The sequence below is a fragment of the Pipistrellus hanaki genome (genome assembly GCF_964339955.1).
Source record: "Pipistrellus hanaki genome assembly, chromosome: 10".
NCBI classification, from domain to species: Eukaryota; Metazoa; Chordata; class Mammalia; order Chiroptera; family Vespertilionidae; genus Pipistrellus; species Pipistrellus hanaki.
Window position 1 is genome coordinate 41,932,023 of NC_140512.1, and position 70,526 is coordinate 42,002,548.

Genomic DNA, 70,526 nt, shown 5'->3' on the forward strand with positions numbered 1-70,526 from the left:
TATTGTTAAATTATATATATGTAATTTTTAAAAAGAAAACCTTTAGGGTTGGAATAGCAATTCCATAAACCCAAGCGTTGTAAAAGGCAGAGTAAATTTGAGATCCATTTCATATTTACATTATAAGACTATTACTTGGACTGTAGACAATCACTCCTTTCTAATTTAAGTCCATGGGATCCAGGATGCCATGTCTGCATGACTTCTGAGAATAACCACTGAGCTTCCTTGCCCTCACCCTTACAACTCTGCTGAGTGGTCTACATACTCAAGAGTCCCCCTCGGGTGAAGCAAGGCAAAAAGGGAGAAAATAAGAGACATCTGTAATACTATCGACAATAATATCTATTTTTAAAGGGTCTCCCTTAGGGTGGACTCCCAGTTATCCACCCGGGGATCTGCTTGTTAATACCCCTTAATTGTCTGACGTTCCTAGCAGTCTGATACCTGGGGTCACCCCGCAGATGGCTGGGGTCGGTTTTAGGGGAGGAACCAGACGTGACCCCATCCCTGTCTCCTCTCCATCCATTTCCACTTGACTGCATTTCCACCTCCGTCTTCGTCCCTCTCCAGCTCTTTCAGTTCGCCTTGGTCTCTGTCTGTCGCCCTTGAGCCCCCAAGAGAGTGCCAGGATCCGTCCAGACAGGCGTCGGCTACCCTGGGCAGCCAGGCTATGCCCCTCCGCAAGTACCCACACCTCGGGCGGCTCCTGCAGCTGGCGTTCGCTCCTCCCGGCAGCAGGGGGAGCTGTGAGGGCGAGCGGCGGCCGGCCGCAAGTCCCAGCGTGCACCGCGCCGGGGCTGGCCCGCTGGGCGGGGCGGAGTGCGAGGCGTCAGGCCGCGGGGCCGGGCGGAGCAGCGGAAGGCCATGGCCGAGCGGGCTCCGGTAAGAGCGGTCTCGGACAGGTGGGGCGCAGTGTGGCCCCGCTAGGTTTGGGGGCTCTTCCGTGGGCCGACAGACGCCTGAACGCAGCCGAGCGAGGACTGGCAGAGCCGGGAGCGGGCCGCGCGAGGCTGGGGCGCCCGGGCACCGGGGCGGACAAGGCAGAGCACGGAGGGGGCTCTGGGGCTGTGTAACGGTTCAACCAGCTTTAATTGCTAAATTCAGAACCGGCACTGTCATCAAAGATTATGGTTCCGCCTGGCTGCAGTGGTGTTTGGCAGGGGCTCACATGTCAGAATTCAGCCGCTGACGTTGAAGTTGGTGTTGAATGTAAGAAGGTAGGATGGTGAACATTGGGAAAAATAGAAGAGGATACAAAAACCTTAGAATACATATTATTTCATATTGTTTACGTCTCCAAGAGGAGGAGAATGAGACTGAATGAAAAGAACAAGATTGAAGAGTAGACCAAGAAGACTTGAGCTTCATCCGTCATATTCTGTTTTTATTAAAAGGAAATTTAAAGAAAAATGTTAAATTTGTTAGGTCAGTGGCAAATACAGGGATGCTTGTTACAGTCTGATTTTTTTTTTTTTTTTGATCTTGTAAACTGAAAGTTAAAGTAATGAACAATTAAGGCTTTTTGAGCCTTTTTGAAAAACATCTATTTAAAAGTGAGAAGTATGCCCAGCTGATGTAGCTCAGTTGTTGAGCATCTACATATGAACCAGGTCACAGTCTGGTTCATATGTAGATGCATATGAGCACATACCCAGTTGTGGCTCAGTCCCCAGTGTGAGGCATGTGGGAGGCAGACAATTAATGATTCTCTCTCATCACTGATGTTTCCCTTCCTCTCCCATCCTCTCTGAAATCAATAAGAATATATTTAAAAGTAAGGAAATTACTATAGAGAAGAGAATAAGTATATTTAACACAAATTAAAATATTCAGTGCTCCTATACTATATCATACACATTTCAAAAAATTATAGTGCCAGGTAAAATCATGCAATAAAAACCACAGCTTGCCAAAATCGGTTTGGCTCAGTGGATAGAGCGTCAACCTGCGGACTAAAGGGTCCCAGGTTCGATTCTGGTCAAGGGCATGTACATTGGTTGCGGCACATCTCCGGTGGGGGGTGTGCGGGAGGCACCTGGTCGATGTTTCTCATCGATGTTTCTGACTCTCTATCCCTCTTCCTTCCTCTCTGTGGAAAATCAATAAAATATATTAAAAAAACACACACACACACACAGCTTAATGGAGAAACGATGTTAAGCACACAACACTCAGAAAGTTTATCAGTGGTGACTCTGGCCAGGTGGCTTAGTTGACTGGAGTGTTAACCAATATTTCAGGGTTTTGGGTACTGTCCCCTGTCAGGGCACATGCGACAATCAACCAGTGGATGCCTGAATGGGTGGAGCAATGAATTGATGTTTCTCCCTTTCTCTCAAATCAATAACTTTTAAAAAATGGATTTCAGGAAATGAGAGGGAGAGAGAAATAATAACAATAAGAGAGACTCATTGATTGGCTGCCTCCTGCACATCCCACACTGGGAATCCAGCCTGCAACCCTGGGAATGTGCCCTGACCAGGAATCAATCCGAGACCTGGTTCATAGGTTGATGCTCAACCACTGCACCACACCAGCTGGCTCAAATCAGTAACATTAAAAAAAAAGTTTGTCAGTGAGATGTTAAAAAAGATAGAAACACTGGCCAGTAGCTCAGTTGGTTAGAACATCCTCCCTATGTGCCAAGGTTGTTGGTTGGATCTCTGGTCAGGCACATACACGAAGCAACCAATGAATGCATAAATAAATGAAAGAGCAAATCAATTTAGGGTTTTTCCCCCTTCTATTTTCTCTCTCTAAAACTTAAAGATTTTTTTTTTAAGGTGGACCTATGTAATACTTTAAACAATAAAGATTTTTTAAAAATGTTTAACCCTGGCTGGTGTGGCTCAGTTGATGGGCTTCAGCTTGTGTGCCAACTCCCAAGCAGTGGAAAAGATACATAAATTGTACACAAAAGATACAACCCTAACCCAGGGATGATTCAAGGGTCAACTATATATGCAAGGGCTGAAGGTTGGTATTTCAATCTAAGGAGAAAGATTATTGTATTTCATAGTGTTGTATGATTGGTTCTCCATATGTATGTAAATACATATACCAATCGCCTCTATAGGATTAAACTGTAAGTCTAAAATATTAGTAGAACCTCTGTATAAACTTACGATGTGGGAAACACTTCAAATGAAACAATATGGAAAAGACTCAGATTTTTAACTAAATGAAAGGCTTGAAATGTTTCACGCATATAATAAGTCAAGATACAATTGATATATTGGGAGAAAACATTTGTTAGTCAATGAAAGAATTAACCCTAATATAAGAAAGTTCATTCAAATTATAAGAGCCCACTAGAACGCTGAACAAAGGATATGAACAGTCATGCACAAAGATATGTGGATTGTCCCCCCAAAAATATGAAAAGGATGTTAAGTCTCATAGATTAATGCATATTAGAACAAAGAAATACAATTTTTTTTTTATTTATTTTTTTTTTTTTATCCATCACATTGGCAAAAACATATGTCTTAAGGACATCCTGTGCTGGCACAGGTGTAAAGAAATGTTTTATTAGCAAGGGTCAAAGTGCTGGATTCTTTTTGGAATGTGGAAGAGTTGTGGTTAACAACAGAACACTGGTTCTGTTCCCAAGAAAGAAGCTGCCAAACATTAAAAACCTGTGTTCGCTCCAAAAGTCTTTTGAATGGATGAGAAGGAGCTAGAGTCATTACGAAGCAATCATGATTGTACGTGTATTATGTATGTACTTTCAGGTGCCTCTGACTTTTGAGGATATTGCCATTTACTTCTCTGAGCAAGAATGGCAGGATCTAGAGGCCTGGCAGAAGGAGCTTTACAAGTGTGTGATGAGAACCAATTATGAGATTCTGGTTTCTCTAGGTAAGAAGTATTCAACTTTTTTTGTGGGTAAATCACGGAACTGGGTACTGTATGATGTTCCTATTGGCCCGGTAGCCAGATTTCTCAGAAAGTAACTCAGAAAACCACTTTTACCCCATATTCTTCTATCAATACCTGTCAGCATTGCTGATCCTTACTCAAGGGTAGACAACGTTACATGAGAATATTTGACACAGCATGGAATGTAAGGTGGTTAGGAGAGACTAAGTATATTTCAGGGCATTTAGTCACTGCATACTTTCAGGTTCCAGGATTTTCCACATAGGCACCTGCCTAGCTCAAATTCATAAAGTACCCAGATATTTTAACCTGGGTCTTCTGATCTGTCACTTTTTCCAGGGGTGTCCATATGCCTTGGACACGCCAATATTACTTTCTCTTGCAACAAGATTTGACAAGGCTGTCCACGGGCATGTTGAACAGCAGCTCTCTAGGATAATTTGGGTGTTCTTTTTAGTCTTGCTGCTTACTTGGTCTTTATATTTCTTTTTATTATCAAATACATTTATTAAAAATTCAGGTCTTTCAGAAAAGCATCAAATGATGTCGAAACCGGTTTGGCTCAGTGGTAGAGCGTCGGTCTGCAGACTGAAAGGTCCCAGGTTCGATTCTGGTCAGGGGCATGTACGTTGGTTGCGGGCACATCCCCGGTAGGGGGTGTGCAAGAGGCAGCTGGTTGATGTTTCTCTCTCATCGACGTTTCTAGCTCTCTATCTCTCTCCCTTCCTCTCTGTAAAAAATCAATAAAATATTTTTTTTTAAAAAGCATCAAATGATAAAATCACTTCATTTTCACTCCCTCAGTTAATTCTCTAAAGGCAAGCACTTTTTAAAAATATATATATATTTTGCTGAAGCCGGTTTGGCTCAGTGGAAGAGCGTCGGCCTGGGGACTGAAGGGTCCCGAGTTCGATTCTGGTCAAGGGCATGTACATTGGTTGTGGGCATATCCCCAGTGGGGGGTGTGCAGGAGGCAGCTGGTCGATGTTTCTCACTCATCGACGTTTCTAACTCTCTATCCCTCTCAATTCCTCTCTGTGTAAAATCAATAAAATACATATAAAAAAAATTATATATATATATATATAAATATATATATTTTATTGATTTTTTACAGAGAGGAAGAGAGAGGGATAGAGAGTCAGAAACATTGATGAGAGAGAATCATCAATCAGCTGCAACCAAGGTACATGCCCTTGACCGGAATCAAACTTGAGACCCTTGAGTCCACAGGCTGACGCTCTATTCACTGAGCCAAACCGGTCTGGCTAAAGGCAACCACTTTTAATCATTTCTTTTTTAAATTGATGTGAAAAAGAGAGATTGATTTGTTGTTCCATTTATTTATGCATACATTGGTTGATTCTTATATGTGCCCTGACCAGGAATTGAACCCACAACCTTCGTGTGTCAGGACAATGTTCTAACCAACTGAGCTACCTGGATAGGGCTAACCATTTCTATTTTAGTTCCTACTGTGGTTTTCTTCTATCTGTATAACTCAGGCTTACACCTCTTTTTTGATTTATCATGTTTAAGCAGCATTAATGAACTCATTATTATGAAAAAAAAAAGAGGCATTAGCCACTTATGCTGTCAATTTTCTGTCTCCTTTCATCACAGATTTTTTTTTAAGATATTATTTTGTTACAAAGGAAGGGAGAGGGATAGAGTGTTAGAAACATCAATGAGAGAAACATCGATCAGCTGCCTCCTGCACACCTCCTAATGGGGATGTGCCTGCAACTAAGGTACATGCCCTTGACCGGAATCAAACCTGGGACCTTTCAGACCGCAGGCCGACGCTCTATCCACTGAGCCAAACCGGTTTTGGAAAGAATCTTGTAACTTTTATTTCATTCATTTTATTCATCGCAGCCCACTCTATTCTAGCAGAACTCAGCCATGGTTTAGGTTGTTGTCAGCACTGTCACTGGAAATACTTCTGAGAGAATTTTTGCTGGAGCCACCTACCTTGAAATTTCCAGGGACAACAATTTCAGTTCTCATTTTTGTATACCTCCCAGGTACCCAGGGGTCTCCAGTTGTCCCACCATTTTCAGAGCATACTACTACCGTAGTGTATTTTATGAAATCCATGACAAAACACAGCATTGCTGGATATATGGGGACAAAGACAAAAGACAGCTCATCTCATGCTATGTGTGGGAAGTTTTGTTCTTCTTTGTGTAAATTATTTTTTGTTGTTGTTGTTAATCCTCATCCAAGGATATTTTTTCCATCAATTTTAAGAGAGAATGGAAGGGAGGAGAGAGACACATTGATTGGTTGCCTCCTGCATGTGCCCTGACTGGGCTGGGGATCAACCAGAGACCCTTTGGTGCGTGGGCCGACGCTCTAACCACTTAGCATCACCAGTTGGGCTATAATCTTATTTTTTGAAATCTCTTCTCCTACATTGTCCCGAGTAAATTTTAAGAAATTTAAAAATAAATTCAGTGTGCTTTCAATTTCACACTCAAGGAAACCAAACTCCCATTTGACTTCTCTGTACAGATGGTGGACTTCCCAAACCGGAGCTGATATCCCGGATTGAACAGGGGAGAGAGCTCTTCAGGAATTTAGGAGAACCACAGAAGTCAGGACACACAGTTTTCAACCCTGCTGATTTGCATTTCGATCCAGTTATTGAGGGACAGCCATTTTGGAGTAAGTATAAAGAAATCAGGGCCCTGTCCTTACGATGGTCACATTCAGGTTTCTTACTTCTAATGATCTGATCTTTTCCTGTTTGGCTGGGCTGAGGCCTGGCATCTGGGTTCTGGAGCCTGAGTCTGGATCTTGCCTTTTCTGAGTGACCTTGGGCAGGTTATTCAACCTCTCGGTATTTCATTTCCTAACTGTAACATGAATGTAATAAAAGTACATACATTATAGGGCTAAAGTGTTAAGATGATAGTTGGCACATAGGAAGAGCTCAGTGAGTGTAATCTATTCTGAGTAGGGTGGAGGGAAATTGCTTCCTCCCATCTAGAGACTGTAGTCTCTGGCTAAACCTTAGCTCTCCTCTTATTTCCTGTCCTGATGGAGAGTCTGGGACTTGTGGACTCCTCAGAGTCAGTGTTAGGTATGGAATGAGGAAGTCAAATATGGGCATCATTCCAAGAAATCTTGTCAGTAATTTGTTCAGCTTTTAGCTGCTGCTTTCTGGAGAATAAAAGTTTTTCTGCACAAATTATTTTTGCCACTTGCTTTTCTTTCAAGAAACATTTTTAAAAAGTTAGAAGGGAAAAGAGAAGAAGAAAGAAAAGACAAGAAGGTGCCGGGTGGGGCGGGGGGGGGGGGGGAGTTTTAGAAGGAATAGAAGGAAGTTAGAAAAGGGAGGAACAGACACAAGGCCTTGCTGGCCTGACTTAGGGGCAGCTTGTGGATCACACAGAGCCACACGTCAGTCAGGGCTGTCAGTGCCGGTTTCCTTCCTGACTCCAGGAATGTGCTCGTCAGAATGGGGCAAGTCTGATGTTCCTGCAGGCTTGGCCGTGGTGAATGCTGACAGGACGTGCAGTCCGCCAGGCTCACGCTGGGCACCCGGCACACATTAGCTCCTCTCATTCTCATAGCAGGCTCATTGTTCCCTGTTTCTACAGGAGAAGGATCTGAAGCCAAAGTAGCTTGACAAAAGTTGCAATGGACACATAGGAGTCAAACCCAGACATTCTGGATTCAGAGCTTAGGCCCTACATTGTGACCTGTGTTTTCCTCTTTTCAGTAAATTCTGAGTAAGTCTGTTCTGTTTACTTTGATCAGACTCACCAAACTCCTGGTCATGAAACAGAACCAAACTGAAATGTGGCCCGTGTACAGTTCCGTGGAAACTGGATTCCAGGCCACCAGAGGTCACTGTTGTGGTTCACTTTCCTAGTGACCTAGCCTTTGATCATGAATTCTGACTGAATTTTTGTTTTCAGTTTCAGGAAGCCAGCAAGCTGTGAATTCAAGAGAATCTGAATACCATTTTCAGGCCGATCCTCTTGAGGGCCAGGATTCCTCTGGATACTTACTGAGAATAAGTGGACATGTTTCCTTCAGGCCGGACCGAGGCATCCCCTTCGTGAAGCCAGACACACACGATCCACGGGCTCTCCTCCCAGCAGCCCGCCATTCCTGGGAACCCACCCGCAGAGAAAGAACCCCAAACCCCGGAACTCTGGGTCCCCCAGGCCTCCAGGAGGTGCCCTCCCGGGAGGGCACCCCACATCCTTGCCCTGTCTGTGGGGAAAGCTTTGGGAAGAAGAATCATGAGAAGCACCAGGGGAACCACTCGAAGGACCAGGCGCCTGGGGCCTGGAAGAAATTCAGTAAACAAGCTGACCTGCAGCAGCAGTGGAGCATTCCTCGGGGACAGAGGCACTTCCGGTGTCATGAATGTGGGAGGAGCTTCTGCCTAAAGCGGAATTTACTTAAACATCCGGCCACACACACAGGGAAGAGCCCACTGCAGTGCCCTGAAGGTAATGCATGCTTCCATCATCATAAGTGGACCCTTTTCAGCCACCACCTTCTGCAACAGGGGGAGGACCCTTCCCAGTGCCCCAGATGTGACACGAGCTTTCTCCCGAAGACCGGCATACAGGCTCACCAGGGCCAGCACAGCGGGCTGAGGCCAGTCGTCCCGAGAGAAGGCGGAAGGGCCTCCTGTGAGAAGGCCGGGCTCAGCAGTGTGCACTCGGGGCCAAGGCCAGGCCCAGGCCCAGGCCCAGGCCCGCCTCCTGAGGAGCCCTGCGGCTTGATGGGGGGTACGGAGCTGGTCCTCCAGCGCTGCCCTGCCAGAGAGAGGCCGTTCTATTGCACGGCATGTGACAAGTGCTTCTCCACCAGGGCCAAGCTCACCAGCCACGGCAGGGTGCACCAGGGGGAAAAGCCCTTCCCGTGCCTGGAGTGTGGCAAGAGCTTCCGCCTGAGCGGCCTGCTGAAGGCCCACCAGCGTGTGCACAGAGGAGAGAGACCCTTCTCCTGCAGGAAGTGCGGCAAGGGGTTCAGCAAACGGTGCAAACTCGCCGAGCACGCCCGCGTGCACAGCGGGGAGAAGCCTTTCTGGTGTGCCGAGTGCGGCCGGCACTTCCGCCAGAGGGGACAGCTGCTGAGGCACCAGCGGCTGCACACGGACGAGAAGCCCTTCCAGTGCCCCGAGTGTGAGCTGAGCTTCCGTCTGAAGAGCATGTTGAGAGCCCACCGGCTCCGACACGGCGGGGAGAGGCCGTTCTCCTGCGCTGAGTGCGGCCGCGGCTTCACCCACCAGTGCAAGCTCCGGGAGCACCTGCGCGTGCACAGCGGGGAGCGGCCCTTCCGGTGCCCCGAGTGCGGCAAGAGCTTCCGCCTGAAGGGCATCCTGAAGGCCCACCAGCGCACCCACAGCACCGAGCGGCCGTTCTCCTGCGCCGAGTGCGGCAAGGGCTTCGCCAGGCAGTCCAAGCTCGCCGAGCACCTGCGCGTGCACAGCGGGGAGCGGCCCTTCCCGTGCCCCGACTGCGGCCGCAGCTTCCGCCTCAAGGGGCAGCTGCTGAGCCACCGGCGCCTGCACACCGGGGAGAGGCCCTTCCAGTGCCCGCAGTGTGACAAGAGCTACCGTGTGAAGGCCGACATGAAGGCCCACCAGCTGCTGCACAGCGGGCGGATGCCGTTCTCCTGCGAGTGCGGCAAAGGCTTTGCCAAGCAGTCAAAACTCGTGGAGCACATCAGGACGCACACGGGGGAGAAGCCTTTCCGGTGTCCGCAATGCGACAAGAGTTTCCGCTTGAAGGCACAGCTGCTCAGCCACCAAGGCCTGCACACCGGGGAGAGACCTTTCCGCTGCCCCGAGTGTGACAAAACCTTCCGGGAAAAGGGACACGTGCTGAGGCACCAGCGCATCCATAGGCCAGAAAGGCCGTTTGCCTGTGGCCACTGTGGGAAGGGCTTCATTTATAAGTCCAAACTTGCCGAGCACACCCGAGTGCACACAAAATCCTGTCGTGCTCCGAGTGGGCCTGACATTCAGAAACGGCTCAGCCAGCTGTTTGCAATGATCGAGGCCGACTGGAGCTGAGACAGTGGCAGCCAGCCAGATAAGCAGTCATCCATCGGGTTCGTGGTGCCCGGGGATCCACGGCAACCGTAGCTGAACCCCCTGCTGCTCACGCTGGTGGACCTCCAGCAGGCCGCTCGGGGGGAAGCTCTTGTCACGCTCCAGGCACAGGTTTGAGGAACAAGGGCCCTTTTTGGAGCAAGAATGTAAGAATGTAATACAAGTTAGGAATATAAGAAACCACTAAGAATTTTCTTTCTTTTTTTTTTTTTTTTATAACACTCATAGGTATTGTACCCATTGAGTTTCTTCATCTTTTTTAAAAAATATATTTTATTGATTTTTTACAGAGAGGAAGGGAGAGGGATAGAGAGCTAGAAACATCAATGAGAGAAAAACACCGACCAGCTGCCTCCTGCACACCCCCCACTGGGGATGTGTCTGCAACCAATGTACATGGCCTTGACCGGAATCGAACCTGGGACCCTTGAGTCCACAGACCAATGCTCTATCCACTGAGCCAAACCTGTTTTGGCAAGAATTTTTTTTTTTTTTTTTTTTTTTAGTTTTGAAGATGTGCTTTAATTTTTCAAATCGGAAAAACAACAACAATTAGCTATGAAGAGAAGCACAGTTTTTAAGTAACCCCTGAAAGATTATTCTAAACTCTTCTTTTAAATTTACCAAAATTTCCATAAGGCTAAAGTGCCACTCAATATTAAGATACAGCAAAGTATCACAGACCTGTATTAAGTAACAGGTCTTAATGTAGTTTGGCTCTATTTTCTTCAAACAGTTCACTAGCCTCCTCAGAAGATTTTGTCAAGAGCATGCTCCCGCTGAGACACATCACTAAGCACATCACTTAGGTTTCTGCTTCTTGTAGCCACTTTAGGAAATTCTCCGGGTCCATGCGAGAGGCCTGCCCTGCCCCTCAGTTGATCCTCCAAGGAATTCTGCCTGTTCTGTCAGCAGTGCTTTGTTTGAGATTGATCCAGGATGTTTTCAGATATTCCGTGGCTTTCTTCACGTTCCTCGTGTCATCGCTACCGTATTCCTTCAGCAGCTTCTGAAGGATGTTATCGAACGCCATCACAATCCCGTCTCCAGGACCCGGTTCTTGAAGCAGTATTTGATTATCAGAAATGTGTTTGATTAGTGGATCCCTTCGGGCTTGTTGAAGAATATAGAGTCGAGCCTCATATTTTCTCATAAGTTCTTCAGTCTCTTCCTTGTGATAATCCCACTCAAGAATTTTCTTTCTTAAATCACCAATTATATTTTCTATGCATTGATGAAAAGGGACATTTGTTTTTCCTACCATCTTATGTAGCAATTTTCCCCAAAATGCTTAGCTCGCTTTGAAATTCCAGCTTGAATTTAGACAGGAAATCCATCTAGTACTGGCTGTTACATGTCAATTCCCCTTTTCTTTTTTCATAGTATGATCCTAAACTGGGTGTTTCAATCCAATGAGTTTTGTTGCAGACATTAGACTTGGTTAGATTGACTTGTTTGGAAACTGATAGTAATAAAACAAGTTTTCTGAATAGTTTGAGAGAGTGCTTAAGTTTCACAGCAGTTCCACAGTGATTGTGCATAGTTCCCCTAAGGAAAAGCTGCTAATTTCAGCAAGATTTGGCTAATCTGAGTTGAAGAAATATAAAACTGCGGGTGCTAAAATGTATGGCACTAGAATTTAGCTAAGAGATTGGGAAAGATGTCGATTCGGGAGTTCCAGAACAAAGATGCCATTTGAAGCTGAGAGAGTAAATGGGATTCCCAGTCACCCCATTTAGCAGATGACTAAGTTCCAAGCTGAGAAAAAATAATAGGCAGCAACAGCTTAGTGTGGGGAGTTTTCAAGCAAGTAACAGTAAACACAATACAAGTAGAAGTCCAGAAAAATACCACCTTTGGTACATTAAGTGAGGGTTCTATGCGCATGAAGAATGTTTACACTTCAGGGAAAGAGTTTTATTTCACACAAAGAATTCCTGGCTTTTAGAGGGTTCACATTTCATGTAACAGAATGGCTGACTTGTAATTCTGAAGGCTGATAGAAAATGAGATTGTCCGTAAACTGTAATAGATATTACTATGAAACAATGTCACAGATTATTTTCTGTGGAACACTAGCTCCAAAGAGACTCTTATATAAAAATAAAAAAAAGTGACATGGCCAATTAGTTTGAATAAAGTTGAACGAGTCCCTCACCCTTCTTCCCACACACACAAGGGGAAGACATATTGTGATCGTATTCTGAATATACTTGGCCTTGGGATCCCTTTTTTTTTTCTTTTTTTTTTCTTTTTTTCCTAAAACACTGTGATCAATGAATCTCCCACGGGACTCATTTTTAAAAACATTACTAAAGAATAGTCCTAGTTCCAACAAAATAACCCTTAGTCTGTTCAGAAGAGGGAGAATCCCAGGAAATAAGATCTGGGGTTTTAGAGAACAAAGAAAAAAGACCTTTAAGTCAGATTAAACTTGAATAGTTTTAGAGCACCCAATGTCTCCTTAAGTGATGGGACACTAACAAGGGTGATTGATAATATTAAGAGGTTGTGTCATTTAGGCAGGTTTCTGATCCCTCAGAGATGCACTGATGTCTGCTGTGTTCACAGCATTGCGAACCTCACAAAGCATAGAGATAGGCTCAGCATAGCTAAGAGGGGGAAAGGCCTGCTCGGGAGGAGCACTGCAGTGTGGGGACCTGGAGGAAGAGACTGTGACTGTGAACCACGTAGTGGTTTTGAAGGAAACTGCATGCCAGGGACTCTAGGCTGGTGTTCTCGCAGACTGTCATAAGTGAAGGATCTCAGAGATGGTAAGAGATCCACAGTGTTTGGATTTTGTTAGAAATGGCATGTTTTGGGGGAAGTTGAGAAAAATGCTAAGTCCCAACTAAACCCAAGTGCCCCAGGTTGCCCACACTGACAATGAAAAAGAAGCCAGAGCAATGTTTAAAGAATAGAGGGACTTCTGGGAAACAGGCGGCATAAGCACAGGTTCGTAAAACTCCCCTTCCTGTTCTGCCCCATTTCCTCAAAGGAAAATCAATGCTGAGATATGCTGGTGCAATCCCAGTCCTTCAAGAATAAGTAAGGATGTCTACAAGAACCCCATCACCTCTAGCCCAAAGAAGCCTATCTCCTACAAGCATGTCAAACTCAAAAGGCTAGCACAGGCCAAATAAATGAGGCAAGCGGGCCTGTGGGCCATGAGTTTGACATGCTTGTCCTTCAAAGTAATAAATCTGAAGAGCCCAAAAGTGAAGATCACATTAAAGGGATATAATGGGGGGGGGGGGGGGAAATCCCAATAAAATTATGGAGCCCGACCAGCATGGCTCAGTGGTTGAGTGTCAACCTATGAATTAGGTCATAGTTCAATTTTCAATCAGGGCACATGCCCAGGTTGTGGGCTTGATCATGTGCGATGTGCAGGAGGCAGCTGATCAATGATTCTCTCCCATCATTGATGTTTCTATTTCTCCTTCCTTTCTTCTCTGAAATCAATAAAAAGATATTTAAAAATTATGGAATGTGCTATATTATTATCTATTGATATTATAGAACACCCAACAGAATCAGCAAAAAATTATGGAATGTATTATATTATTGATTATTGATTTTATAGAACACCCAACAGAATCAGAAATAAGAAAAAAGACCCTGTTCACAAAGGCTGGTCATTGTCTCCATTCAAAATAGGAACTGCCCTGGCTGGTGTAGCTTAGTTGGTTTAATAGAATTGTAAGGTCACAGTTCTATTCCTGGTCAGGGCACATACTTAGGATGTAGGTTTGATCCCCAGGTGGAGTACAGAGAAGAGGCAATTGTTTCTCACATTGATGTTTTCTCTCTCAAAAACAAACAAACAAAACAAAACAAAAACACATATCCTTGGGTGAGGATTTAAAAAAAGAAGAAGAATCCCTAACTGGTTTGGCTCAGTGGACAGAGCGTCGGCCTGGAGTTTGATTCCGGTCCCAGGTTTGATTCCAGTCAAGGGCATGCACCTTGGTTGCGGACACATCCCCAGTAGGAGGTGTGCAGGAGGCAGCTGATCAATGTTTCTCTCCCATTGATGTTTCTGACTCTATCCCTTCCTCTCTGTAAAAAAAAAAAAAAAAAAATTAATAAAATATATTTTTAAAATTAAAAAAGAAGAAAATAGATCAGACCTAGTCAGGTGGGTCAATTGGTTGGAGCTCAGTTAGTTGGTGCGGCTTCCCATATTCCAAAAAGGTTTGGGTTCTATCCCGTCAGGGCACATGCAAGAATCAACCAAAGAATGTATAAATAAGTGGAACAACAAATCGATGTTTTTTTCTCTAAAGAATAAATGAGTTTTTAAAAATGTTTAAAGAAACAAAAAGATACACAGTGCTACCAGTCACAGGAGGCTGTTGGCTGTAGAAACACAAAAGAACTGAACGTTCCCAGGATGCCCTGCGTGTCCCCCAGTTGGCCGGTAGGGGCTGACAGGTGCAGGCTCAGCCCGGAGCACCACCGGGCACCAGGGCCTCCCACCCCAGAGCCCAGAGCCCAGAGCCGGGCAGGTATTGGAAAGCTCCGGCTGCAGGACTCTGCAGAACCATCAGGTGGGAGTGGTGACATGTGGGCCTGGAAGACAGGGGTAGCCCGCGCAGGAGCCCTGGCCCAGCCTTCAAACTGGAGCTCCCGCGCTGGGGCCCCGAGGGCAGTGCAGGGAAATCCATGCTCCCACCCAGACAGTTCCCATAAGCTTCTGGGAACTGTCTGGGGTGGGATCATGGATTTTTTACCTTTATCCATCCAGCGTGTGGCCTCCAGAAGGCGCTCTGTGAACACTCGTTGAATCAATCCATGGATTAATGAGAGTCCTACACCTCACTGCCGATTTTACAGTCAGCCCAGGGCTTTCAGAGTGTTCATGTTTTCCTGGAACTCAGCTTGTTGGCGAGGTACAGAATGGAAGAAAGAACAGAGGGCATTATGGCTGAGAAAAAAGGAGTCCCAGAGAGGGACATATGTAGTACCATACTAAATTGCGGTGATCAGGACAGTCACTTTAATAACAGTTCTTTAGAGTATGGTAACAATGGGTGCTACTCTTATTTTAGTTTTAAGTCTCTTAAAGAACCTCTGGGGCACAGGAACTCAGTTTCCTGATACTTTAGCCTGAATTGAAACAATGTTTCCCAAGAAACATGACAATTTCTTATTGTCTTTTTCACAAACACAAAAATAGATAGATAGATAGATAGATAGATAGATAGGTGATAGGTAGATAGATAGATAGATAGATAAATAGTATTCAGGGTAGAATCCTTAGAGATCATAAGCTAACGTCTTCATTTGATGCAATTTCCTTTATCAGGGGAAAATGAGTTATAAACAGGTTGAAGTGACTTGCTCCAGATCACTTCAGCTAGTAATAGAAAACACAGCTTAGGTTTCTGGAGTTCCTGTTCTGTGCTCTTCCTCCTTGCCTTCAGCAAATATTTGTTGGAACTTCTTTCCTTTAATAAATATTAAATATTATTCTTCACAGTATTGCTTCCTAGGGTTGTGGCTGCCTAGCCAAGCTTCTTTCTCACATTTTTCAGCTTACCAGGAAGCTATGGGCCATTTTCCTTACTCCTCTTTGTCACCTGCTAGGGAAGTGATATATTGATTTTGGGTGCAAAAAGTTTTGAAGAAGTTAATTGATGATCCATCATTTCTTTCTGATATGTCTAGTGTGTTCTTGTGGGCAAATAGTCACTTTTCAATTTAAATTTCATTTTAATGGAGTGAAAAGAGTACCAACTGTAGAAGATTCTGAGGATGTAACTTTCTGTATTTCTTTCTTAGAAACACAGTGTTTTTAAGGTATCACACAGAAAGCATTGAAGACAGTTTTATGCCAACTTTATCACATAGTACTATAACATGTTTACATGACTATGTCCTACAAGACTCACCCACTGCTTATAAGACAGTCTTATGGTTTGTGTTCATTTAATGAATCAAAGTATTAGTTTTGGGTCCTGTTTCTTTAGTTAGAAACTAGAGGCCTGATGCACGAAATTCGTGAAAGAGTAGGCCTTCCTTCCCCCCGCTGCCAGCACTGGCTTCCCTCTGGCACCCAGGACCTGGGCTTCCTCGCAGCCCCGGCTTCATCAGGAAGGTCGTCAAGAAGGACATCCGGTCTAATTAGCATATTATGCTTTTATTATTGTAGATGAGTGTTTTCTGATTGCCTTTCTGGTGATTGCCTTCTTTATGTTTTCTCCCCACTGTTCCTGTAAAAAAAAACCTATTTATTCAGTGATCCGCTTCTTTCTGGGTATGAATCTGATTTGTTTGAAGCCAATGTTAACTTTTGCAAAGAGGACCAACAGAATGATTACAACTTCTTCCTGGTATTATGTCACCAAAACCTTGCCTGTTTTATATATCGAAAAGTCTGACTTCTCAAGATCCTTTTGGGAACTCCTTATGTTATATGAACCTTTAAAGTAAAAGACTTATGACCATTACTGGTGAGGGCAGGTATGAAGCCATCCTGAGACAAAAGAAAATGCGTTCATGGGTCCAGGTGGAGTGCCCTTTGATGATGTACCTGGCCATCTGTTTCTGAGCACAGGAGTACAAGAATCTGATGAGCATCAGAAAGTACTTTACAATACCCCTGGCTGGTTAGCTCATTGGTTAAAGCATCATCCTGATACACCAAGGTTTTGGGTTCAATTCCCAGCATGGCACATATAAATATGAACCAGTGAATGCCTAAATAAGAGATATTTCTCTCTCCAGGCATCATGTTTTTATTGAAAAATTGAGAGTAATTCCCAAAGTCACAAATCTCTGCAGGACATTTGCTCTTTCTGTTTGCTGCTTGGCTGGCCTTTCTTTCATGGACAGCAATTTCCTTTATCAGCAGGATCTCCTGCCCTACCCATCTGATGACCTTTATTTTTTGTTAATCCTCACCTGAGGATATTTTTTCTATTGATTTTTAATATATATATATTATTGATTTTTCACTGAGAGGAAGGGAGAGGGATAGAGAGCTAGAAACATCGATGAGAGAGATACTTTGATCAGTTGCCTCCTGCACACCTCCCACTGGGGATGTGCCCGCAACCAATGTACAGGCCCTTGACCAGAATTGAACCTGGGACCCTTGAGTCCGCAGACAGATGCTCTATCCACTGAGCCAAACTGGTTTCGGCTCCATTGATTTTTAGAGAGTGGAAGGTTGGGGAAGAGACAGAAACATTGACGTGAGAGAGAGACGCATTGATTGGTTGCCTCCCACACGCAGTCCAATCTGGAGCAGGGATCAAGTCTGCAACCAAGGTTGTGCTCTTGAAGGGAATCAAAACCAAGACCCTTCAGTCTGAGGGCTGACACTCTACCCATTGGGCAAAACCAGCTAGGGCATAGCCAATGAGTTATAACATCATGGATATGTATTTTCACATCTCTTTTGCAGTTGAAGATGCAGAGTTATACAGTGAGTGATTCACATAGTGGTGAGAGTATAAAATTATCCTCTTCCACCATTCTCCTCCAGTTTTCACGCAGGGAGAAGAAAAACTTACCTGTAATTTTACTATTTAAAATCATGTCATAACTTCCTTATTCTATTCAAGTTACGTGGGGAAAGACACCTTCTTTCCTGCTGGATATGAATGAGGAAGGATGTAGTCCTCTAAGAACTGCCAAACACATGGAAACGGAACTGAGGGCCAGGGAAACCTTGTTCTGTTAACATTATTTGAGCTATACGTGAACTTGCACGATCCCTGGACTGTACAGTTATGTGAGTCAGTAACATTTCCTTAATGTTGGAGTTGACTTTTCTCTGGCCTGAGAGGTTGGCAGCCTTTATTAGATAGTAACTGTCTCCTGTTGTATCTTGGGGCTCAGACCTGGATGAAGCACCGGGGACCTGGCAGGTAGTTTTAAAAGCATAGGTTCTGCAGCATGCTGGCTTCAGCCCTCAGTAAGCTTCTAGAAAAGCAGAGACTGGCCTTGGGCTGTCAGGACCTTGATACTTTTCAGGAACATGGGGCAGTTATTTTGTATCATGTCCCCCAATATGTGCCTTCATTATTTGGCTCAGGTTACTTATTTTTGTGGGGGCGGGGGAGGGGATAGCTGAAAAAGTGATGCTGTGTTTTCATTGTATCTTATTTAGGTAGTACGTGATTGTGCACAATCGGTGATGTTAACGTTGATCATTTAATGAAGGTCATGTCTACCAGACTTCCCCTCTATGACAGCTACTAGCCATGTTCCCCCCCTTTGTCTTTTGGGCCCTGGCCAGTGTAGCTCAGTTGGTTGGAGCATTGTCCAGTGCACCCAGAGCTCCTAGGTTTGATTCCTGGTCAAGTCACATACTCAGGTTTCAGGTTTGACCCCCAGATAGTATGGGAAGCAACTGATCAATATTTCTCTCTCTCTTTCTCCTCCTCTTCTAAAATCAATAAGCATGTCTTTGGGTGAAGGGTTAAAAAAAAAGACATTTAACTGTTTTACATTCTATATGCATAGCATTCTAATAAATCACTTAGTATAAACTCTGGTGTTGAGGTCTTTTTGCCCTACAAAAATTAGGGGGAACCATCAGGTCCACAGGAGCTCAAAAAGAATGTATTAAGTTTAAAAACTCTTATTGTTGCCCTGGCCAGCGCTGCTCAGTGGTTAGAACATCAGCCCTGGCACAAAAGGGTCTTGGGTTTGATTTCCATAAGTCAATGTTTCTCTCTCTTTCTCTCTCTCCCCCTCCAACTTTCTCTCTAAAAAAAAAAAAAAAAAAAAAAAATCAACAGAAAAATATTCTTGGATGAGTATTAACAAAACAAACAAACAAAAAAAAAAAAACACACAAAAAACCTCTAATTACTCAAGCGTGTGAAAGGCCGGCTTTCTTTCTTCCTCACTGAATAATCTGTATACACAGAAAAATTCTCTCGCACTCTTGTGTTTTATTTTTTCTCCTGTCTTCTATAACTCTTCAGGCATACTAAAACTCAGGCATTAAAGAAACCTGCTCATCCCCTCTCCAAGCCAAGGAAAGAAATGCAAGCTTTTATTTGCTCAAGGAGAAGAAAAAACACAAGAAGATCATGAGCATGGGACCGACTCGGGAGTCTCGTTTTCTTCTTCCCATCAGCAGACTGGTTCGGACCCCTCCGCCGAACACATCCCTAGCCTCCGGGGACCGCCGCAGGTCGCACAGTCAGCCTTCACGCTCTTCACCGCTCTGCTAAGGACACGTGTTCTTCCTGCAAAGCACAACAGCCTCTCCGGAGCTCCGCCCCGCCAGCATGCACGGCCCCGCCCACCTCACCGATGCCCAATAGCCCCGCGATGCGTAGCACGGCCACGCCCCTCAGGCTCTTGCCGGCCGCCTTTGTTCTCCCCCGCTCGCTCTCTAAGCCTGTGCGCTCCCGGCAAACCGAGTGGCAGCTGCTGATTGGCGGTCCCGGCGCAGCCAATCAGAAGGGGGCACCTCACGTTAGGGCTCCGAGCTTTAAACGCCGGAGCCCCCTCTCGGCGCGCGGAGGAGGCTGGGGCGGAGCGCGGGCGTGGAGGGCGGTGCCGGGAGCTGGGACGCGCAGCGAGGCGCCCGCGGCCCGCGCCCCTGTTCGCGCTGGGATTGGCCGGCTCGCGCCCCGAGCCAATCTCCCGCGAGGACTCCGTGGGCGGGGAGGGGGCAGTTTCTTCTGGACCCTCGCGTCTCGCCCGCCAGGCCGGAGCCCCAGGTCCGGGACCGCTCAGCTGCTGCCTGTGCTGGGAGCCCGCGCTCACGCCGCCGCGATGAGGCTCCGGAGAGCCTGCCTGCTGGTCCTCCTCCTGGCGCTGGTGCAGCTGCTGGCCGTGGCGAGCGCCGGGGGCCCGGACGCAGGTGAGCCGGGCCTGCGGGCTGAAGAGCGCGTCTCGCGCGCGATCCGGGGTGGGTGCGACCCGGAACCCGGCGGGTTCCGCGCGGTGCCCCTCCGAGACGGACGCCGGCGCCGGCAAGCCGGAGTCTAAGGGACGGTTGCGGGTGGCCAGCATCGCACGGGTCCCGGGATGGCAGGGCGGGGAAGGGGTCGGTCGGGGCTGCCGCCGAGGCTTGGACCGAAGGGGTGGGGGGGGGTGCAAAGTGCCTTCTTTGCAATTGGTTTCCTCGTCCCGATTCTGCTCAGACTTTCCCCAAGTCCATGCTGCCGTGAAGGGGAGTTTGGGAATTGCTTAAACTGTCCAGGCGAACACGCCCAGGGACAGTGTGGAGGAGAGGGGGGGCAATGTTTTGCAAACAGGATTCAGAGAAGGCCGGGGCGTGAAGGCCCAAGTGGGAGCCCCGAGGAGTCGTGGGCAGCAAGCATTTTACTTTTTTTTTTCTTCTCTCTCTTTAATGTCTTTAAATTTGGAAATAAGTAATCTGAGGGTTCTGTTCTGGTTGGTGGGAGAAATGGATAGCTTGGTTTGCATCTTTTTTTAAAAACCGGAGGTACTAGTCCCTCAGCGAACATTTATTCTGCACCTACTGTATGCCAGTCACCGCGCTGGGCCTGGGAGCCAACGGTGAGGCCTGTGGCCCATGCCCAGGAATGAAACACCTCCTCTCGCGGGAACGATAGGCAGCCACTGGTCATCGGTCCTGCAGTTTGCTTTGAAATCAGCGAGCTCAGAACACATGGCTAAGGGAACTTTGAAAATTAGAAAGTGCAATGCAAGCAAAGGGAGCTACTCCTAGAGAACAGGGCGTCCCGTTACTGGTCTCAGCTTTCTTCCTCTCGTCTTTCTGCCCACAACTAGTTTTTTTTTCTTTTCCTAGTGAGTTCGTTCCAGTATAAATAACACCATTTTCTAAGATTAGTGTGTAAGGAAGTGTGAACTTTAGACTCTTTCAAACAGATTGAGTAACTTCTCTGGGGTCACTGAATCACGAATCTCTACCCAAATAGAAAAGGAAGTAAAAGCCAGCACCCGGTGAAAAACACCTGCCGAAAGGAACTGTGTAGCAGCGTGGCCTTACAAGTGTGACTTGGGACCTTCATCCAAATCACCTGGTGCTTATTTAAATACAGAGCCCCAAAAATACACCAAAGCGGAAGTTGGGGTGAGGGCTGGGAGCTGCATTTTAAACCCGTTCTTCGTGGACTCATAGCATTAACTTGGGGAGGTGCGTTGAAGTTTGAGGACGGAGGGTACTTTTTGGAATGTATGTAGCTAAAAAGCAAATCGTTTGGACACCAAGGGCTACTGATGACCAGTACGTTTATCATTTGGGTCGCAGGTCCCTAATGCAGTGGAGGCTTGGGAAGCAGTTGCCTTTGGAGTTGTCATGGCCAAGGCAGGTTCCCAGGGCATCCTCTGGGGTGGAGTGGAGCTTCTAGCCCTCATCTGGACTCTCGCCCATCCCTATGGGGATCCCTGGCCCTTCACTTTCACAGATAACTTGTCCTGTGGATTTATTTTGGGGCCACACTTTCCTCCTCCCCAGATATTCCAGGTCTGCAGGGTTTTCAGTTTTGTGTGCTTTTCCTACATTTTAGATGCAAACAGCGCAGTGGTGTCTGGGTTCTAGATGCCCCCACCCCACCCCCGCCAAAATACAGTCACTAACGGAGCTTGATGACTTAAGCCTCAGTTTGCGGCTCATGTCTCAAATTAGACGTCACTTCTACTCTTTTACGTCCTTCCAGCTATCAGAATGAAGATATTTTGATGCCTGCTTTTATTTGGGATTTTAAGTTGAAATTTTAAGTTTAGATTTTAAGTTGAAATCACAAGCATTAAAGAACTCTTCAGCCGCCTCTCTCTTTTCATTCCTGAGAAGTAATCGTAAACCTTTAGGCTTATTGAGAAGGAAATCTAATGTGACAATATAGTACAGCAGTAGGTCAGGAGCCAGCACTGAGTAGCTCTGTGATCCTTGGGCAGGTGACCTGGGCTCTCTGTGCCTCAGTTTCTTCGTCTGCGAGTGCATGGAATGTGTTTTCCTCTAAGAGTGAGGGAATGTTTAAGAGCTCAGCACAGTCCTCTCAACCATAGCAGCTAGAATGTTACATCTGATAACAAGTTTCTCTTTTTCATGTTTCATATAAACCACTCAGTATTGACCTCATGGCAGAGTTTATCCACCTGTTACAGGGACATCTGTAGTGGGGATTGGAAGCAGCCCGCTGAGGAAGTGATGAGGACATCCTGCAAGGAGCTGCTAGCATCCCGGCCGGGCAGGGACCCATTCTTATGACCACATGTGCTGGTGGGAGTGGACAGGCGCTGCAGTGACCTGGTTAGAGGAGGGGCCCAGTGTAGGCGTGGCCTCGCCACCTGGGCTCAGCACTTATTGAGGCTGCATCGCTCCAGGCCTGAGGATGGCATGCTGCCAGAGGTGCTAGAAGGCTTTGGGCGTATTTTTATCCATTGGGCTTAAAAGTGAAGCCCAATGAAGAGTGGTCTCCCCACTAAAAAGTAGATACTTTTTTTGCGGGGAAATGTGGGTTTCTAGTTGGTGGAAATACAGAGCCAGCACCTTCTCAAAGTGCAGGGGAATCAGTCCTTTGTTTGTGAGTTGGGGAGGAATGGAAAGCATATTTTTAAAATTCAAGAAAGGAGCCAAAACCCGGTTTGGCTCAGTGGATAGAGCAACAGATCGATGATTCTCTCTCATTGATGTTTCTAACTCTCTATCCCTCTCTCTTCCTCTCTGTAAAAAATCAATAAAATATATAAATAAATAAAATAAAATCCAAGAAAGGAGTTCACCTAACTCTGGCCCACAGTAACTCATGGATACGTGCCCGTTTAATCACGAGAGCCCCGTCACTAGTGCTCACAGACCCTTCGGGGCCAGCATAGGCAGGGAGCATCTTTGCTTTTCCTTTTTGTAAAATTCACCTTATCCCTGAGAGTTGAGCAGATTACCAAGTCCCTCTTTCCTCCTTAGCTGTATTTCCTAGCTTGAAGAGCAGACTAGGTTCCCAGTGCTTTCTTTCGACCTTCCTCCAGTCTTTCCGTTTGCCTGCAAGTTAATTTGATGCTCTGCAAGTAGGTCTGACTGGGCAGAGCAGCCAGGCAGTGAGAGTCTATATGCATGGCCCACAAGCCCTACCTCACTGCCCACAGCAGGTCATCCAGCCCACGTGAGCTCCCCGATCCTGGCCAGGGTGTGTGGTGCCTCCGAGGTGGCACCCCAGCTGAAGCAGAGCACCCCGTATCAAGCCCCCTCCTGCAGGTCATTTTGGGTAGGACTTGCAAAAGATGTCTTCCCCTGTGTTCTGGTCCCCTTCACATCTAGGAAGCCTCGATCTTCTTGGTGCTGCCTGATGACAGTGCTGGGGGCCTTGGGCCCTGCAGGTCTGTCCACCCCACAGAGCTCCTGCCGTGGAGGAGGGGGGTGATAAGGTGGCTAGGGGAAGGGATGTTGCAGAGCTGTGGTCCAGAGTGCAAGGTGTGGGCTAGGAGGAAAGCTGAAGACAGGGGAGGGAACTTGTCCCAAGAAACAGGGGATTCTGCTTGGTTTGTATTTTCAAACAAAGGAAGGTTTCATGCTTTGATCTCATCCTCAGCACCAGACTTGGAAACTGTCCATCTTGGTTTATCTCCTGGGATGCATCTCCAAACACAAATAATTGGCCCCTTGAAATGTTATGGCTTCAGAGTTAATGAAGCCCTCGTGCTTGATTCAAGTGCACTTGCTGGTGTGACTGAAGCTGGAGAACCTGAATAATAAGAACTGCGATTGGTCCCACAATGCCAATTTGTATCTGTAGTTCGGCAAAAAAGTTAACTGAACCTTGAAATGAGATGTACTTGGATTCTGTGTTCTAGGCTGGAAGCACGTAGGTGAAAGTTAATGCCCTGGAGCACAAACTAGAAAAAACCCTAAAATGAGGTGTTCCTAAAAGGCAAAGCAGAGGAGCCATGGGCTAGAGAGACTGCAGGGGGTTGCTGAGGGATAGTGAGTTAGATCTCAGTACAGAACAGCAGGGGGCTGATGTTGGGGTCTCTATTCAGGTGGGAGGCGTGCAGAGCAAGGGGTGCTACCTCTGAGAATGGGGGCGGTCCAGCTGGGGTATTTAGACTTTAACTTCTAGGTCTGGTTTTCTTTTTTTTTTTTTTTTTTTTTAATAAATTTTTATTGTTCATATTATTACAAGTGTTCCTTTCCCCCCCCCTTCCCACCCCACCCTCTGCCCTTTCCCCACTCCCCATTGTCCTCTTCCATAGGTGCACAGTTTATGTTCAGTCTCTTCCCACATTCCCCTCTCCCCTTTTCCCCAAGAATCATCAGTTCACTCCCCTTCCATACCTCTGATTCTATTATATTCAACAGTTAATATTGTTCATCAGATTTTTTTTTAAATTTCCTTGGTTTTTAGATTCACTTGTTGATAGTTACGTATTTGTTGTTCATAATTTTTATCTTTACTTTCTCTTCTGAAAGAACCCCCTTCAGCAATTCATATAATTCTGGTTTGGCGGTGATGAACTCCTTTAGCTTTTTTTTATTAGTGAAGCTCTTTATCTGACCTTTGATTCTGAGTGATAGCTTTGCTGGGTAGAGTATTTTTGGCTGTAGGTTCTTGCTATTCATCACCTTGAATATTTCTTGCCATTCCCGTCTGGCCTGCATGGTTTCTGTTGAGAAATCAGCTGACAATCGTATAGGTGCTCCTTTATAGGTAACCACCTGCTTAGCTCTTGCTGCTTTTAATATTCTCTCTTTGTCCTTTGCTCTTGGAATCTTAATTATGATTTGTCTTGGTGTGGTCCTCTTTGGATTCCTCTTATTTGGAGTTCTGTGTGCTTCCTGGACTTGTAAGTCCAATTCTTTCCCCAGGTGGGGGAAGTTTTCTGTCACTATTTCTTTCAGTATGTTTTCGATATCTTGCTCTCTCTCATCTTCTGGGACCCCCATGATTCTGATGTTGGATCGTTTGAAGTTGTCCCAGAGGTTTCTTACATTATCTTCAATTTTCTGGATTCTCTTGCCTTCTAGCTTCTGCAGAGGAGTGTCTTCTGGCTCTTTATGTTCCAAATCTTTGACTTGATTCTTGCGATCTTCTATTCTGTTTTTAGGACTCTGTATAATATTTATTATTTCAGACAATGTATTCTTTATTTCTTGTTGATCCCTTATCATTTCTTGTTGATCCCTTTTCATATCCTCATAGGTCTCATTTATTTTATCGGCCTTTTCTAGGAGTCTCTTGAAAAATCTTATAAGTGTGGTTTTGAACTCTATATCCAGTCGCTTTTTGTCCTCCATTTCTTTCGTTTGTGATCTATTTGGTTTAGGCATTTTCGCAGGCAGCTTTCCTGATGGGGCGGGGTTTAAGGGTGGAGCCTACAGCCTTGGCTTCCGTCAGCCCCGCCCTATGCGACTCCTGAGACTCAGGGTCCTTCAGTACTTGTTGCAAGCACCTCTGAGAGAAAGGTGCCCTCGATTTTCGCCTGCTACCAAACAGTGTAAGCTCTCCCGCAATGGGCCCGAAACTGGGGTTCAGTTCAGTTGGAAGTGGAGTTGGAGGTGGCGTTCAGAGCAGTCTGGAGCCCCTGTCTCCTTCCCGCCAGGGTAGTCCTGTGGCACAGCCAGCCGTCCCTTCTCTGCACGCTGGGTGCGCGCCTCTGGGACCTCCTTTCGCCGCTTCCCCGGGTACCGCCTTACAGCCCAGCTCCCTCTGGATGAGCCTGGGTCCCCAGGGTCTGGCCTAAAACGGGGGTTCAGAGCAGTCGGGGGCCCAGCACAGTCGGAGTGTTTATCTCCTTCCCGCTAGGGAACGCCAGCCAGGCACTCGGCCTCCCTCCTCTCCGGCTCCGTCCTCTCTGCGCGCCGCGTGTCTCTGTACCTTGGGCTTTTACAGCTCCTCCGCGCTTCCTTCTGGTTTTCTCCTTGCTTCTCGTTGTAGAATTTCCAGTCAGTTGACTTTCCTGTAGTTCTGGGTAATGTCCATTTTATATTTTAGTTGTATTTTATTGAAATTGTTGTGTGCGGCTGCGGCTAGGTGCCTACCCGAGCAGCCATCTTGGATTCTCCTCTCTAGGTCTGGTTTTCGGGCATTTTACTTAACTACTAGAGGCCTGATGCACAAAATTCGTGCAAGAGTAGACCTTCCTTCCCCCCACTGCCAGCACTGGCTTCCTTCCAGCACCTAGGTCCCAGGCTTCCCTCCATCCTGGGCCTGGGTCTCCCTCTGCGGGGCCATCATGGGGTCATGGCCAGGCCCCAGCCAATCACATTGCATCCGCCTGGGCTGGCTTGGCGCTAGTAGGTGTCATAGCGTGGTCCCAGGTGTCATCCCAATGGTCATTCCATTGTTCGGCTGTTTGGTCGATTTGCATATTACGCTTTTATTATATAGGATGGCCTCCCTTTAAATTAAATCTTAAGCAGCCACCCCGTATGCAAACTCAGAGCAGAATTTCTGGGGTGGAAAGTCATGATGTCACCACCCCATCTGGTGGGAGTTCCCAGAGACTACTCTGGACTCTCAACACATTTTGAAGGATTTGGGTTTCTAGGAAACATTTTAAAGAGGAGAGTCACCAGTTTTCTAACCATTCTGGATATTTCCTGTTCAGATTCTAATAAAGAAGAAGCTATTGAAGAGGAAGATGAGGAAGAGGAGGAAGAGGAAGAAGATGACTTGGAAGTTAAGGAAGAAAATGGTGTCTTAGTCCTAAATGACGTAAACTTTGATAACTTTGTGGCTGACAAAGACACGGTGCTGCTGGAGTTCTACGCTCCATGGTAAGGACCCACATCCTGGTTTCTTTAGGGTGGGTGTGAGATTGCTCTGCTCCCGTGCTTGACCCTGGCAGGAGTGGCTGGGTGCAGGAATGCCAGCCCTTGGTTCAGGATCACCAGGACCTCCGAATTCTGCCAGTTTGCACCGCACATCCCATGAGCCAGCCCTTACAGAATGTAGTCCCCAGCGGTTTCAGATATGAATCTGTCCCCTGATAGTTACAGCCAGGGAAGGTGGGGAGGGGTGGGTGTTTAACAAACTCTGATGACATGGAAACCTGTGTTGGTGACAGACATCTGAGCCATGTCAAGGCCGCCTCCCTCCCTCCTGCCGGCTCCCATGTGTAGGCCTGACAGCCCCGGGAAAGGCAGAGAAGGTGCCCACTCCCTTTCCTGTCTTTCACCCTCACAGTGCAGCATGTTACCAATCTTGTATGCCTCCACCCATCTCTCTTCTGTTATCTCATAATCTCTTCTTTCCTCTGTTACCCACCCTCCTCGGTTCACTTTGGAAACATAATAGTCAAAATGTACATGTGTGTCCAGTGCTTGGTGTTCGAGTATAGTATAGGTATTTTGTATAAAAATTTCAACAGTTCTATGAACAGGTCTGTGAGGTTTTAATCCTATTTTATAGATCAGCAGTTCTCAAACTGATTTTTAAATTTTTATTTATTTATTTGAGAAAGAAAAAAAACCACATTGATTTGTTGTTTCACTTATTTATGCATTCATCTGTTGATTCTTGCATGTGCCCTGACTGGGAATCAAACCCACAGGCAACCTTGGTGTATTGGGATGATTCTCTAACCAGCTGACCTACCCAGCCAAGGCAGTGCTCAAACATTAGTCTTGGGAATGATTCCCTTAGCACTTAAAATTTGAGGACCCCCAAATAGTTTTCATGTGGGTCATGTTTATCATATTTACCATATTAGGAATTAAAACAGAAATTTAAAAGTTACTCATTTTTACCCAGCTGATGTGGTTCAGTGGTTGAGCATAGACCCAAGAGGGCACGGTTCGACTCACGGTCAGGGCACAGGCCTGGGTTGTAGGCTGGATTACAGTGGGAGGCGCGCAGGATATTTCTTTCTCATCAATGCTTTTATTTCTCTGTTCTTCTCCATCCCACTTTCTCTTAAAGTTAATAAAAACATATTTTAAAATAAACAAATAAAAAGTACTCATTTTTAAGTAACAGTAACCCATTGCATGATAACATCCAAATGCCGTTACCATTGTCAGTCAGTGGAAAATTCCACAATATACTTCTGAGAGAATGAGTGAAAACAACAAAAAATGTTTATGTAAAGAGTTTCACTCATAGGCCTCTTGCAAGGGGTCTCTGGACCAAATTTTGAGAACCTTATAAATGAAAATATAAGGTTTAGATATATTGACAGTCTGTACCTAAAGCAGAGCTGGAAGCTGAAAATTGATCTGTTTGACTTCCAGCCAGCTTGGCCTCCCCAGGATATTCCGTGTGTCTCCTCTTGACTGCAGATTTTCCCTGCCCTAATGCCCCAATTTTGTGTGCATTGCTGGAGTTAAGCTTCCAGAGGTACAATCAACTTGCTCATCTTTCCCCAAACCTTCTTAGGTGTGGACATTGCAAGCAGTTTGCTCCAGAATATGAAAAAATTGCCAGTACCTTGAAGGAGAACGACCCTCCCATTCCTGTCGCTAAGATTGATGCAACCTCAGAGTCAGCGCTGGCCAGCAGGTTTGATGTGAGCGGCTACCCCACTATAAAGATCCTGAAGAAGGGGCAGGCTGTTGACTACGAAGGTTCCAGGACCCAGGACGGTGAGTGGCACCTGAGCTGCAGGAGGAAGCCAGGGAGGAGATTTTGAGTAATAGGAAGGAAGACAAGTCCCAGTTGGTTTGACTCGCTACATAGTGTCAGCCTGTGAACTGCAGGGTCCCAGATTCAATTCCAGTCAAGGGCACATGCCTGGGTTTCGAGCTCGATCCCCAGTAGGGGGCGTGCAGGAGGCAGCCAATCAGTGATTCTCATCATTGCTGTGTCTATCTCTCCCTCTCCTTTCCTCTCTGAAATCAGTAAAAATAAAAAAGTAAGGAAGACAAGTTGGGAGGACTGGGAGTGACCCCTCAGAGCACCAGCTTCTGGGAGTGATCCTTTCTGGTATATTTGAGCTAACCAAGATCAAAATAAACTTGTACCTGGGTGGGAGTGGTATCTTCCAATTTCAGACCATGAAACAAGATCTGGGGTAGATGTGTTAATTAATGACATAAGATTAACTGTAATTGAAATTTTTTTGTTTTGTTAATCCTCACCCACGGATATTTTTCCCATTGACTTTTTTTGAGAGAGTGGAAGGGAAGGGTAGAGACAGAGAGAAACGTTGATTGAGATATACCTCGATTGGTTGTCTCTTGCGTGTGCCCTGACCAGGGCTGGAGATTGAGCCTGCAACCAAGGTACATGCCCTTGACCAAAGTTGAACTGGGACACTCTATCCACTGAGCCAAACCAGCTAGGGCAGAAATTTTTTTTTTACAAGAAATGATACAAGAGATAGATTATGACAACATGCAACACAACAATAACTGTCCTGTGTAAATGAATCAAAATATTGCCTTTTTTTTTTTTATCAGAGCAGCAAAAACTATATTTTTTGGTATGCTGCAGCATTTCAGTAATTAGTCTCTGTGTGCCATGAGATGACAGAGTTTGAAAATCACTGTCCTAGAGCAGTGGTTCTCAGTGTTCATCTTGTATCAGAATCACCAAAACGGGAGGGGCGATCATTTAAGACAGACACAGAGCCCCATCGCCATAGTTCCCTGACTCAGTAAGTTTCAGGTCAGGCTTAATAATTTGCATTTCCCAGGGGTTGCTGAGGCCTCAGGCCCAGACCGCACATTGGGAACCATGGCGGGGGGAAGCCAGGAGGGTCTCTTAAACCAGGCCTGGGGATCCCTGCCTGTTCACATTAGGCACTAAATAAATTTTATTACACGAATGAACAAATAAAATCATGGTACCCTTTAGGAAGGGCATATCTCTTTTAATCGATTTATTATTTTTTCTTTATATTTTATTGAATTTTTACAGAGAGAAAGGGAGAGAGAGAATCAGAAACATCGATGAGAGAGAAGCATCAATCAGCTGCCTCCTGCACACCCTCCACTGGGGATGTGCCCGCAACCAAGGCACATGCCCTTGACTGGAATTGAACCTGGGACCCTTGAGTCCGCAGGCCAACGCTTTATCCACTGAGCCAAACGGGCTAGGGCTCTTTTAATTGATTTAATAAACACCCATGCTCCATTGTTCATTCCTGGGGCTAATAGCACTGGATAAGGTTTAGGTCTTAGTCATGCAATAGCCCTGTGTCCTAGACAAGTGCCTTCCCCTTGTCGGACCTGGATTCTACATCAAGGAGAGGAAGTCACTGGGACTGGGTCTCAAGGTTCCCTTCATCACAGGTGATGCCAGTGCAGCCCGAGCATTTGGGAGCCGCTGCTCTCCGTTTTCCTCAATGTTTTGTGAGGCCGTAAAGTGTTCGTGCTGGGCGTGTACATGTTAAGGGGATGTCCCCAAAACTGTTGACCAGCCCTGGGAGGTGACTTCTCAGTGTTAACTTGCAGTTAGTACTGTAGTCTGATAAGGATAGAGTCTCATTTGTCAGACTGGCTTTGGGAAATCTGCCTGTGCTCAGTCTTGGGTTTCTTTTAGAAATTATTGCCAAGGTCAAAGAGATCTCCCAGCCCAATTGGACGCCTCCACCAGAAGTCACACTTGTGCTGACCAACGATAACTTCGATGAAGTGGTAAACGACGCAGACATCATTCTGGTGGAGTTTTATGCCCCCTGGTAAGATAACGTTGGTCTCATGTCATTCAGAGATTCATTAGGCCCATCCTGTATTGGGTACCCTGCCAGCACTGGGCGGGTGGCAGAGATGGCCTGAGGGCAGCATCCCCACCTTGCACCAAGGGCGACATGGAGCTGCTAAGTGTCCCGGAAAGGGGTGGCCTTTTACAGACTTCCTGGGGGTATGATGAGGCTGAACATCAGCCTAGGGTATGGGGGAAGCCCACATGACCCACATGAAAGGGCTTCCCGGGTCCCTCACGGCTGGAGGACATGGCTGAGCACCTGGCCCATGCTTATGTTCGTCACCCCACACCTACCCTGACCAGAGAGCATCTCTGAGGAAGCACATGTGAAAGCATTTTGATAGCGTGTGGCTCTCTAGGCACTGAGAGCCGTGACATATTTCACCTCTGGTAGGGGGATGGAGTGCTGTGCGTGGAAGTTCACCAGCTGGGAGAGAGGAAAGAGCAGAGGTGAAGGTGGGGGTGGCATCTGGTGGCCTTGCTCTACCTATTGCAGTTTGTCATCCCTGCCTCGCTGTCTCCCTCCTGAGAGTTGTATCTGTCTTTGTCTCTGCTCATGGCTATTGGTTCCAAAGTGAATCTTGGAAGATGACCCTCAGCCTTGCTGCACACTCAACATGTGTTCCCTTCTCATGCTAGAGCTTCAGGGTTACCACACCTTTCCTGCCTGGTGTCCCCTCCCCTCACCCACCTTTATCGGCTCCTGTCCACTTCCTATTCGTCCCTCATGTCCCAGCTCAACTGTCACATCCTGTAAGAAGCCGCCCCTGATTTGTGTCCCTACCTGACCCAAATCTCCCTTCCTGGGACATTGTCTTGGCCTTTCCCACATCTTAACTCCATGTCATAGTTGCACTCTGGTGTGTGTGTGTGTGTGTGTGTGTGTGTGTGTGTGTGTGCGTGTGCGCGTGTGCGCACGCACGCACGCATCTGTGTGTTCATGTGTGTATGCCACGGAGGAAGCCATGTCGAGCTGGCTCTGAGGGGCCTGGCTCAGCGCCCTCACCTGGAGACATTCAGAGGTCGGCTGGATCTCACTGAGTTGCTCAGGAATGAAGGCTGGGTTTTGCACATAGTGTAACTGGGAGGCTGTGTCCATACCGGAACAGGCCCCTGACCGAACTGGCTTGCTCTGGCAGGTGTGGGCACTGCAAGAAGCTGGCCCCTGAGTACGAGAAGGCCGCCAAGGAGCTGAGCAAACGCTCTCCCCCAATCCCTCTGGCAAAGGTCGACGCCATCGCAGAAACAGACCTGGCCAAGCGGTTCGGTGTCTCCGGCTATCCCACCCTGAAGATCTTCCGCAAAGGAAAGCCTTTTGAATACAATGGCCCAAGGGAGAAATACGGTAGGGACCACTTCCTTCTCCAAGCTCATCGGGGTGGGGAAGCTCCCTGGTGAATGTGGGTGGTGGGCAGAGCGCCCTGGAGCCCCAGCCCCTCCTCAGGCAGGTGCTCTGCTCCCAGGGATCGTGGACTACATGATTGAGCAGTCCGGGCCGCCCTCCAAGGAGATTTTGGCCCTGAAGCAGGTCCAAGAGTTCCTGAAGGATGGAGATGATGTCGTCATCATCGGAGTCTTCAAGGCAGAGAGTGACCCGGCCTACCAGCTGTACCAGGATGCTGGTGAGTAGTGGCCCTCTGCACTGGACAGACCGCCACCGGGGAGCGGGCTGCCTTTGCGTAACTGCCCTGGCCGTCGATCTAGGGGATGGCTTGATGGATTGCATTAGCATCTATGGGAGCAGGCTTAGCTTTCCCACAGGTCAGCTTTGGAGGTTAGTTCTCTGTTGCCTTTAATTATGCATGGAGAGTGAGTGAGGACACAGTGAAGTTCATCCAAGTTCATTGTCTACCTCCCTTCCAGGACCCTCTTACCAAAGCTAGCCTCTCTGCAAGGGGTGGCTCTTCTTTTTTTTTTTAATTTATTGATTTTGTACAGAGAGGAAGGGAGGGAGAGAGAGAGTTAAAAACATCGATGAGAGAGAGTCATTGATTAGCTTCCTCTTGCACACCCCCTACTGGGGATATGCCTGCAACCAAGGTACATACCCTTGACAAGAATCGAACCCGAGACCCTTCAGTCCCCAAGCCGACGCTCTATCCATTGAGCCAAACCGGTTTCAGCTGCAAGGGTGGCTCTTCACCAGAAAGTGAGGGAATCAGACCTGGATTTGAGTCCTGGCTCTGCCCATTGTTAGCACTTGGCTGACTGCAGGCAGTGTGATCTGATCAACCTGGTGTTCTCTTATCCACCATGGTGACCTTTCCTACTTTGAAGGTTGTTACCTTAACTGTTATAATGTAGACAGAGTGCCAGCAAGTGCCTGGTAATAAGCACCCATAGGTACTAGTCTTGCTAATGTGAGAAGTGAAATTATTATGACCAGCTGTCAGTAGTAGTGTTTTGTGGGGGTGGGCACAGTTGTCTGCCCACGTCTGGCTCCTGCCCGGGGGCAGGTGTACGTGCCATCCAGGATGGCCCTTAGGTTGTGAATGAAAGTTGGTTTATTCAGGGACACTCAGGATCTTCTCCAACCCCATCATTTCCTTCTGAATATGCTCTACCCTCTCCCTGCACTCACACCAAAAAGGGCTCGTTTTCCTACTTTAGAGTACTGATTGTCATCCTTTAAATGCACTGCTGCAATGTGCTGACTCCTGTAACAGTCAGGCACATGTCAAATGCAGATTAATGGAGTACAACTTACAGTAGAGCTAAATTCCCCTCATGCTCCTTGGTCTTCATTGATTAGGTAACCCTCTCATCCACTCCTAAATAATCAGAAAGAAACTTGCACAGGGAACCCTAGACCCAAGTCACATTTGTGTGTGTGTGTGTGTGTGTGTGTGTGTGCACGCGCACATGCTGCGGGGAGGGATGTGGTGTCTGTGATCCTTCAGGCCTGGGGCAGTAGGCTGGCTGGTGGGTGGGCTAGGTGCTGCCCACGCTGCCAGTCCAGGCCCCACACTGCAAGTCAGACAGATGTGCCTCACGGGCTCGGCCTGGTTAGGCTGCAGGCAGAGGGGAGAGTCACTGGGCTTTCTGTGCTGCCCATTCCTGTTCACTGGGCTGCGTGGAAGGAGCTAGGCAGCTCTAGGGATGCAGGGCAGTCTGGATAATGGGAGAAGGAGGTCTGAGTATGGGGGCGGCTAACCAAATTCTTGAGGCAATTTTGTCTCTTTGCTCACGGCCAACTGCCAATATCTGGGGCACCGGGGGGCTTAGAACAGGGTGGGAGACTAGCCTGCGAGTGGATGTGGGTGAGCTGCCTCCTGGTGCTCACAGTGATCTACGCGGTGGACTCCTGTTTCTACAGAGGATGAACCGAGGCTTGGGCAGGTGCACAATGAGCAGGTCTGGCGTCACACCTTTGGCAGGCTGCACAATTGTGATTTGAATCTGGCTTTGTCTGATTCTGAGAGCTATGGCATCTCCAAGCTGCCTCCCTGCCTCCCCCAAGTCATGTGATGTGCTAGGTGCCTTAGGTGGGGTGGGGGGTGTCTAGGTTCCTCAGCCAGGACAGAGCAGAGGGACTGAGGTCTGGTCACCCAGATTGAGGGCAGGGCTGACAAAGAGGCCTCGCCTGGATTTGTGGTTTTATTGGAACGCTGTTGCACTCACTAGTTCACACATTGTCCAGCTGTTTTCACACGTGAGCCCAGAATGGAGTGGTTGTGGCAATGTGGCCCCCAAAGCACAGGCATTCACTGTCTGGTCTTTTCTGGAAAAAGTTGGCCAGCCCCTAAAGTATTCAGACAGCAGGGTTTAATCTTGTGAGTTTGACAAGATTTAAATACAGTGTGTGTGTATATATATATATATATATATATATAGAGAGAGAGAGAGAGAGAGAGAGAGAGAGAGAGAGAGAGACACATTTAGGACACCAATAGGGTCCCCTACACACACATTGAGGAGAGATTACGCCCCCGGAAGGTGCTGCGTGTGCAAGCTCACCATGTGCGCACAGTAGTGCATGATGCTCACCGTCACCTCTGTGATCAATTGGAGTCAACCGGAACACCTGACAGATGAGCTCTAAGTTTTTCTGTTAACATTCAGTTTGTTAAGTTTTTAAAATAAATTCTGAGATACAAATTTTAAGGTATAAGCCTGTACCAAGTTTCAAAATCCAACCTTTAAGCTTGAGGTGCTGTCCACACAGAACTTGGGTGGTCATTACACTATTTTCTGGGCCTTTGCTTTGGTTGATGTGGGTAATGTGTTAAAACTTGATTCTTTGTGTGTGTGTGTGTGTGTGTGTGTTTTGTTTTTTTAAATATATTTTATTGATTTTTTTTTTTTTTTTTACAGAGAGGAAGGGAAAAGGAGAGAGAGAGAAACATTGATGAGAGAGAAACATCAATTGGCTGCCTCCTGCACACCCCCCACTGGGGATGTGCTGGCAACCAAGGTACATGCCTTTGACCAGAATCAAACCTGGCACCCTTGAGTCCGCAGGCCAATGCCCTATCCACTGAGCCAAACTGGTTGGGCAAAACTTGATTGTTTAAGCAATTTAATGAATTGTGTATTTATCATATTTATCATTTGGTTCATTTTTCAGCTAACAACCTGAGAGAAGATTACAAATTCCACCACACTTTCAACACTGAAATTGCAAAGTTCTTGAAAGTCTCCCCAGGGAAGTTGGTCATGATGCAGCCTGAGAAATTCCAATCCAAATATGAGCCCAAGAGCAACATGATGGACATCCAGGTGGGTGAGGGCGCTCAGGCCTCGATGGCCCCTCTGAGGTGCCAGCCCCTGGGCGTGCTATTGGCATGAGGATCCTGGTGGTGCCACCTCAGGGGTTTTGAAGGATGGAGATTTCCCTCCACCGAAGGCTCTGGGCCCTGGAGCACAGCCAGCAGGAAGGTTCCTGGTCAGGAGTTACACGAGGGACCCAGGCAGCTCTCACATGCCCGGCAGGTGCAGAGCCCTGGCTCCTAGCAGAGGGAGGTCCACCTCTCACTCCACTCAGACCTCCTGGCATCAGCTTCCCATAGGTGCCCCCCACTGAGGCTCCGGCCTGTGTGTCTGCCTTGTTCCAGGCCAGAATAGCTGCCTGGGGGCAATGGCAGGCCTCTCTGTTCACTTTGTGAAACTGTGCAGTGTAGCTTGTGGATTTGGCCTTTCTTTCCTCTATTTCCCCCACCCCCACCTTCCTGAAGGATGTGACCTTCACCTCTAGAAGGGAGGGAGGTCCCAGCTCAGCAGGCTGAGTGCTCCAGGGAGCAGATCTTCAGGCTTGGAAGAGACCTTTGATCTTGAACCTGAAGCTTTTGTTTTCCTAGAGAGACTGGATGCAGCGAAGTGAGCTGTGTCACCCTGGGTCCCACGGCCAGTTAGAAGAACTGAGGGAGAACGCAGGTGTTCTTCCTGGACCAGGCTGCACCCTGGGGCCATGGCCCTCTGCACTTGGGCTGAGGGCTCCGCTGGGCCCTGGAGGATGTGCTGTGGGACCGAGTGCCCTGGACGGGTACCGCAGGGGCAGCCGTGCCCTGCTGGTCTTTTTATGAACGGGGAGCAGGGCCGTGGAGACAGCCCGGATTCGGACTCCCATTGCTCCTCTGGAAGTCTCACGTCCAAAGGGGGCCCTGATGACCGTGGAGCAGTGACCTCTGGAGTTGGGCTCAACCTGTGTGGTGTCCGTGTTCCCAGGAAAGGAGTCTGTAACTTTCTCAGACCCCTGAAGAGGCCCTTGACCTCAGAGGTTAAGATCCTCGTAGTCCAGTCTGGTGTATATATCACTGCCACTTGACTTTTGTCTTTTGCCTGCATTTTTAAATTTTAAATGGATTGGTATTATTCATATAAGGCTCAGCTCTGGGTGTGTGCTCAACTCCGGCAAGTTCGCCTGCTGTCACTGTCTGTCTGTGTGTGCCTCTCTCTCTCTCTCTCTCTCTCTCTCTCTCTCTCTCTCTCATCAAGGTGGTGTTTTTTAAATATATTTTTATTGATTTCAGAGAGGGAGAGAGAGATAGAAGCATCAATGATAAAAGACAATCATTGATTAGCTACCTCCTGCATGCTCTCTATTGGGGATCCAGTCTGCAACCTGGGCATATGCTCTTGACCAGAATTGAACCCGGGATTGATCTTTCAGTCCACAAGCCAATGCTCTATCTATCCACTGAGTCAAACCAGCTAGGGCTTTTTAAAAAAAAAAAAATTTTTTTTAATTATTTTTTGAGAAGGGGATGGAGAGAGAAACATCAATTGGTTGCCTCCCATACATACCCCAACTGGGAACTGAACCCACAACCTAAGTATGTGCCCTGATGGGGAATCGAACCTGTGAGCTTCTTGTGCATGGGATGATGCTCCAACCAACAGAGCCCCACTGGCCAGGGCACTGCCACTTTACTTTTGAGATTGCCTTCTGGGTGACACCCCTGACGCCCTCCTGCTTTTCTGTTACTTTCCTCCCACCCTCCTGGTACCCTAAGACCAAAGACTCGTTGCCTTGTCCCCTGCTCCTTCCTGCTCTTCCTCTCACTTGGCAAGTCCTGCCCATCCTCAGGGCTGCAGGGGCCACCGCCCTGACTGTCCTGTCCAGGTGGGACTCCGGCTGTGGGGGAAGGTATGGTGTTCGTCCTCCACTTGTAGCTGTACAACCTTCGGCAAGCAGCTTAACCTCCCTGCCCCTCGGGGTCTTCATCTGTAACGTGAGGTGGCTGTGCCCACCCTCAGCGTGCCTGTGAGTCTGGTGTCCAGAGCACCTGGCTCTGATCCTCACTCAGTGTGAGCCCCTGTGTCAGGACACACTGCCCGTCCCTCAGGACAGTCATTTCACCTCTGACAGCCTGGGCTCGGTGTCCCTAAGCGATTACCGCTGTGCCCAGCCGAGCACAGGTTCTGTGTAATGCCAGGGCCTCACACTGCTCCATCTTACCTGGAAGGTACCTGGGTGCCAGTCTGCGCTGAGTCTCCACACTGCTGCATCTCGGGGCAGTCACAGCTGTGGCTCCATGCTCTTGCCTGAGAGCACGCTGTCCTTCGGAGTGGGCAGTCACGGGGGTGATTTCTCCAGGCGGAGCGCAAAGCCCATCGCGGCCACTCACCAGCTGGGTGCACTTGGCCTCTGCACCTCCATGCTGTGTCCTGTCTGAAACGTCCTGACAGGCAGTCGTGAGGATCAGATGGGGAAGACGGACCCTCCGCTCAGTTGGCCGTGTTAACAACTGTCCATCCGGAGGAGAGGGCCACGGCCTCTGCAGTGGCCCCACAAGCTCAAGGTTCACCAGAGAAAGCATTACTGGGGAGTGCTTGAGTGAGGCCAGAGCATCTCACCTTCAGTGATCCCCTCTTCCCGTGCTCCTTCCTGTCTTTACTCATTAACAGCGGCAGCAAGTGGTGGGAGTGCTAGGTCAGCCCCCCTTTGTCAGGCCGGCCCTCACCTGCCCTCCCTTTTCGCAGGGCGCCCCGGAGGGCTCTGCCGTCAAGGACTTCGTGCTGAAGCACACCTTGCCCCTAGTGGGCCACCGCAAGCCCTCCAACGACGCCAAGCGCTACACGCGCCGCCCCCTGGTGGTCGTCTACTACAGCGTGGACTTCAGCTTTGACTACAGAGCGGGTGAGGTGCCCAGGCCTTGTGCGCGGGTGGTCGGGAGTGTGTCTGCTTTGTGGCTTCAGGGCATTGTCCTGTGCTCCAGGCAGGGGCCAACGCCACCAGGCACAGGCCTCCTGGGCTGGCTGAGCTTTCGACCAAGGTCCCTTGTTCACAGAGGTGGCTTTTTCAGAAATGCTTTTCTCTCTGATGGAAGCTTAAGCCTTGTTAGAATCGAAGGGGCAGAATCTTAACCTTCATCTCTGAGGCTCACCATCCTCCGTCCTGTTTCAGCTACTCAGTTCTGGCGGAGCAAGGTGCTGGAGGTGGCCAAGGACTTCCCCGAGTACACGTTCGCCGTGGCTGACGAGGACGACTTTGCCACGGAGGTGCGGGACCTGGGGCTCAGCGAGAGCGGCGAGGACGTCAGTGCTGCCGTCCTGGACGAGGGTGGGCGCAAGTTTGCCATGGAGCCTGAGGAGTTTGACTCCGACACCCTCCGAGAGTTCGTCAAAGCTTTCAAAAACGGTGAGCGAGCTGCGTGTGGCCGGGCTTCCCCTGCGTGAGCCTCGGTGGGCTGTGGGCGCACCTGGCGACCAGGTGAGGGCGCTCTTCAATCCCATCACTTGTTCCCTGGGTACCTCAGGGAGGATGGAGACAGAAACCCCTTTCTTTCTTTTTATTATTATTATTATTATTATTATTTTGTAATAGGAAAAATGGCAGGAAATGTCAAAGAGTCTTACTTAATTAAAACAGGCTTTTGGTGTTTGTGGAAATTTCTATGAGGCATTACATGCATGTCTTTATTGGTCTGGTTGAGCCCATGGCCCCGTCCACAGTGCCAGCCTGTCATGGGCAGACCTCGTAGTTCCCTGTCTGCCGCCCTGCTCAGTGCTTTTCCTCACATGGCTTTGCAGCCGGCTCTCCCTCTGTGACCGCCTCCCTGGACAGGACCCAGTGACCCAAGAGGCCTGGGTGGGGCCACCTGCCCCCTCTCTGGCCTTTGCAGGGGCTGGGAAAGTAGATTTGAGGAGACCGGAAACCGAAGGATGGGCTGTTGGAGACAAGGCCCTCCCCAGTCCAGGCAGGGCCGGGGCCTTCTCATCACTCACACCCCTCCCCTGCTTTCTTTCCTCCGCAGGAAAACTGAAGCCGGTTATCAAATCCCAGCCTGTGCCCAAGAACAACAAGGGGCCCGTCAAGATCGTGGTGGGCAAGACCTTCGAGTCCATCGTGATGGACCCCAAGAAGGACGTCCTCATCGAGTTCTATGCGCCCTGGTGCGGGCACTGCAAGCAGCTGGAGCCCGTGTACACCTCCCTGGGCAAGAAGTACAAGAGCCACAAGAACCTGGTCATCGCCAAGATGGACGCCACCGCCAACGACATCACCCACGACCGCTACAAGGTCGAGGGCTTCCCCACCATCTACTTCGCGCCCAGCGGGGACAAAAAGAACCCAATTAAGTTTGAGGACGGAAACAGAGACCTGGAACACTTGAGCAAGTTTATAGACGAACATGCCACAAAGCCAAGCAGGACCAGGGAAGACCTTTAAGCTCTGAGGGCAGGAAGGCAGCAGGGACCCGACACACTGTGGCTTCCGGCGGCCGGAGGCGAGCGATCCGCCTGGCCCCCCCGCCCAGCACAAGGGCAGTGTCGAGTTTTTTGCTGTTTTTTTGTGTTGTTTTTTTTTAATTTTTAAAATTTTTTTATACTCAGATATTTCACCTCATGCTCTGAATACTGAATAGATATGAATGATTCAGTAGATTTGCCCAGATTTTTACAGAGGATACATCTATTTTTATCCTTATTTGGAGGTTGATTTTTTTTTAACTTTCTACTTTCTTTAATATATTTCTTCGAAGCAGACAAGTTAAATCTCTTCTGTGTGAATGTTTTTTCTTTTTAATTTAAAATTTTTAAAAACTCTTGCCAAATCATGTTGATTTTTGCCCTTAATTTTGTTGTCATCTGAGGAATTACTAGTTGGAATGCTTTCATTTTCTGTTTCTTCCTGTTACGAGAGCCCTCGCCAAGCAACCTGCCAAGGACCAAGCTTCGGCCCGACCTCTGAGCTGCGCAGTCCAGGCAAGCAGAGCCGGGCTGCAGTCAAAAGGGGACTGGGTCCGCCTTCCCCCGGGACCACAGGACAAGGCCCTCTTCCCGGGCCCCCGGGCCCCTGAGCCAGGAACTGAGGTTCCTCCCAGAGAGAGAGGCCACCCACTCTCCAGAAGGGCCGTGGCCAGAGGAGAGGTGGCCTAGGGCACAGGCGGGTACTTTAGGGGATGGTAAGGATTGGGTAGGCTGTTGTGATGGAATAAAAGAAATATTGAAAATGAACTGCATGACTATGTCAGGGGCACCAGCTCCACCCAGAGCCTCGGTGGAGCTGAAGGTGAGAGACCCGACCTGGGTGGACTGGGAGCGCTTTCCCATCTTAACACCTCAACACGGGCGAGTGGGGGGTCACGGAGACCCAGGGTGGGGCTTCGGTGGCCTCAGCTCTAGGCTGTGTGGAGGTGAGCAGTGACACATCCATCAGGATGGGGGATGAGGATGGAGGACAAGGAACCTGCCGAGCACTTGTGCGACTGGGCTTGGGGATAGGCCCGGGCCGGATGTCGGACCAGCCCTTCCAAAGATGGTGGGGGTCTGCATGTGGTGTGAGCCCCATTCCGAAGCTGTGCCCCTGGATGTTACATCTCCCTGCCCTGCCACCTGCTCCTGGTTTGACTGCAGCAGAGGTGGTGGGGTGGAAGCTCTTGGCTGTGACTGGCATGATGGTTGGGATGGGGGCAGCCAGCAGCCCTGGAAGGGGCAGCGAGGTGGGCCTTTCTAAGTGGTCTGCTCTAACGTTGAGTCTGGCTGAGAAGGACGGGCCTGTGGGAAGTGGTGTCTGGTCAGCTCTCAGGATCTCCAGTGGACAGGATGTCTGTGCCCTCCTCGGCGTCCTCTTTCCTCTTCTACCGGGAGAAGGAGCACCCCCACCCTGGGACTCGGTGCCAGAAGCTCACAGGAGGAGATGTGGGTGTGGTGCTCATGGCCTTTAACTGAGAGGCTTCTTTATCCAGCACCCGCAGGAGAACAGGAGCCCCTCTCCCCGGGAGCTCTGGGTCTGGTTGGGGAAACATCTGCGACGTGTGCAAAGCCGTGAGGAGGAGACTGACCAGGAGGGAAGCACGGCATGGCCTCAGGAAAGCCCCTCTGTCTTAGGTGACGGAGCTGAGACCCAGGGGTGAGCAAGGCTTGAGCTCAGGAAAGCAGAGGAGTGAGGCTGGCTTCTCAGGCCCAGGGACCTGTGACCTCGCACTCCCTGATGTCTGTCTGAAATGCAGAACCTCAAGGTTGGGCCGCAGACCTGCTGACCCGAATCTGCATTTTACGAAGATTCCCAAGAGAATTATTGCATGGGCACATTGGCAGAAATAAAAAATACACCCTCTTCTGAAATATAGTCTGGAGACAAGGTTCTCTGGGGAAGTCTTAACTGAGTAAGCGATCCCTGTATTGACTGCAGAATGTAGGCCTTCTGTGAAGGAATCTACCTGCCTGGTTAGGGACCAGGGAAGGGGATGGACAAGTAGATGAGTTACAGTCGGGTTTGCGCAGTGGAAAATGTATGTGCAGGGCCCAGAGGGGACTGGCACAGCCCAGAGCCTAGAGCAGCCTTTAAGCGGGGCTGATGCAGGAGCCAAAAGGAGGACGTGGACTTTTTCAAGTGGAGGCATAGCCGAGGCATCAATCTGCAAGGTGTTTAAAAAACCCCAAGTAGAGGGAAGCATGGGTGAGGGTGGGAATTGAGGCTGGAAGAGGTAGGGCCAGAGGCCGGGCGTCTTTGTTCTAAGGGGTCTGGCCTTATACTAGAACTTGGTGGGGAAGTGATATCAGTGAGGTTTCAATCATGAAAGTGACTGTCCACACTTATTGGCCATTTAGTAAAAGGCAGACCCTGTGTGAGCAGTTTGCTAGTTCATCCCATTTAAGTGATCTGTGAGTTCATGTTACAGTTGAAGGGGTGGGGGGCAGAGGGCGGGGAGCCCCAGGTCTCATGTCTGCCAGGTGGCTCTCTGCAGCTGCAGAGACCGCTCCGTTTCTGTTAGGAGGTGGGTGGGCTCTAGCAGGGTGAGCAGTGGGGTCGCTGATTGGAAGTTGAGGGTGGGTGAGTCCACCAAAGAAGACTGGGTGGCACCCAGATTTCCGGCTTGTTATTTAATTATGGAACTTTTCCATACACAAAGCCAAAGGACATAATATAACCAACACTCACCTGAGACAGTTACCAAATTTTGCTACATTTTCTTTATCTGTTCATCCTCCTTTAAATTTTTTAGAAGAAGGGAGAGGGATAGGGAGAAGCATCAGTGAAAGAATCATCGATTGGCTGCCTCCTGCACATCCCTTACTGGGGATCTAGCCCACAACCAAGGTACATGCCCCTGACCAGAATCAAACCCAGGGCCACACTATCCACTGAGTCAAACCGGTTAGGCTGCCCCTACATTTTTTAGCGCATTTTCCTTCAGAGCCACAATACCTTATCACAGCTAAGGATAAACAAGAATTTATTCAGTACCCAGTCTATAATCGGATTTCCCCCATTTCCTCAAAAACACCTTTTTACAATTGGTCCGTTTGAATAATCGGCAAACAGTGTCAGCACTTTGTCTCTCTTTTTTTAATGTAATTATGACTCCTTTATTTATTTACTTATTATATATTTTATTGATTTTTTACAGCGGAAGGGAGAGAGAGAGCTAGAAACGTTGATGAGAGAGAAACATCGACCAGCTGCCTCTTGCACACCCCCGACTGGGGATGTGCCCGCCCTTGACCGGAATCGAACCCGGGACCTTTCAGTCCGCAGACTGACTGACGCTCTACCACTGAGCCAAACCAGTTTCGGCAGCACTTCGTCTCTTAAGTCTTGTTCTAGAGCAGTGTTTCCCAAACTTTTGACATATGTGTACCCCTTCTATAATTTTTGTGACGCTGAGTACCTCTTGTACTCATGAGAACATAGAATTAGGCGCAGCTAAGCACAGTGCAGTGCATATCCCCACCAAACTCCAGTGCAACATGTGCCCCCACCAAACTCTTCCCGTACCCCTGGGGGTACACGTACCACACTTTGGGAAACACTGTTCTAGAGCATTCCTGTCCCCACATCTTGAACTCATTGCAGAAATGATGAGGGTCAATTGGGTGGGTCGGTTCAGTTGTATTCTCCCTATCCCTCTCCCTTCTGGTCAAACCTGACCCTGCAGCCCATCACAGTGCATGTCAATAGCAAGTTACAGGGTATCTTACCCCGTCTCTGATGCTGTCAGGTGGGGAGAAGAGATGAAGCCCTGAGAGGGTATGGCTACTGTAATTCCTTGATTGATATTTTAATAAACTAGAGGTCCGATGCATGAAATTTGTGCAAGTGCAGGCCTTCCTTTCCCCAGCTGCCGGCATCGGCTTCCCTTGCAGCACCCTTTGTCCGGAAGGACGTCCAGAAGGATGTTTGGTCTAATTAGCATATCACACTTTTATTATTATAGATCAGAGGTAGGTATTTAAAGTGTATCTGTGGGGCCCTAGCCACTCTGGCTCAGTGGATGGAATGTCGGCCTGTGGACTGAAGGGTCTCAGGTTCAGTTTTCGTCAAGGGCACATGCCCAGGTTATGGGCTCAATCCCCAGTAGGAGGCTTGCAGGAGGCAGCCCATCAATGATTCTCTTTATTGATGTTTCTATCCCTCTCCCTTCCGCTCTGAAACCAATAAAAATATATTGAAAAAGTAAAATACATCTGTGGGACCAGTACTAAGGCAAAGAACCCTCCTTCTTAGAGTCTGCCTTGTTACCCACATGACAGTTGGCTGTGCCAAGGGGAGGGCTGGGAAAGCAAAAGCCACGGGGAGCCGAAACCGGTTTGGCTCAGTGGATAGAGCGTTGGCCTGCGGACTGAAAGGTCCCAGGTTTGATTCCTGTCAAGGACATGTACCTTGGTTTGCGGGCACATCCCCAGTAGAGGGTGTGGAAGAGGCAGCTGATCGATGATTCTCTCTTATTGATGCTTCTAACTCTCTATCCCTCTGTCTTCCTCTCTGTAAAAAATCAACAAAATATATTTTTTTAAAAAAGAGAGAGAGAGAAAGAAAGCCACGGGGAGCCCCAGAGGGCCGTGCACATGGTAACAAAATACCGTGTGGACGACCCTGTGGAGAACTGGAGATCTTGGGTCCACCCAGTGTGAGGGCCTCCTCCGATGCAGGTCCCCCTGGACCACAACTCACCCTGCAGGGAGCACAGTTCTCTAATTCAACACCTTCCCATGTTAGACTGTGGGATACTGTGGCAGAGAGAGGACAAAGGACCGCTTGTTACAAGGACTGAGAAAGGGGCCTTTTAGAAAGAGGTGGCAATGGCTTGGAGAAGGAATCATGTGAGAAAGGAGCTCTCCTGTCTCCCTGGGTTTTCTCATGAAGGAAAGTGGGCTCGGCTCTCATTGGATTGAAAGCAGACGCCTCAGCCTTGGGTGCGATGGGAATCAAATCCTCTCTCTTCCCACCTGCTACAAAAGTGCCCTCAGAAATCATAGCTATTTGGGGGACTGGAGTCTCAAGAGACCTTCAGAGTCCAGGTTGAAAACTCCAGTGTTCAAGGAACCCAGCAGGCAGGTTAATCACACAGCTGGATGTGGGCAATAGGGAGTGATGGTGACCGGGCATACTCTGAGATTCTGCATTCCACCTGGGGAGGGTACTTCTTGTCCATGGGAATCTGGTCCTGCTGTTGCTGTTCAGATTTTTAAAGAAAAGCCAGACATTGTGTGAAATCCCCCAATTAAAAAAAAAATTATTGATTGATTTTGGAGAGGAAGGGAGAGAAAAGAGAAACACCAATTTGTTGTTCCACATATTTATGCATTCATTGGCCAATTCTTGTGTGTGACCTGACCAGGGACTGAACCCACAACCTTGGTGTATAACCACCTCTGCTACCTGGCCAGGACTGAAATCCCCCAATTTTTAAATGCCAGATCTCGTTCAAATTGTTTTACCTATTATGTAGGTCACAGAAAAGACATCTGAGGGCAGATACAGTTAGAAATGATAGACCTTGCCCTGGCCAGTTTGGCTCAGTGGATAGAGTGTCAGTCCTGGGACTGAAGGGTTGTGGGTTTTCCAGTCAAGGTATGTACCTCGTTTGCAGGCCCAATCTGCACCCTAGCAACCAAATATGTGTGTGTGTGTGTGTGTGTGTGTGTGTGTGTGTGTGTGTCTCCCCACTCCCTTCCATTCCCTTCTTCTCTCTCTCCCCCTCTCTCTATCTCTCCCCATATATATATCCTCAGGTGAGGATTAACAAAAACAAAACTGTAGACTTAAGTGAAACCCACTTTTGCATCACAGATTTTGCTACATAACCTTCATGCCCAAAGAAGTCCACTGCAGGAGGCCACTCAGACCCCCAGGGCTTTCGTCAGCTGGTGTTGAAGGCAGACCTCCCTCCCTCCCATGAGACTGTGGAAACCCCAGGGTATCTCTTATTTCATTTGTGTGTTTTTGTTAGTTTTATTTTCACAATTCAAAAGCAGGAGGCTCTAGCCCTAGCCGGTTTGGCTCAGTAGATAGAGCATTGGCCTGTAGACCAAAGGATCCAGAGTTCAATTCCAGTTAAGGGTAAGTACAGTGGTTTCAGGGTCTTCCCCGGCCCGGGCCCCTGGTTGGGGCTGGTGCACGAGGCAACCAATCGATGTGCTTCTCTCACATCGATGTTTCTCTCTGTCTTTCCCTCTGTCTTCCACTCTCTCTAAAAGATCAATGGAAAAATACCCTTGGGTGAGGCTCCAGAAGAGTGATGACTGATTTCTGGCCAGTTTCTCCAGGTGGATGCTGGTGAGTCATAAGAAAAGGACATGGCTTATCTGTGCCCTTCTTTGTGTAAAAAATTGATTTTTTACAGAGAGGAAGGGAGAGGGATAAAGAGTTGAAACATCGATGAGAGAGAAACATTGATCAGCTGCCTCCTGCACACTACCCACTGGGGATGTGCCTGCAACCAAGATATTGCCTCTATCCACCGAGCCAAACCGGTTAGGGCTGTGCCCTACTTTTTGTTATTCATACAATTTTAACTATTTCCACAGGGTTTTTTGTTGTTGTTGTTTTGTGTGTTTTTTTTGTTTGTTTATTTATTTTGATTCCCTTAAAATCCGGGACAGTACCATGAAGAGGCTGAGAACAGCTGAGATACAGGAGGATCCTTGTTCTTTAAGACCCAGGGAGTGAGCCAGTGCCCCAGCACCTCCCTCACCTAGCCCAGCCCCAGCCCCAGCCCCAGGGACACCAGCAGTTGGGACTTTGAGAAACCAGCTTCTGAGGACTTTGAAAAACCAGATTCTGGAAGAACACTGGCAAAGTGTGTGGCAGAAACGCCTGACTTTTCATATGAAGACAAATAATCTTGTCAGATTGTAGGTCCCCCATCTTGGAAAGGCGGGGGGGGGGCGGGGGGGAGATGTGGCAAAAATTGGGCCCTCCACAGGTGGGTTTTTGTTTTTGTTTTAAAGAATGACATTTTTTAAAATTTCTTATTTATTTTTATTTTTTAAGTATATTTTATTGATTTTCTACAGAGAGGAAGAGAGAGGGATAGAGAGTTAGAAACATCGATGATCGGCTGCCTCTTGCACCCCCCCTACTGGGGATGTGCCCGCAACCAAGGTACATGCCCTTGATGGGAATTAAACCTGGAACCACAGGCCGATGCTCTATCCACTGAACCAAACCAGTTTCGGCCACAGGTGGGTTTTGAATGAAGGGAGGAAAGTAAAGCTTGAAAGAATGCCACTTGGCCTGGGAGAATACATAGATGGGCAATGGGAGGAAATCCTCATAAAGCACCTGAGGGGTGTTTTGGAGAAAATAAAGGAAAACTCCATTCTTTTTGCTTTAAATTAATTGATTAGAGCCTTAAGACACACATAGTAAAAAAGGTTTTCAATAAATACCTATATTGCCTGTTAAAGGTAACTTTAGGTAACTGCCTTAGCCACAGGGACCTCCCCCTGAAGGTGTGACACACACATGCACACACTGTGTTCAGTGCACACACATGGCCTTCTGAGAAGGAAGAGCTCTCCCTGCCCACACTGCACACTCCATGTGGTTGACAAGGTCCACAAGGTCAAGGGAGCATAAACCTTGGCAGAGCCCTAGCAGATTTGGCTCAGTGGATAGAGCAGGGGCCTGTGGACTGAAGGGTCCTGGGTTCGATTCTGGTCAAGGGCACATACCAGGTTTGCAGACTCGACCCCTAGTAGGGTGTGTGCAGGAGGCAGCCGATCAATGATTCTCTCTCATCATTGATGTCTCTTTCCCTTCATCTCTGATATTAAAAAACAAAAACCTTGGCAGAAGCTCCCTTGGCTGCTCATAAGAGCTGTAGGACTCCCACCTCACCTCTAAGGGAGGATTCTGAGCCCTCAGGGCGAGGTGGCAGGAGGGCACACCACCATCCTCCTGTGACAGCAAGCAGGGTGCAATGGATGGTGGGTACTGGGCCGGCTATCACAGTCTAACTGATCAAAACCCAGTGTGTGGCCACTTCACTTACTAGCAGGGCAAACCCTGAACCAATTCTCCCAGCCTCCTATTCTCCACCATGAAATTAGACAAAATACTACAATCCTCCCCAATTCTTACAGCTCTTTTTGGTTGCTGAGAAGTCTGCTGCCCCTCCACTGGCTGCCCCCCAAAATAGTCCCCTCTCTCTCTCTCTCTCTCTCTCTCTCTCTCTCTCTCTCTCTCTCTCACACACACACACACACACACACACAGTTCTCCTTCCCTGTTCTTTCCGTCAGGGCAATCTTCAGATCTTTCTGAGCTTTGCTTCTCTGATGCTTTTACAAAAATATGTTCCACTGGCCTTCTTGTAGGCACCTTTGCTTCTGTCTCTTGTCCCTGTAAAATCTGTGGTCCTCATGCTGGTGGTTTATGGTTTTCATCAGATGCAGGTCAGGGCTCATCAGTTCAGTTTTAATGAGGAGGCCGGTGATCTCGGGCGGTAGCTCTGCCCTTCCATAGGGCACAGACTGCCCAGGTGGGGAGCGGCTGCTTCCAGGGTGGAGCGCAGCAGAGGTTTGCAGATGTGGGGAAGCAGAAGGCTCCATCTACTCCAGCTTAGAGTTTTCTCCAGGTTTCACAGAGCCGTCCTGAGCGGGTCACACGTGGTAAATAGACAAAGGCGGTCAGCGCTGATTGGGCAGCCCTCGGGTCCCTGAGCCTGCTGAGCCAGTCCAGGCAAACTGCAAGGAAAAAAAAGGAAGCCTTACTGGCGAGATGCTAATTTGTATGTCTTTTCCCAGGATGCCCAGCAGTGCTTCTGGTTCTTGTGAAAGACAAATATTTAACACTATCTATTGGTAAGTAGATGCTCTTGGGAGATCCTTAGGGGAAACATATAATTGATACTGTGAATATAATTATTTACTGAAACTGGAACTATCACTGTAACTTAAAAATTAACAAATTTTAGGGATTTAAATAACTCAAGCAGCAGCAAGTGCTGTGAGCTGGTCCGGAGGTAGTGAGTTATCACAAATGGTTGTACACAGTCAGTTACAGATTGAAGTCCTCCTTCTATATATGCCTCCCTTCTCACTGCTGCATTTGACTAGCCATTTTGCCTAAAAGGGAGACCACTGTATGAGAGAACATCTTTGGCAACAATACATCTGGTAAAGTGTTAAATATCCAAAATATATAAGGAACTCATACAATTTAACCACCAGAAGACAAACAATCCAACTTAAAAATGGGCAAAGAACCTAAATAGACACTTCTCCAAACTGGACATACAGAAAGCCAAGAGACATATGAGAACATACTCAAACTCACTGATCACCAGAGAGATGCAAATTAAAGTGACAACGAGGGAACCCTAATACACTGCTGGTGGGAATGCAGACTGGTGCAATCATTATGGAAAACAGTATGGCATTTCCTTAAAAAAATTAAATATGGAATTGCCATTTGACCCAGTGATCCCACTTATAGAAATATATCCTAAGAAACCTGAAACACCAATCAGAAAGAATGTGTTCATAGCAGCACATTTTAAAATAGCCAGTATCTGGAAACAGACCAAGTGCCCACCAGTAGATTAGTGGATTAAAAAACCGTGGTACATTTATATCATGGAATAGTATGCAGCAGTAAAAAACAAGAATCGTTTATCCTTTGAGACAGCATGGAGAGTATCAGGCTAAGTGAAATAAGTCAGAGAAAGACAGGTAACACATGATCTCACTCACATGTGGAATCTAATTAACAAAATATCCCCTCCTATCAACCTAGGAATTTGCCCTGACTGGGAATTAGACCCTCAACTTTTCTTTTCTTTTTGTTTTAATATATTTTATTGATTTTTTACAGAGAGGAAGAGAGAGGGACAGAGAGTTAGAAACATCGATGAGAGCAAATCATTGATCAACTGCCTCCAGCACACCCCCCACCGGGGATGTGCCCGCAACCAAGGTACATGCCCTTGACTGGAATCAAACCCGGGACCTTTCAGTCCGCAGGCCGACGCTCTATCCACTGAGCCAAACCGGTTTTGGTAAGAACCTTCAACTTAGAATTCTGTGTTCTCAACTCCAACTGAGCCCCTGGGCCAGGATGAAAATCTAATATTTGATGATACAACACAAACAAAATTAGGAGAAATTTCAAAGTTGGCAAATGCTATCAAAATTTGAAGATAGAGAAAACATTTTGCAGGAAGAAAAACCAAGTCCAAGACAAGAGTCTGAAACTAGAGGAGAAGGCAGAGAAAGGCAGAGCATCTCTTGGGATGCCCAGATCAGGCCTCCAAGCCACTTCCTGCTCTTGGTTCTGCACTTAGCTTTTAGTGTAACCTTAAGCTGCCTCCTCATTTGAAACTGAGGTCAGAACAACGATCCTCTTTCCTCGTTTGTGAGATGGAAGTGCAGTCCCCTAACAGCATCAGAACCTAGGAGTAGCACTGTGGGACGGATGCCACAAATAGGTACCATGTTTCCCCGAAAATAAGACATCCTCTGAAAATAAGACCTAGCGCATGGAAAGATAAGACATCCCCTGAAAATAAGACCTAGCGCAAATTTGAGAGAAAAAAATTAATATAAGACACTGCCTTATTTTCGGGGAAACAGGGTATATATCTAGTAAAGGAAACAATTTGGGTTGTCCCTGCAGGTGCAGACAACCCAAGGCACCCTGAGATCGTTGGATTTCCCTAGCAGTTCCATGGGTATCATCCTATTTAGTCTGGCAGCAACCTGACCCAGAAGCACTGCGGTATTAGGACCGCCACCCAGGGCTTAGAGAGAGACCAAGTGCTCCCTGTGGGTGTTCCCAATCTAGATCTCTCCCCCTTTCCGGTACAGCTCACGGTTTCCTCGGTAAAGGGCATATATTGAGACGGTGAACCACCTTAGTTACAGTGGATTGTTCAAGCCAATTAATGATGCTGTAATCACACACTAGCAACAGAACTCTGTGAGGACTGGCCATAAGTGGTACTGTGAGAAAATAACAGTCCAGTTGCACAGCCAGTGTTCTGTATTTGACAAAAAAAAAAAAAAAAAAAAAAAAAAAAACACCCAAAAAACAAAAACAAAAAACCTTATGTTTGTGTTGTGTTTCATAAGGTGCAAAGTATTCTTATATTATTTATTTAACTTAATATTTTTTTTACAACCCAATTAGGTTGGTATGGAAAACTCATTTTACAATGAAAAGACCGAGCTTCTGAGAGATCAAATGGGCAGCTCAAGGTCAGCCAGAGATCATTCCTTGCAGGGCCAGAATAATCTTCCTTCTTAAAGAGTTCTCTCTGCTGCTCCATAATGAAAAACCCACAATGAAAGAGTGGCAACAAATAAAACCAATTGCTGTGGTGTCCCAGGCAGTAGAAACATTGCCCCCCCCCCCCAAAAAAAAGGAAGGAAGGAAGAAGGAAGGAAGGAAGGAAGGAAGGAAGGAAGGAAGGAAAGCATAGATAATAAAAAGTGTGGGGGGTGGGATAGGTGGGGTTAGCTATTTTCTAAAACTTGTGTGAACAGATAAAATACAAGATGCTTAGTCAGATTTGAATTTCAAATAAGTCATTTTTATATGAATATATCCTAAATATTGCATGGTATGTCCTGCAATCATTGCATACACCATAACTTGAAGCCAAAAGAATCTTGGTTTGCAAAAGCCTGCATTTGAGAAGAGAATGGAAAATTTTTTTTAACCCCAAATCTTTACGTTTTACTGGAAAAGCAAAGCTTGGTGGACCCATGGTGTAAGCTAATATTTCATGACATTGGATAGAAAGGTGCATGAGACATGGCTCATTTCTTAGGTCACTTAAACCTCTTCTCAAAGAGCACTCCAGACAAGGGGACTTCCCTTTTCAGTAGACTCATAAAAGCTGAATCTGTTGCTGGTCTTTGCTGGCAGAAAATCATGCACAATGCACTACGGTCAGGCAAGACCTAGAAAAAAAATTTTTTTTCTTTATCCTTCTATGCAGCAAAAGGCTAGTCAAGTGAAGCAGTGGGGGTGGAGAAGGAACAAAGAAATCTGTAACTGGCTGTGATCAATTAATTGTAGATACCACTGCACTCGGACCAGCCAAAAGGGCACTTACAGTGTTGCTTATATAAAGGTCTAAAGATTTATACATTTTCCAGTTATGGTGATTGTTTGTAACAGATTATTTTTCAAAGCATAAACCTACATATCATAAATAAACCATACATTTTTAAATTCAAGCATTACACATAGGAATTTTCTCAAGGAAAGAGCCTTTTCCTCTCCAGTGGAGGTAAAGGAGCACCGGATAGCCCTCCTGGAGCATTGTGGGATATTTCCATGCAAAACAATCCCAGGTCACATCCACTAGCTTCAGAAAGGCGGTCCCGGCGGTTCTGGGTGCGATGCTGCCGCGCGGTCAGCGGTCAATCTCCGAGCGGCTGGGCGTTTTCTGGCGAGGTGTGTAAGCAATCACCCTGGAGGAAGACGGGGGTCCCCCATCTAAACAGAAAGGGAGGCGAGCGAATTTCATCCACGTAGGCTACAAAAAAAACTGCATATTGGCAGTGAGATTGAAAAGTGGGCCCATGGGAAAAGGCGCACGGCAGCCGCAGGCAGCGGTACCGCGACCCGGGAACCTGCCTGCTTTTTCCCCCCGGAGGAGCGGCCCCAACACCAGAGGGCGCCTTTCTTTCTCTCATTATTCTATATTTTAAAGTGTATCTTTATTGGTGAGAGTATTACAGGTGCCCGGCCCCCCACCCCTTTGTAGGTTAGCCCAGGGCGGGGCGGACGCTCTGGACCCAGACAAGTGACCAGAGACCGATGGGCACGCAGCGCGGCTTTCGGGCCTTTTTCTTTCGAGGGTCAGTCGCAGGTACCGGCCACCTGACACCCCGCCCCAGAGCGGGTCATTTTGAACTCTCTTCCGTAGGATAAAATTATTTCCAGTAATATTCATGTAATCATCAGTAATAATCACTGCTTCCTTCATTCGTCCTTTAGTTTTAAAACAATTAACAAGTTAAAAAGGAAGAATTTTCCACTTGAAAATATTTTTATATATAATATTTTATAAATATACTAGAGGCCTGGTGCGTGACATTTGTACCGGGGGAGGTGGGGATGTCCCTCCGTCCAGCCTGCACCCTCTCCAATCTGGGACCCCTTGAGGGATGGATGTCTGACCCCATTTAGTCGGACTAACCCGTGGATCGGAGAGTCGGACATCCCTCTCACAATCCAGGACTGCTGGCTCCCAACTGCTCTTAGGCCTTCCTGATTGCCCCTAACTGCTTCTGCCTGCCAGCCAGACAGAAGAGAGAGGAAGAGGCAGAGAGGGGAAGGGGGAGAGAGAGAAAAACATTGTCTCCCACACTGCCCAGACAGGAATCCAAACCGCAATTTGGGTGTGTGCCCTGCCGGGGAATCAAACCCACCACCCCTCTGTGTACGGGAGGCTGCTCCAACCAACTGAACCACAGCCCCCAGGGACTACGGTGTTTTGTGTTTTGTTTTGTTGTTTTCTTGATAGACTTTATTTTTAGGACAGTTTTAGGTTCAAGGAAAATTGTAAGAACAGAATATGGCGATTTCCAAGGTGCCTACCCCTGCTGCCACAGGCACAGCCTTGCTCACTATCAGCATTCTGAGCTGGAGAGGCACGTTAGTTATAATCCACAAAGTACACATCACTCATCTCCCCAAGCCCCTGGTTTACGCTGCGTTTGCCTTTGGTGTTCGTCCTACGGGTCTGGACAAAGGTATGATGACGGGTATCCACCATTAGAGTTTCCTATACTCGAAGAGTGGTTTCACTGCCCTACAATCTTCTTTGCTCCACCTGTTTACCCCTCCCTCCCGCCTAACTCACAGCAACCACTAATCCTTTCTGTCTCCATAATACTGCCTTTTCCAATGTGACGACTGTCATATACTGTGGTTGGAATCATACAGCATATAGACTTTCATGTTGGCCTTTCCCCCTTAGTAATATGTCTTTAAGTTTCTTCCATGTCTTTCCATTTCTTTTTTAGCACCGAGCGAGTAATATTCCACTGTCTCAGTGTACCACAGTTTATCCACTACCTACTGAGGGACTCTGCCCAAGTTTTGGTGATTATGAATAAAGCTGCTGTAAGTAGCCACATGCAGGTTTGTGTGTGGACATGGTTTTTCACTCCTTTGGGTAAATACCAAGGAGCATGATGACGTTGGATCATGTGGTAAGAATACTAGTATATTTAGTTTGGTGAAAAACTGTCAAACTGTCTTCCAAATTGGCTGTACCATTTTGCATTCCCACTGGCACTGAATGAGGGTTCTTTTTTTTTTTTTTTTTTTAATATATCTTTTTTTTTCTTTTTTTTCATTTATTTTTTTAAAATAAATCTTTATTGTTCATATTATTACAAATGTTCCTCCCCCCTCCCCATTGCTCTCCTCCACCAGGTTCCCACCCCACCCCCCATTGTCCTCATCCATAGGTGCACAGTTTATGTTCAGTCTCTTCCCACATCCCCCTCTCCCCTTTTCCCCAAGAATCGTCAGTTCACTCTCCTTCCATACCTCTGATTCTATTATATTCAACAGTTAATATTGTTCATCAGATTTTTTTTTTAAATTTCCTTGGTTTTTAGATTCACTTGTTGATAGTTACATATTTGTTGTTCATAATTTTTATCTTTATTTACTTTCTCTTCTGAAAGAACCCCCTTCAGCAATTCATATAATTCTGGTTTGGTGGTGATGAACTCCTTTAGCTTTTTTTATTAGTGAAGCTCTTTATCTGGCCTTAGATTCTGAGTGATAGCTTTGCTGGATAGATTATTTTTAGCTGTAGGTTCTTACTATTCATCACCTTGAATATTTCTTGCCATTCCCGTCTGGCCTGCATGGTTTCTGTTGAGAAATTAGCTGACAATCATATAGGTGCTCCTTTATAGGTAACTACCTGCTTTGCTCTTGCTGTTTTTAATATTCTCTCTTTGTCTTTTGCTCTTGGAATCTTAATTATGATTTGTCTTGGTGTGGTCTTCTTTGGATTCCTTTTGTTTGGAGTTCTATGCGCTTCCTGAACTTGTAAGTCTAATTCTTTCACCAGGTGGGGGAAGTTTTCTGTCACTATTTCTTTCAGTATGTTTTCGATATTTTGCTCTCTCTCATCTTCTGGGAACCCCATAATTCTGATGTTGGTTCGCTTGAAGTTGTCCCAGAGGTTTCTTACATTATCCTCAATTTTCTGGATTCTCTTGCTTTCCTGCTTCTGCAGAGGAGTGTCTTCTTGCTCTTTATGTTCCAAATCTTTGACTTGATTCTTGCGATCTTCCATTTTGTTTTTAGGACTCTGTATAATATTTTTTATTTCAGACAATGTATTCTTTGTTTTTTGTTGATCCCTTATTATGTCTAGTTGATCTCTTTTCATATCCTCATAGGTCTCATTTATTTTATCGGCCTTTTCTAGGAGATTCTTGAACAACCTTATAAGTGTGGTTTTGAACTCTATATCCAGTCGCTTTTTGTCCTCCATTTCTTTCGTTTGTGATCTATTTCATTGTCTCTGCATTTTTACAGCTTCCCTGATGGGGCAGAGTTTCCCGGTGGAGCCTACAGGCTTGGCTTCCGTCAGCCCCGCCCTATGCGGCTCCTGGGTCTCAGTAATCCCCAGGGTCCTTCAGTACTCGCTGGAAGCACCTCTGAGAGAAAGGTGCCCTCGATTTTCGCCTGCTACCAAACAGTCTAGGCTCTCTCCCAATGAGCCCAGTATTGGGATTCAGTTCAATTGGAAGTGGAGTTGGAGGTGGCATTTAGAGCAGTCTGGAGCCCCTGTCTCCTTCCCGCCAGGGCAATCCCGCGGCACAGCCAACCGTCCCTTTTCTGTGCGCAATGTGCACGCCTCTGGGACCTCCTTTCGCCGCTCCCCCAGGGTTCCGCCTTACAGCCCAGCTCCCTATGGATGAGCCTGGGTCCCGGGGTCTGGCCTAGAACTGGGGTTCAGAGCAGTCGAAACTGAGGCCCAGCACAGTCCGGAGCCTCTGTCTCCTTCCCGCCAGGGCAATCTGGCAGCAGAGTCAACAGTCCGTCCTCTGCACGCAATGTGCGGGCCTCCAGGGGCTCTGCCTTTCGCCGCTCCCCTGGGATTCCGCCTCAGAGCCCCGGCTCCCTGGCCTAGAACAGGGGTTCAGCGCTGTCGGGTCTGGGGTTCAGCACAGTCGGAGCTTTTATCTCCTTCCCGCTAGGGAACGCCAGCCAGGCACTCAGCCTCCCTCCTCTCTGGCTCCATCCTCTCTGCGCGCCGCGTGTCTCCGTACCTTAGGCTTTTACAGCTCCTCCGCTCTTCCTTCTGTTTTTTTTTTTTTTTTTTTTTTTAAATCAATCTTTATTGTTCATATTATTACAAAGGTTCCTCATTTCTTACCCCCTCCACCAGGTTCCCACCCCACCCTCTGCCCCCTCCCCATCCCCCATTGTCCTCATCCATAGGTGCACAGTTTATGTTCAGTCTCTTCCTCCCTCCCTTTCCCCGATAGTAAATCCCTTTTCAGATAGTAAATCTGTTACTTAGCATTTTCTCATATCAATAATACCTCCACATGCCCAATGATACACTTCACACAAAAGACATTTTCAAATAGGTCAACCAGCCTCATCCAGGCCCCACCCAAGGCACTCACAGATCAACACCCCAGCGCTATACTAACTCAACACATCCAGATCTAAGCCTTCATCACTTGATTCAGCAGACCCTCAAGTTCCCGCAAAAGTTTCCAGCCATGTCTGAGAGGCAGCCGTGGGCAGGTACAGGCGAGGAGCGAGCTGTTTCGGGCCTGGCTGCTCCGGGCCTGGCCTCTGTTGCTCTGGTTCGTTCCACAACCAGCTGCTCCGGGTCTGGTCACTGCCGCTCCCGACCTAGTTGCTCTGGGCTTGGCTGTTGCTGCTACAGGCCTGGCCGCACCCGACCCGGCTGCTCTGGGACCGGTTGCTCCGGTCCCGGCCGCTCCGGGCCTGGCCGCTCCCAGCCTGGCAGCCACTGCTCCGGGCCTGGCCGCACCAGACCCGGTTGCTCCGGGCCTGGCCGCTCCCAGCCTGGCAGCTGCTGCTCCGGGCCTGGCCGCTCCCAGCCTGGCAGCCGCTGCTCCTGGCCTGGCCGCACCAGACCCGGCTGCTCCGGGCCTGGCCGCTCCCAGCCTGGCAGCTGCTGCTCCGGGCCTGGCCGCACCAGACCCGGCTGCTCCGGGCCTGGCCGCTCCCAGCCTGGCAGCTGTTGCTCTGGGCCTGGCCGCTCCCAGCCTGGCAGCCGCTGCTCCGGGCCTGGCCACACCAGACCCGGCTGCTCCGGACCTGGCTGCTCCCAGCCTGGCAGCTGCTGCTCCGGGCCTGGCCGCTCCTAGCCTGGCAGCCGCTGCTCCAGGCCTGGCCACACCAGACTCAGCTGCTCCGGGCCTGGCCGCTCCCAGCCTGGCCGCCGCTGCTCCGGGCCTGGCCGCACCCGACCCGGCTGCTCCGAGCCTGGACGCTCCCAGCCTGGATGCTCCGTGCTTGGCTACTGCTGTTCTGGGCCTGGCTGCTCCCAACCCGGCTGCTCTGGGCCGGGCTTCTCCGGGCCCAGCCACTCCGTGTCTGGGTGTTCCTGGACTGGCCACCCTGGGCTTGGCCGCCTCTGCCTCAGGCCTGGCTGCCACTGCCCCAGGTCTGGCTGCTCCAGTGCTGGCCGTTGATGTTCTTGTTCTGGCTGCTGCTGCTCTGGGGCCTGGCCACTGCTGCTCCGGGCCCAGCTGCCACTGCCTTGTGCCTGGCCACTCTAGGCCTGGTCGCCGCTGTTCCAACATTCTGTCCCTTTTTTCTCTTTTTTTTTTTTCTTTTTAAAAAAAAAAACAAAACGCATTTATGTTGCAATGTTGGCTGGTGCGTTGAGTTCTGACTTAGTCTTTGATTTTTCAAGATCTTCTTTGTATTCTTTCTTAAGTAATTTTACTATCATTTGCTCTCACTTGATTTCTTCACATTGAGAACTTCTATGGTTTCTTCCTCCTTGTCCTGGGAGCTCAGCAGGTTGGCCTGTGGCACCCCTTTGTTCTCCGCGGGCTCCCGCGCTGCTCCAGCCTGTTGCCGGGGTCGGCGCCGCCCAGGAAGCAGCCCCGACTCCGTTGCCAGCGCTCAGCAGTCGAAGGCTCAGGGGCACCCCCCCCACTGGGGGCCCCGTCGCCCGGCTCCTTGCTGGCGCCCGGCTGGCCGGTGTCCGGCAGGGGCTCCTGCTCCTCGTGGCGTTCCTCCAGTCTGGACCTTTCTTTCTCCCTCCCACTAGGGGAGTCCAGGTTCAGAGTCAACAGACTGTCCTCTGCACACAGTGTGCGCGACTCCGGGGGCTTGGCCTTTCGCCGCGCTCCCAGGACTCCACCTCAGCTCCGTCTCCCCCTGCCCGAGCCTGGGTCCCCAGGGACTGGCCCAGACCTGGAGTTCGGGGCGGTCTGGACTGAGGCTCAGAGCTGCCGCCGGAGGCTTTGTTTCTTCCGGCTAGGGTAATCCAGCATCAGAGTCAACATTCAGTCCTCTGGCGCCATGTGCGCGCGACTCTGGGGGCCCCGCCTTTCGCCGGGATTCCGCCTCACAGCCCCATCTCCCCCTGCCGGAGCCTGGGTCCCCAGGGTCTGGCACATAACTTGGGGCTCAGCGCTGCCGGTTCGGGGGTTCAGCCCAGGCTGGGGGTTCTATTTCCTTCCTGCTAGGGAACGCCAGGCAGCACCCAGCCCTCTCCTCCTCTCCGGCTGCGACGTCTCCGCGTGCGCGTGCGTGCGAGCACGCAGCACGTCTCCGTACCTTAGGCTTTTTTTCAGCTCCTCTGATTTTCCTTCTGGTTTTCTCCCTCCTTCCTATTGTAGAGTTTTCAGTCAGTCGACTACCTGTAGCTCTGGGTAATGTCCACTCTACATTTTAGTTGTATTCCCTTGAAATTGTTGTGAGCTGCTGCGGCTAGGTGTATACCCGAGCAGCCATCTTGGATCCTCTCTTCCTTCTGGTTTTCTCCTTGCTTCTCGTTGTAGAATTTCCAGTCATTTGACTTTCCTGTAGTTCTGGGTAATGTCCATTTTATATTTTAGTTGTATTTTATTGAAATTGTTGTGTGTGGCGGCTGCGGCTAGGTGTTTACCTGTGCAGCCATCTTGAATCCTTTTTTTAATATATCTTATTGATTTTAGAGAGAAAAGGAGAGGGAGAGAGAGAGAGAGAAACATCAATGGTGAGTTTGAATGATGATGAGAGAGAATCATTGATTGATTCTCCTGCACTCCCCCTACTAGGGATTGAGCCCACAACAGAGGCATGTGCCCTTGACTGGAATCGAACCCAGAACTCTTCAGTCTACAGGCTGATGCTCTATCCATTGAGCCAAAACAGCTAGGGCATTTCTGTTGCTCCAGGTCCTCCTCAGCACTCGGTGTTGCCAGTGTTTTGGATTTAGGCTCATGAAGGTGCTCTGAGCTGCTGCTGATTGCAGTGGGGTCAGGAGAGGAGCCTTACAAACACCCATCTGGTCCCTCCAACCCTGGGCCCGGGGAGACCATGCTGTCTTCTGCGCTGTCACTGCATTCTGTCCTTCTCTCCTCCCACCCCTTGAATCCTGTCATTTACCGCCATCTTGTGGCTCGCAGAGGGGCCCGTGGCTTAGCCCATTCATCGGGAATAACGGGACTCTACCAAGGCCTGGAAGACTTTGTATATTAAAGTCAGTGAGTTTTTTGAAATGTTTATTCACTTGGTTGTTCATTTATTCTAAAAACACTTCTTGAGTATCTGAGAAGCCGGGGTTTGGGTGCTGGGCGCAGGGATGCATGTTTGAAAGAACTTGGGAAATGCTTGCTTTGTAGTTGCCAGGGGCGGGGAACAAGGGCAGAAAAAAGGGTGGATGATGAGAATATGAGGCATTCGGTAGCAGGATAAAGTCAGCCCAGAGACTCTGCCCGGATGGGGTAGGGTGTTTTTGCTAAAGGCAGTGACTGGGATCTCAGAGAGGGGATGGGAGGACCAGAGAGGTGGGCCCTAGAAGCATGCATCTCTACAAGGAATCAGTTTCCATTCTGGCCCCTGGAGAGCACGACATTTGATATCCAGATCAACGCAATTATTGGCCCTCAAGGGACCACACAGAGAAGCAGTGCAGGTCCCTGAGGTGTGCACACTCTTCTTGCTGTGCTGGTGTCTGGAACACTCATCCTACACATGCTCACACACACACACACACACACACACATGCACGCACACACACGCGCACATACACATATCACATGCTGGGGGAGCAGAGGTCACAGTCTAGGCAACTGAGAAAACACTATTCAGATAGAAGAGCCTTAATGACCCCGGTATTTGCTCTAATTCTTCATTTCCTGCAACCAGGTCTATCGGTTGAAATCATGATGAAATTTTGTCTAGAGGCCATCTAAAGCGGTATTTATAAGATTCGGACTCTTTCCACTGCAGGAAAATTAAAAAGAAACATAGATGTATTATTTCCTCCATAAACAGAATGATTCTGTTCTTAGTTGTTATACGTGCATTCATTGAAGAACGTTTCCCCCCAAAGTAAATATTTTGCTTTGTATTTTAACTGAATACAAAAATCAAATGGTAAAAGCCAGTCAAGTTTAGCAGTGGGGGGGGTTAGTGACACTAACTTTAGTTAAGTTCTGATAACCTACTACTGTCGGACCAGCCAAAAAAGCCCTTTTCACTTTCAATATATAAGTCTCTTAAGTAGCTTCTCTAAATAACTTACGATGAGTTGTTTTAAGAATTTAAAAAAAAATGATTTAATGTTATACGGACAACACAATATAATGCTACAGAAAGCAATACATGTCCGATGATTTTCCTTGGATTTTAAACAGGTTAACGCAAACGGATATTCAAGGTGAATGTGGTTGCATGATGGGAAACAGAAGCAAATTACCAAATGGAAGCATCTCGTCACCCACCAATGAGGTGAGACACTCAGGGAGGATCACAGGGGGGAAAAAAGAAAAAAAAGAACGTGCTTGGGTCAAATGTTTAGCAATAAAAATACAAGATCTTTTGTGTCAACACAGTGAGCGTTGGTTTTTCTTTTTTAATCGTCTTCCTATGATTTGTAAAATGCCTTCCTGATTCAAAGCAGCAGGTGGCAGTCATACACAGAAGACTCGCTCTCCGTCCACTTTGTACATAGAGCTTCGGCTAGCGAGCTTCTAGAGAACACTATCCAGTGTTCATGCATCCTTGTTATTTCCTAGACTTTTTCCTCTAATAATTCCTAGAAGTTATAATCAGTCAAATAGTTGTGTCAAATTTGATACAGCCGGTCCTTCACCTTCGAGAAAGACGGCTGCTGCTTTATGGAGGTGGTCACGAAGTTCTGAGAACAGTCTCTTCCCGATGGCTTTGTGACTGGAGGTAAAGCCCCCTCCCTGATTAGCGATAAGGACCCTCACCAAGTTCCAGGTAAGAAATCCCACATCAACCCGAAGAGGAGGGTTAGAAAATGATCAATAAATATGACCTTCGCCTGTCAAATCCTTATTTTCCCGTTTTTAAAACCTTCGCATTTCAAAATAGTAAACATTAAAGTGAATTGAAGTTTTCAAGGACAGAAGGAAGCATATATTCAATTCATTCATTTAAAGGAAATATTGTGTTGCCCTGCCCAGTTTGGCTCAGTGGATAGAGCATCAGCCTGTGGACTGAAAGGTCCCAGGTTTGATTCCGGTCAAGGGCATGTACCTTGGTTGGGGGCACATCCCCAGTGGGAGATATGCAGGAGGCAGCCGATAGATGTTTCTAACTCTCTCTCTCTCTCTCTCTCTCTCTCTCTCTCTCTCTCTCTCTCTCTCCCCCTCTCTGTAGAAAAAAATCAATAAAAAGTATTTTTAAAAAGAAAGAAAATATTGTGTAAATAACCATTACAGTGAGACTTGGATTTCACAAAACCCATGAGGTGTGTTTCAAATGGCAGAGACTGAGATGACTTCAAATCGGAGCTTCATAGGTGCAGAGACCCAGGCCCTAAAACCGGGCACCCAGGGTGAGCGCTGGGAGACGGGAAGGAGGGCTTCCGAGGAGGGGAGGGTCCGTCCTAACTGACCCGCTCTGCAGCTGGGTTTGGTCTTCCTGGACAAACAGCGCTTCTTTGGGGAGACGGCCCTCTGGGTCACCGGGGCCACAGGGGTGAGAATGCCTCACGTGCTAACCTGTGCCGTTCGTTCTTCAGAACATGCTGGAAACCATCCATCCTCTAATTCCTCTGGGTTCTGTCTCTGCAGGCCGCCCCGCTCCTGCCCATGGCCGCCCCCGCTCCTGCCCACGGCCTGTGCTTTCCTGACCCGAGAACGGCTATGACTCCCTGGCCTTTTCTCTCCCACCCACCCTGGCGATGGCACACCGCCCAGTGGCAGGCAGGGAAGGAGACAATGACATGGGAATAATGAAGTATGGTAGCAACCATACGTAGGTAAAAACTGCTGTTTGAATTTTAACCCTGCTATTCTGGCTTTGGCACTCGCTTACTTGCTTAAACAATAGGGTAGTTGCCTCAGCTTCCAGATGGAGACCTGGAGGCTAAGGCAGTTTTCCTGTGCCTTGGACCGGGACCTCGGGAGATTGATTCACACTGACTCAGTAGCTCCAGGAGTAGATAACCTTTAGAGATTAACTTTGCTCAGGTCTGTTTCTGTGCTATCTGCTCTCGCAAGATAGGGCCACATTCCAATGTCCAGCAGGAATTTAGAATTTAGAACAAAGGAACGTTTTTTGTGGTTTAGACCTTTAAAAGGATTGCCTGCAACTGGAACAGCGGAGTCGTGAGGGTGGACTCCTCCTGTGTGTGGCGCTCTCGTGGCCGTCACTGCTCAATAAATCCTTGCCTGCTTTTTTTAATCAATCACTAGCCTCTGGTGGTCTTATTTTTGACTCCAGGGTTTGACACCACAACAAATAAGAGCAAAGGAAGCTGAACATCACAGGTGTAACATATTGGGAACCGCCTGTTGTTATTAGACAGTGTTTCAGAGCTGTGTGTGTGGTAATAAGAAATCTCATTCTCTTGCTGCAGCTCCTCAGGTAGTGAGGATGAAAAAAAGCAGAGCAAACAGGTTCCCGTATGGTGCCCATAGCCCCATAGACACACCTGTATCTGATTTCAAAGGGATTCCCCCAGCCCCATAGACACACCTGTATCTGATTTCAAAGGGATTCCCCCAGCCCAAAATGAACCCGGAGAGGGACTTTCAGCGGCGAGCGTGTCATGGGCCTTCTGCAAAGCTGAGCTGTGGGTTTCTGGGCATTGCTTTCCAACTTGGAAAAGGGGAAAGTCAGATTGAACTGTATTTTCCTGGCGTTCCTTCCACGTTAGTCTTCTCTTTGAAGGGTATTTGTTATTCACAGGCAAGGATGACAGGGGTGGGCTGTGGGACAGGCAGGGACAGGCAGGTGGGACCACAGCTGACTCCCCCCACCCCACCCCTCATGGGCCAGCTCAAGCTTCCCTCTCAATAGGTTCCACCTGGCACTTCCCTCGCAGCCCTGGCGCCTGTGGGCCCGGTCAGGGCAGGGACGGGAGGAGCCCAGAGCCACAAGCCGCAGGGAACAAGCGGCCTGTGTCCCGGGAAGGCGCTGGCTCTGCAGAATCTCCGGTGGCAGGTGAGGCAGGCGCCCAGCCCCGGCCTGGCACAGGAGCTCCTCCTGCGTGCTGGTTTGGACGGGTTTTTAAAATCGTGTTTTAAAATCGTGTTTCTTTCTCCTCCGGACTGGCCGCTTTGTTTCTGCCCAGACCTGTTCCCTGAGCACCCGCTCTGGGGCAGGTCCCACCGCCAGGGGCGGGAGGGTGGGGAGGGCTGGCCGGGCTTCGGGTCCGTGTTTGCAGCCAATCTTCCGGTCCTGGCGGTGTGCAAGCACCTCGTCCCTTTGGGTCTCGCTCTCTTCCTCTGGACAGTGGGAACGAGAACGATTTCGGGCTCAACAGACTGGAAGGGGGACTGTGTGAGGCCCTCCTGCTGGGGACCCTGTGAGCACCATTGCTCTACCTGCCCTCCTGACTGCTCTGACCATTACTCTACCCGTCCTCCTGACTGCTGTGACCATTGCTCTACCCGCCCTCCTGACTGCTGTGACCATTATTCTACCAGTCCTCCTGGCTGCTGTGACCATTGCTCTACCCGTCCTCCTGACTGCTGTGACCATTATTCTACCAGTCCTCCTGGCTGCTGTGACCATTGCTCTACCCGTCCTCCTGACTGCTGTGACCATTATTCTACCAGTCCTCCTGGCTGCTGTGACCATTGCTGTACCCGTCCTCCTGACTGCTGTGACCATTATTCTACCAGTCCTCCTGGCTGCCGTGACCATTGCTCTACCCGTCCTCCTGACTGCTGTGACCATTGCTCTACCCGCCCTCCTGGCTGCTGTGGCCTCCGTTCTCACTCATCTTTCTCCTTCAGCTTCAAAGCCAGCTCCAGGGCCTTGTCCCGGGCTGTCAGTGAGTCCTGCGTGACTAGGGGTGTTAGTAGGGGCGTTTTCTTGCCTTTGTTTTCATTGCACCCACGGACTGTGCTCCCGCGACCACACGTTCCTGCACCCTCTGTGACCCTCGGGGCATTCCCCAGGCGCAGGCCTCAGGTCTGGATGGTGGAACGGTGGCATCGCCAGGCCCTGGTCCCAGGCCCAGAGTGGGTGGAGGAAAACGGAGTTGGTGGGTGAGACACCAGGATTGGCCAAGGGCAGAGGAACAGACACGAGAATAAGCTTGAGAAACGAGGAACAAGTCATGCATGGTGCCTGGGCCTGCAGAGAAGTTACACGCTCCTTTGCTGCCCCTAAAATCAGAACAGAGTCAAATAATATTGCTTCTGCCTTAGCCAGTGTGTTCAGTGGTTAGCGTCGCCCCTGCCTCTCAGGTTATGGGTTTGATATCTGGTTAAGGGCATGTACCTAGGTTGCAGGTACCATCATCACTGACCCTGGCCCCGGCACTGTGGGAGGCAACCAATCAATTTCTCATTGATGTTTCCATCTCTCTCCCTCTCCCGGCTTCTCTCTAAAATCAATAAAAACATCTTTAAAAAGAAAGACAGAAAGCCTTTAAAAAATAACAATCAATGGAAAAAATATCCTCAGGTGAGGATTAACAACAAATAATAATCTTCTACCAAAACAAAGTTCATCTATGCAATATAGCAAATATCATGTCTGAAATAAAGTGTAAATAGGAGGTGATAATCATTATCATTATAGTAGATAAATAGCATAAATTGAGTTCTTGCTCATCGGATCTGTGCTAAGTATAGTTGTTTTTTCTCCTAATCATTCTATACTATTACTATATACATTTTTTTTTCTATTTTAAAAATTGAAAGACAATTCACATATAACATATAGTTCAACATGATTTGATATTTGATCACCACTGTAAGTTTAGTTAGCATCTGTTACTTAGTTATAATTTTTTTCTTATGATGAGAACTTTCATTATCTAGTCTCAGCAACTTTCAGACACACGATACAGTATTATTAACTGTAGGTACCATGCTGTAACATCACATCCCCATGGCTAACTTATTTTATAACTGGTTGTTTCTGCCTTTTGGCCACCTTCATCCATTTTCTCCCCCACCCCCCAATCTGTTCTCTGCATCTATGACTCTGGTTTCGTTTGGTTTTGTTTTAGATTCTACGTATAAGTGATATCATGCAATATTTGTCATTCTCTGTCTGAACTTATTTCACTTAGCATTAGCATAATGCCATCAAAGATTTCCTTGTTGCTTTTTATGACTAAATGGTATTTTATTCTAATATCTATACTAATAAAAGGGTAATATGCTAATTAGACCGGATATCCTTCCAGACGTCCTTCCGGACAAAGCCACGGTGGCAGGGGCTGACGCAGAGATGGTTAGGGGTGATCAGGCAGGCAGGCAGGTGAGCAGTTGGGAGCCAGCGGTCCTGGATTGCGAGATGGATGTCCGACTGCCAGTTTAGGCCCTGCGGGATTGGTCCTAAACTGGCAGTTGGACATCCCCAAGGAGTCCCAGATTGGAGAGGATGCCATTCGGGCAGAGGGACCCCCCCAATTCACAAATTTCGTGCACCAGGCCTCTAGTCTATGTATATAAAAGCCTAAGTGACCGTTGGACTGTTTGACTGTTCACTATGACATGCACTGACCATCAAGTGGCAGATGCTCAATGCACAGGCATGAAAACATGGAACAGACTGGTGAATCTCAAAGGAAAGAGGGGAAGGGGAGGGCAGGAAGAGATTAACCAAAGATCTTAAATGCATACTAGAGGCCCAGTGCATGGATTCGTGCACCGGTGGGGTCCCTTGGCCTGGCCTGTGGGGATTGGGCCAAAACTGGAAGTCTGACATCCCTCAAGGGGTCCTGGATTTTGAGAGGGTGCAGGCCAGGCTGAGGGACCCCACTGGTGCATGAATCTGCACACCAGGCCTCTAGTATATATAGACTTTCTTTATCCATTTGTCCATCAATGGACATTTAAGTTGTTTCCATGTCTTAGCTATTATAAATAGTGTTGCAATAAACATGGGGATACAGATATCTATTTTTCAGTTGATGTTTTTATTTTCTTTGAATAAAATATCTAGAAATTGAATTGCTGGATTATATAGTAGTTCTATTTTTAAGTGTTTTCCATTGTGGCTGCACCAGTTTACATTCTCACAAAGAGTTACATTTTCTCCATATTCTCGCCAATACTTACTATTTCTTGTATTTTGGGTAATAGCCATTGTAAGAGGTTGGGTGATATCTCATTGTGGTTTTGATTTGCATTTGCCTGATGATGAGTGATGCTGAGCATTTCTTCATGTACCTGTTGGCCATCTGACCTTTTGGAAAATTTTCTGTTTAGATCCTCTGGACATTTTTTAATAAAAAAACAATTTTTTTGGTCCTAACTGGTTTGGCTCAGTGGATGGAGCCTCGGCCTGCAGACTGAGGGTCCCAGGTTTGATTCCGGTCAAGGGCATGTACCTTGGTTGCAGGCACATCCCCAGGAGGCAGCTAATTGATGTTTTTCTCTCATCCATGTTTCTAACTCTATTCTTCTCCCTTCCTCTCTGTAAAAAATCAATAAAATATATTAAAAATGTTCTGTGGCTATTGAGTTGTATGAGTCCTTTATATATTTTGGGCTGTTGACCCTTTATTGGACATATGATTTGAAAGTGTTTTCTCCTAATCATTAGGTTGCCTTTTCATTTTGTGATTGTTTCCTTTGCCTTTTAGTTTGATGTAGTCCCATGTGTTCATTATTGCCTTTGCTTTGGTGTCAAATTTAAAAAATCATTGCCAAGAGCAATTTCAAGGAGCTTACTGCCTATGTTTTATTATGCTGATTTTAATAATGAGAAAACGGAACCTTTTAATGCTAACTTGTGCATGATCACACTGCTAGCAAGTGGCAGGAATGGAATCAGATAAAGTGTGTCTCAGCTCAGGCTGCAATAACAAACTACCGTAGTCTGAGTGGCTTAGACAGCAAACATTTATTTCTCACAGTGGCTGAAAGTCCAAGATCAGGGTGTTGGCAAATTTGATTCCTGGTGAGGGCTCTCTTCATGATTTGTAGAAAGTCTTTTTTGGTTGCATCCTCACATGGCAGGGCAGGGGGCAGGAAGAGGAAGGAGAGAGAGAGAGAGAGAGAAGAGGGAACCTCTCTTGTGTCTCTTCTTATAAGGGCACTAATCCCATTCACGAGGGCTCCACTCTCATGACCTAAACACCTCCCAAAGGCCCCACCCCCAAAGCCATCATATTGGGTTTCACTATATGAATTTGGGGGTACACAAACAGTCAGTCCATAGCAAGGTGCAATAGTCTTTTGGTTTTAACATATCAGCCTTCCTAGGCACTCAGGGCTTTTCTCTGTATGTGACGTTTGGATTAAGACACCTGCAGTTACATCATTGGATGCTGACAGCATTATGGTGTAGAATGCAGTTTTCATTTAGTCAAGAATATCCATTGAGAATCTGTGCACAGGAAGCTACAGGCATGTGACCTAAGCCCTGCTGGGTCATCCTGCTTATTACCCCGCAGAGGAGGCAAATGGAAATGACACGTTATTTCAAGGAAGGCCACACAGAGATTATGCCAGATCTCCAGCTCTCTCTTCCCTGTGGAGCAGTGACCCGGTGTGCCTCAGGGACCTCTGTCCCCTGCTCTAGGGGTCCCTCGACTAACCTCCTAGTCAAGAGCACATCCTGCTGAGCCTGAGGCCAGCACTGGACAGTGGCATGGATTTCCCATCAGCGGTCGTCAGTCAAAAATTGCAGATGCTCTTTTTTTTTAGAAATATATTCTTTCACCATTAACACATATTTATTTAGTGTAAGTAACTTTATGTAAGTTTTTTTCCCCCCCTGTAGTCATTTTCACAAACTAAATGACCTTTGCTAGAAATTGGACTGTGCTTATAATTTTCTTTAAAATGCAATAGAACCCTACTGGCTCAGTGGATGGAGCATTGGTCTATGGATATTTGATTTTTTACAGAGAGGAAGGGAGAGAGATAGAGAGTGTGAAACATCAATGGGAGAGAAACATTGATCAGCTGCCTCCTGCACACCCCCTATTGGGGATGTGCCCACAACCAAGATACATGCCCTTGACCAGAATAGAACCTGGGACCTCTCAGTCCGCAGGCCGAAGCTCTATCCACTGAGCCAAACCGGTTTCGGCTTCCTTCCTCTTTGAAGTCAATAAAAATATATTTAAAAAAATAATAAAAATGAATAGAAACTCTTTATTTAAACTGTGACTAGTCTCTCCCTTTCCTTGGAAATTCCACAGACTGAACGTATATTTCTACAACTTCCCCCAAAATTTAAGCAATGTGCTTTAGAAAGTCAGAGCTGAGTCCTGATTGGGTCACTTCTCCCCACTGTGGGTGAGCTGTCCAGTCTGGTGTTCCTCATTTGTAAACTGTGCTACAGGGACCTTACGTCATCCGTTGGTGTTACTTTGTACTTTAGAGACACAGTGGCAGGTCCATCTCATTATTTACTCAGCGACAGAGGTCATTTCTCTAGTGTATTCCTTGCCACGGTGCTTGTCAATAGCAGGGCCGATAAATATTTGTTGGCAGTCTCCTTGTTCAAATGACAGTGTTTATTCCTCTATGTAAAGGATGGAAAAAGGAGAACCGAGGGCCAGCTTACAGATGTGGGGAATCCTTTCTGAATTCAGGTTCTTAGGGATTAAGAGATGTGCACTTGAATAAAAAAAAAGTCTTGCCTGCAATTATGTATGTTGCTAAATAATGCACAACTATGTATAAATCAAGTCACCTTTTTAAAATAATAGGGTCTCATAACTAGTCGTCTGGGAACTCATCAAAGTTTCCAGTGGTCAAGTTTAAGACTGGTCCTCAGTCCTGCTGAGTTTCATGGATATTTGCAGCAGTTGAAGATCAAAAATTGAGCATCTTCTGGTGCTTGTATGACTTCTGAAGCCAACCTAGAGCCTGTCTATAGCTGATACCATGGATCCTTGGATATGGAAACTGTTCATTCATAAAAAATTAAAAAACAATGCCTTGCTACTATTTGGATAGAGATGACATTTCATTACAATGAACAAGAAACTACTGATGGACCAAAGAACCTATGTACTTATATGCATAGCCTATAGACACAGGCAATAGGGTAGTGAAGACCTGGAGGGGGATTAGGTAGGGGCTGGGAGGATGGGGGAACAGGAGGAGAAAATGGGAGATATTTGAAATACTATTAACAATAAAAATATATTTTAAAAAAAGAAACTACTGATGTGTCCTGGCCCATGGTTAGAACATTCGTCCGTGCCCTGGCCCTTGACCAGGAAGTGAACCTGTGGTGTTCTAACCACTGAGAGCACTGGCCAGGACCTGATAGATAAAACCATCTGAAATGGATTATTAAAATGCCTATCATGTTTATAATGTTGAACATGATTCTGGTATTCTAACATTTCTGGAATACCAGGTGCCTAGAATTTGGGGACTTTGTATGTTAATGCTTTATAAATTCTGGATTTAGTCTAAGTATTAAGTTCATGACTGACCCAAAACACCCGTTTTCAACAAGCTCCTGTTAGGCTGTGATAGTGGCTTTCCAGCTAGGAATGGTGAGTGCTAACAAATGATGCCCTTTTCAAGTATCAAAACTTAGTAAACAAAGCCTTCCCTCCAAGTCTTGTGTTTTGTTTGTTTGTTTTGAGCACATGTACAATAGAGGGCTTCTCAGAAAAGCAGTCAAGTTTTATTTGCTAATGAAGAAGCCAGTGTGCTGGAACCTGTTGATTGAGTCTAACTGCGCAGAGCAATTGAACTAAAGAGATGACAGCTGCTGGCTGACGTCTGGAGACAGAAGAGATGGATGAATGTGGAGTTAGGAAGTGTTGCCACAGAGCAGAAAACTGATTTACACTTCCTTTACGACCTGGATTTAAATTGGATATTGATCTGGGCCTCTGAACCTATGTACTTTATATATGTGAAGCAAAGAAACAAGCTGATGAGGAAAAGTAAACATTAGCTGCTCATTTGCAAGCAACAAAAAATTATTAAATTTATAGCAACAAAGTTTTTATATCTTAAAAAAGTTTCTTCAAATGTTCTTGTTTGAAGTTTCACTCCCTAGAGTTATGTAAACACTTAGTAATTTGGTGTATATCTTTCAGATTTTTTTCTGACTATCTGCAAACACATGTGTATCCTAAATAATAAAGCGCTAATATGCAAATAGTCTTCACACACTCACACTGGAACTACTCAGACACTCAACAGTGGGGAGAGAGGAATGAGGACCAGCCAGGCTTCAGCCTGGGAGACGGACAAGCTGCCAGCCCCGTGGTCCCGGGTGC

At 47.7% G+C, this 70,526-nt stretch overlaps 2 protein-coding genes across 4 annotated transcripts; both read left to right on the forward strand.

Moving 5' to 3' along the window:
* The first annotated feature begins 812 nt into the window (after positions 1-812).
* Positions 813-13,456, forward strand: ZNF786 (zinc finger protein 786). 3 transcript variants are annotated; one of them, XM_084896503.1, is made up of 4 exons: positions 813-885; positions 3,738-3,864; positions 6,403-6,555; positions 7,815-13,456. In XM_084896503.1, the coding sequence occupies exons 1-4, from the start codon at positions 868-870 to the stop codon at positions 9,929-9,931; spliced, it is 2,415 nt and encodes an 804-aa protein (XP_084752629.1). In that variant the 5' UTR covers positions 813-867; the 3' UTR covers positions 9,932-13,456. The 3 variants fall into 3 exon arrangements, with proteins under 3 accessions (XP_084752629.1, XP_084752627.1, XP_084752628.1); XM_084896501.1 differs by lacking the exon at positions 813-885 and adding an exon at positions 907-1,220; XM_084896502.1 differs by lacking the exon at positions 813-885 and adding an exon at positions 908-1,220 and having other exon boundaries at positions 7,821-13,456.
* A 5,995-nt stretch (positions 13,457-19,451) lies between these two features.
* PDIA4 (protein disulfide isomerase family A member 4) lies at positions 19,452-40,412 on the forward strand. The gene is made up of 10 exons (XM_084896504.1): positions 19,452-19,805; positions 26,477-26,645; positions 28,246-28,451; positions 30,352-30,490; positions 31,656-31,861; positions 31,980-32,138; positions 35,084-35,235; positions 37,939-38,095; positions 38,363-38,596; positions 39,213-40,412. The coding sequence occupies exons 1-10, from the start codon at positions 19,718-19,720 to the stop codon at positions 39,626-39,628; spliced, it is 1,926 nt and encodes a 641-aa protein (XP_084752630.1). The 5' UTR covers positions 19,452-19,717; the 3' UTR covers positions 39,629-40,412.
* The last annotated feature ends 30,114 nt before the right edge of the window (positions 40,413-70,526 follow it).

Excerpts from the sequence above, each read along its gene's own strand:
- ZNF786 (XM_084896501.1), top strand. The coding sequence starts at position 1,131 with ATGGTTCCGCCTGGCTGCAGTGGTGTTTGGCAGGGGCTCACATGTCAG. Across the intron at positions 1,221-3,737 it reads TTGGTGTTGAATGTAAGAAG|GTGCCTCTGACTTTTGAGGA; the intron begins GTAGGATGGTGA and ends ATGTACTTTCAG. Across the intron at positions 6,556-7,814 it reads TGAGGGACAGCCATTTTGGA|TTTCAGGAAGCCAGCAAGCT; the intron begins GTAAGTATAAAG and ends TTTTGTTTTCAG.
- PDIA4 (XM_084896504.1), top strand. The coding sequence starts at position 19,718 with ATGAGGCTCCGGAGAGCCTGCCTGCTGGTCCTCCTCCTGGCGCTGGTG. Across the intron at positions 32,139-35,083 it reads CCAGCTGTACCAGGATGCTG|CTAACAACCTGAGAGAAGAT; the intron begins GTGAGTAGTGGC and ends TTCATTTTTCAG. Across the intron at positions 38,096-38,362 it reads CAGCTTTGACTACAGAGCGG|CTACTCAGTTCTGGCGGAGC; the intron begins GTGAGGTGCCCA and ends GTCCTGTTTCAG.